The sequence below is a fragment of the Microtus oregoni genome, unplaced genomic scaffold (genome assembly GCF_018167655.1).
Source record: "Microtus oregoni isolate MIOR12 unplaced genomic scaffold, Mior012 000012F_ref0000307, whole genome shotgun sequence".
NCBI lineage: Eukaryota > Metazoa > Chordata > Mammalia > Rodentia > Cricetidae > Microtus > Microtus oregoni.
This window is the reverse complement of record NW_024543071.1, coordinates 51,657,487-51,718,434: the sequence shown is the minus strand read 5'-3', so window position 1 is coordinate 51,718,434 and position 60,948 is coordinate 51,657,487. Positions and strand designations below refer to the sequence as shown.

Here is a 60,948-nt window from a genome sequence, read left to right as displayed (position 1 = left end):
CTCCTCTCCTTTCTCCCACCCTGCCAGGGGATCAGGCCAACCCAGAGACCCATTCACACCACCTGCCCCTCCAGCACCTTCTACTTCACAAAGTCTCTGCATTCCACAGCCCGAATCCAGTCACATTCCTCCCAGGGGCGAAGTCAACAGCTCCCTGTCTTGTCCGGATTCAGTGCCCGCTAAGGAAAATTAAGCTCAAATTTCTCGCCATGACCTACACCCCTGCTCCTGGACCCAGAGTGAAGTGCCGTCCCCTTCCCACCCCGTTGCTCCTCTGGCCTTTCCTCAGGCTTGGAGGGTATAAAGAGCAGAGTTTCCTTCCCACTCTTCCCTCTGCATTGTCCTCCAGAGCCTCTTCTCCACCTTCCTCAGTTTCCCGGGATCCCCCCGCCCAAGGTTTCTCTCAGAACCACCCTCAGGTGTCTAGTGGAAAAGCCTGTTTGAAAGAAGGCTTCCCAGCGCCCCCCAGCCCCCATTCCCCTCCTCCAATCCCCAGCCCTCCCCCGACCCATCCCCCTCCTCCAACCCCCCCACCCCATCCCCCTCCTCTAACCCCTACCCCCAGTCCCCCTAACCCTCCCATCCCCTCCTCCACCACCACCCCCTCCGCCTGCCACTGCTTGTGCTCCGCTCCTCAGTTGGACAACTAGATCTCATTTTGTGGGCAAGAAACCCAAGGCTTGGAGAGATCAAGACTCCAAGCCTGGACTGCTTGGCTGTGCTGTGTTCCAAGGTGAGCCACGGACTCCTCTAGGCAGGGGAGGGGCGGTTTATATGAGTGTGAAGGAAAACATGTACAACCTTCAGCTCCACTCCTGCCAAGGGGTTAGTATTCAGTGTCCCTGCCCACTGCAGTGTGACTAGAGCAGGAGGGACAGGGTCCCCCCTCACAAGTCCTCCTGGATTCCAGCAGCAAGGAATCCTCTGGGGACACAAAGGCCACCCCCTCCCAGCATTGCAGCAGTGGGCCCAAGCTACTGAGTGACGCAAGCAGGTCTCATCAAATGCCCCCCACCCCCTTCCCCTCTGAATCTACCCAGATAAATTCAGCCTTAAAGTAAAAACCACTAGCTCTTTGGAGATGTGTGCCTAAAGCTAAGCCCAAACCCCTCTTCCCATCCCATCACTACCCCACGGTTCAAAGTTCCCCCAGGGAGAGGGTTTGGCATGAACCTGACTTGGCATAGTTCTGATCCTGGTCACCCCTTGCTCTGCTGAGTTCTTTTGAGTCAGACACTGGATCCTGAGGCCTCCTGGCATTCTCTCACCTATAGTCCAGCTCCAGGACAACACAGCCTTCCTTTCAAAGCAGTGAGTAAGCTAGCTCCTCTCCAGCCCCTGCCACCCCTGCCCCTGGGACCCTGCCGTGCTCTTCCCCAGCCCCCTGAGCGCTCAATCAGCACGCCCCTTCTCGACTGTTAGCCTGGGAAGGGGGCCAGGCCCTGAGCTCAGACCTTGGCGATTCCAGAGTGTCTGAGGCCCAGAGCCAGCGCCGCCAGCCAGGCCAGACGAGGGGAAAGGGGGGAGGTGGCAGGGTGGGCACCAGGAAGCCTTCCAAAAGGGGGGTTGACAGGGAAGCTGGGTTTTAGCTTTGTTCCTTCTGCTCTTCTTCCGGACCCTACAGACTTCATTCTTGGACCTAAGTGAACCCTGGGCAAATGCTCCTGCTTAAATCCTTTCCTTCGAGAGAAGATACAATCAGGATTCAGGAGCTATGACTTCGGGGCTTCGAGGACCCCTACATGTACAAAGACGGATGAGCAAAAGTTAACAGGCCTCTGGTCTTCCAAGCAAGGCCCATCTGCCTCGGTTTCCCCATTTTTGACCTGGTGGGAAAGGAGCTGAGCGGGGAGGTGTGCGCAGGCCTCCGCACCCCGCCCGGAGGAATCTGGCGGGACAATCCGGGGAGTCCCAGGTGAGGACTCTGGAAAGGACCCAGCTCGATTCCCGCGCCGGGCGGGCACCTGGGGGACAACCCCCACTCCAGCCGGCTCCCTCCCAGCTGCACACCGTGCTTCTCCGGTCAGCAGTGACGACGCTTGAAGTAAGGGGGAAAGAGAGAGAAAGGGAAAAAAACTGTCTCCTTGGCCCGGGGCCAGCGTCCCAGCCCCCCTCGCCGCCGGCGCGCTCCAGCCAGGGAAAACAACTGCTCACTTCTCCCTGCGTCCTCCCCGCGCGCTCCCAGCTTCCCGGCGGCCGCGGGAGAGGAGCCCGGCCAGGGGGAGGCGCGGAGCGGGCCGGCCGCCCGGCCTTCCTCTCCCCTCGCTCCTCCTCTCCGCCTCCACTTGCTCCGGCCTTCTCGCTCCTGCCTCAGTTCGGGGCCTGGTTGGGTTTTCTCCCGGCCAGGGAAGTTTCTTCGCTCTACCCGCAGTGCAGCTTCCGTCTCACTCCCTCGCAGCGGGAATCCCGGTCGCTCCTGCTGTCCCCCTCCCTGCCCTCGGCCTCGGCTCCCCCACCACCCCGCTTTGCCCTCTGCAGCTCTCTCCCCGGGCTCCCAGCTCCCGATCCTCGCCCGGGCTCGGCCCCCCCTGCCGTCACCTCCCGGGGTCGTGCGGCCCCGGATGCCCGGGCCCCGAGGGGCTGCCCGCGGCCTGGCCCCTGCGATGCGCCCAGCCGGGGCATCGAGGCTGTTGGCGCTGCTGCTGCTGGCGCTGCTGGGCCCGGGCGGCGGGGCCGAGGGGGGGCCGGCCGGCGAGCGGGGCACGGGCGGGGGCGGGGCGCTGGCCCGCGAGCGCTTCAAGGTGGTCTTTGCTCCGGTGATCTGCAAGCGAACCTGTCTGAAGGGCCAGTGTCGGGACAGCTGTCAGCAGGGCTCCAATATGACGCTCATCGGAGAGAACGGCCACAGTACCGACACGCTCACCGGCTCTGGCTTCCGCGTGGGTGAGGGCCGGGGGGCTCTGGTTGGGGGCATAGGGAAGGGCAGGCCAGGCTACAGCACCAGGCAGGAAGCGGAGTGGAACATGGGCATAAGGGATGGGGAGCTGGAGTATAGCAATTGGAGATCTGGGAACCAGGGTGCTTGAGAGTCTGCAGTCCTTAGAAGCCAGAGTTGAGGGGATGCGTGGAAGCCTGAACTTTTAAGTATTGGGTTAGGGTTGAGACTTGAGCTGGGGCCCCGGAAGACACAGGCTTCTTAGGAGGTGCCCAGTTATAGGAGGGAGCAGACAGGGGCTTGGAGAGATGAGAACAGGGGTAGGAAGTCCAGAGAAGCAGATAAACATTTCCCTAAGAAACAGAAATCTTTTTAAACTGTCTAGTTTGGCATGGTGGAAGGAGACACCTGTGTTCTCTAGGAGGAGGAGCTAAGGTCAGGGACTGGGGTGAGGGAGTTAGTTGTTGGCAAAATCTGAGGGGGAAAGGCTTTGAGGCCATTAGTGGGGTGCTAAGAAATGGTACGGGCCTGGAGGGGGGGTCGTTTTGGGTCTTCAATCAGCTAGTCCATTTCCATACCCATAAACTCCAGACACCTCACAGGCCCCAGAGCTGCCTCCACCCCAAGGCTGAGGGACCTCCTGGTCAGCCTAGAGCCTACCCCTTCCTCAGCATCTCTAAAGAGAAGGCCTGGGGCTCCAGACTCCTCCCCTGGGGCCCTGCGGGCCAGGGAGGGGGGAGGGGGAGGTGTCCCAGCTGTAATTACCTCCTGGACAGGGTAATTAGGCCGTGCCCAGGATGGTACAGGAAAACAGCCCCTCTCACACATTCCTGTGCTCACTCAGCTCCAGAGCGAAGAAGTCCCAGTCGTGTGTCTGTGTGTGTGTGTGTACAGGGCATGCACAAGCTTTGGCATGGCACACTCACATTATCATGTTCTGTGAGTCTTGGGTGTGTTTCTACAGTCACTGTCTGGGAGTGTTTACACAGTGAGCCCGTATTTGTGTCAGTGAGTCTGTGTGTGACAGGCCCTTGCCTGGTCATCCTGTGCAGGCTGCTGTCTCTCCATGCTGCCCACATCCCCCAGGCTCTGTGCCCGGGCCACAGTGGGAGGGTGTCACAGAGAGGTCACTCTCACCATGCAGGGTGACTCACTGGAAGGCAGGAAGGAGAGGATCCTGCCTCCCCCGGCCCAGGACACACCTCTGTTGCCCTCGAGGCCTGGCCTCTGGAGACTGTGCAGGATGGGATGGGCTAGTCTAGGATGCTTCGTGTCCACCCAGAGGATCAGGAATGAGCACATGGCCACCTTCCCACCCCAGAGAACAGGCAAGAGAGGGCTGGAGATGGAACTCAGGGACACAAGACTAGAAGGACGTGTTCTTTCCTCGACCCCTGTACCTCCTCTGGGACAGTTGAGGTCACAAGACCTTGTCCTCCAAAACACCTTCTGTAAGTGGGAGAGGCAGGTATGAGGACAACCCAGCAAAGTGCCAGCCAGGCTGGGCAGGGGGTAGAGAATGAGGAAGCCTCCTTCCTGGGAGAGAAACGTCCAGAAGGGTTCCATGTGGCCGGGCAGCAATAGCGAAGGCCTCTGGACCGGAGGAAAGGTAGAGAGAACACCCTGAGAATACTGGTGCACTAGTAGGAGGTAGGTAGGGCCTGGGCCAGGGATGTTCAGGGAAGAACAGGGAGCTGGACTGAAAAACGGTTCTGGAATGTGGCCTCAAATGTTCAGATGGGGAGTAGAACAAGAAGATGAGTGAAGGGGTGGGGCTATTTTTTGCTTGAATTTTGCCTGAGGCAGGTCTCTCCAGTCACACTGGCATTGTAGACGAGTGGGAGAGAGGCGGAAGCCCTGAGGGGGACCGAGTTCAGGGGACACTATGAAGGCTGTAAATGGGACGGAGTCTGAGCTCCCAGCGGTAAGCCCGCTGGATAGAGGTCCTGAGTTCTGACAGCTTCAGGGGCCAGATCCTGCTGAGGTCAGAGATTGACAGCTGGGGTAGGGGAGTAGTATGGAGGGAGGGGGTGAGGATGAACTAGGGAGAGACTTGAGACCTGAACCGAAGAGAGAGCTTTAGCTATCACTTCTACAGTCTGCACCACACTGGGCCAAGTATCTGTATAGCCACTGCCTCCAAGGGAGCATCACTACCATGGATGAGGGCATAAGCGTGAGCAGGGGAAGCTACTCAGAGACAGAGGACATATGACCAGGATTTAAGCCTGGAATTTAAGGTTCCAGAATCCATCTTGGATAGAAAGGTGTTGGAGACCTGCAGAAGGCCATTTCCACGTGTGTGACCTGTTAAAAAAAAGTCAGCTTCCCAACTGGGCAGAGCCAATACGTGGCAAGGAAGTTGAGTCAGGATGTAGGTGATGATGGCCTGGGAACTGAAGAGCCACCAGGCCCTCACCCCTGTCTCCTCCTCACAGTGGTGTGCCCTCTACCCTGCATGAACGGTGGCCAGTGCTCCTCCCGAAACCAGTGTCTGTGTCCCCCGGACTTCACGGGGCGCTTCTGCCAGGTGCCTGCTGCAGGAACTGGAGCGGGCACCGGCAGCTCAGGCCCGGGACTAGCCCGGACAGGGGCCATGTCCACAGGCCCGCTGCCGCCCCTTGCTCCAGAAGGCGAGTCTGTGGCTAGCAAACACGCCATCTACGCGGTGCAGGTGATCGCGGATCCTCCCGGGCCGGGGGAGGGACCCCCTGCCCAACATGCTGCTTTCCTGGTGCCTCTGGGGCCAGGACAAATCTCAGCAGAAGGTACTAGGAGACGGGCAACCAGGGGGTGCTGAGACGGGCGGGCAATAAGGGTGGCCGGATCTGGGCTCGGGTCGGGCCCTGGAGGAGCTCAGCAACGCGACCCTCCAGGCGCGGGACAGCCCTGAGGCCACCGCGCCCCGCCCCCCAGTGCAGGCTCCGCCCCCCGTGGTGAACGTGCGTGTCCATCACCCTCCGGAAGCTTCCGTTCAGGTGCACCGCATAGAAGGGGCAAATGCAGAAGGCCCAGCCTCCCAGCACCTGCTGCCACATCCCAAGCCCCCGCACCCGAGGCCACCCACCCAAAAGCCACTGGGCCGCTGCTTCCAGGATACGCTGCCCAAGCAGCCCGTGAGTAAATCCACAATTCCCCATCTATCTTAGGGTCACCCTTGTTATCAGGACAGCATGCAATTGAGTGTCACAGGTTAGGGCTGGAAAAAGAAAAGGAGCTTCAGGAAAGGAGGCAAATGGGGGAGGGGCGCTCTAATTCCTCTCCACATCCCTCCCTCTAGTGTGGCAGCAACCCTTTGCCTGGTCTCACCAAGCAGGAAGATTGCTGTGGGAGCATCGGTACTGCCTGGGGACAAAGCAAGTGCCACAAGTGCCCACAGCTTCAGTGTGAGTGCCTGACTCAGTGCAGCATCTCCTATAGGGTGACCCAGCTCTCTTTCTCTGTCCCTGCCATAGGAGTCTCCAACCCTATGCCCACCAGATCCTCTCTCCCCTCCCCAGAGCCCTCTTTCCTCTCCTGCAGGCCCCCAGTATTTCCTCATCTTGAGGCTATTGTGTCTGTTCTTTCTCTGCAGATACAGGGGTGCAGAAGCCAGGACCTGTACGTGGGGAGGTGGGTGCTGACTGCCCCCAAGGCTACAAGAGGCTCAACAGCACCCATTGCCAGGGTATGGTCAGCTGGAGACTCTGGTGGGCAGGTGGTCATGGGGGGGGGCGTCCCAAGGTGAGCGAGAAAGGAGTCTAACTAAGGTAGAACCCTCAAGTGTATGGAGCAACTTGCTGCCACCTATGGCCCCAGCTACAATGATCAATCTGCTCATCACAGATATCAATGAATGCGCGATGCCCGGCATGTGTCGCCATGGAGACTGTCTCAACAACCCTGGCTCTTATCGCTGTGTCTGCCCACCCGGTCATAGCTTGGGCCCCTCACGGACACAGTGCATTGGTAAGACTTGAGGACTCTTGGTCCTGGGAATTCACAAGGCATAGATGGGAGGGAAACAGCTCTGAGCAGACAGAGGTCAGAGGTCAGAAGACGTCCACGTGGGTTAAGGGTTGAGAGCAGAAGAAACAAGACCCAGAGCACACAGAATCAGTGATGAGCTCACATGAGGTCAGATGAAATCAGGGACCTGTAAGTCACTGGTTTGATGAGAAGAACAAATGAAATTTAGAATTCAAATCAGGAGTCAGTAGTCACACAGGTGTCAGGAAATCGCACGAGGTCGTGGCCACATAGAGAAGCAGGGTCTAGAGCAACTGGGCTGAGAGGGGCAGTGTTCAGGTCCTGGCCTCCACCACCACCTCTGCAGCCGACAAACCAGAGGAGAAGAGCCTGTGTTTCCGCCTGGTGAGCACCGAACACCAGTGCCAGCATCCTCTGACCACACGCCTCACCCGCCAACTCTGCTGCTGCAGTGTGGGAAAAGCCTGGGGAGCACGGTGCCAGCGCTGTCCAGCAGATGGTACAGGTAAGTCAGGGGCATATAGGGGTAGCGGGGATGGGGGGCAAGCTGTACCTGTCCAGGAATTCACTTGCTGTGTCTGCATCTTGACCACAGCAGCCTTCAAGGAGATCTGCCCGGCTGGGAAGGGGTACCATATCCTCACCTCCCACCAGACACTCACCATCCAGGGTGAAAGTGACTTTTCCCTTTTCCTGCACCCTGATGGACCACCCAAACCCCAGCAGCTGCCTGAGAGCTCCAGCAGAGCGCCACCACCTGAAGACACAGAGGAAGAGAGAGGTCTGACTTGATCCCGTGACTCCAGATCTACAGATAAGACTCACAGCCTGACCTCCTAAGGCAGTGTTTCTCAACCTGTGGGCTGTGACCCTTTGGGGGTTCGCATATCAGATATTTACATTATGACTCATAACAGTAGCAAAATTACAGTTATGAAGTAGCAACAAAATAATTTTATGGTTTGGGGTTACCACAACATGAGGAACTGTATTAAAGGGTCACAGCATTAGGGAGGTGTTAAACCACCGATGTCAGGTTTAACTCCCTAGCCTAAACCACCGACCCTAGGCCTTCCCCTCCTACCCTCAGCCTCAGTTTGACCGTAACTATCACCTCCTACTCCAGCACTGTACAAACCTAGCTCAGTGCTTTAGGTGGTTAGCACACACCTTTAATCCAGCACTGGGAGGGAGAGGCAGGTGGATCTCTGTGAGTTCCAGGCCAGCCTGGTCTACAGAGTGAGTTCCAGGACAGCCAAGGCTACACTGAGAAACCATATCTTGAAAACAAACAAATAAAACAAAACAAACAAACAAACCTAGCCCAACCAATGCTCTTTAGACCACAACCACCAAGCAAACATACCCTAATCCCAGGATCTAAACTTTGACCCTTGACCTAAAGGTGTGAATTTTGAACTCTCAGAGATTTCCCCTAGCCATACAGCCCTAGCCGTTGACCCTTGATTCTTCGCCTCCCATCCTGACATTCAATATCTCATCTTTTTTAGGCGTGACCATGGACCCCGTGAGTATAGGAGCCCAAGTGGAGGGGGTAGGGAGACAAAGGAAGCAAGGAAGGCTTATATTACTATCAACCACAGCCAGTGAGTGAGGAGCGATCGGTGCAGGAGAGCCACCCCACTGCCTCCGCGTCACCTGCCCGGCCTTACCCAGGTGAGCCCGGCACTGCAAGTGGGGGCGGTTCTCGGGAGCTAAGTCACTGGGAGGCGTGGGCATGGCTACAGTGAGTACAGGGAGGGGAGCTTGGGTGTGGCCTGCAGGGGGTGGGTGGCTCTCTGAAAAGCCCCTCCTTCTGCCTGCAGAGCTGATCTCTCGCCCCTCCCCACCTACCTTTCACCGGTTCCTGCCAGAATTGCTCCCATCCCGAAGTGCAGTGGAGATCGCCCCTACTCAGGTCACAGGTAAGGCCTGCCAGCAGGCCACATCCTAGGAAGCTGCACACCTGGTTTCCTCCTCCATCGCTTCCGTGGCTAACAGGTTAGCGCTTGCCTGAGCTGCGTGCTGGGAAGTTTGCCTTCCAGTAGGCCTGCTAGTATGACGGTCAGCTCAATCTGAGAGTATCCATCCTTCAATTTATATTTATTGAACACCTACTTTGTGCCTCCCAAAATAAACCGCAAACAGATCAATCCAGATCTGGTGGCTCACACCCGTAATCTCAATATTCACGAGGTGCAGGCAGGATTGGCTAGAGTTCAAGGTCAGCCTGGATTATCATGTGATACCTACAAAGCAGATCAATAATTAAAGTCTAGCGTGTCTCATAAATGCTACCTCATAAAGGTAAGAGAGAAGACAGGAAGACTAAAGGATGAGACATTAGCTAGCAATAAGAAACTGTGAGGTGTGTGTGTGTGTGTGTGTGTGTGTGTGTGAGAGAGAGAGAGAGAGAGAGAGAGAGAGAGAGAGAGAGAATATGTAACATTTTAAAGAATTCTAGCCGGGCGGTGGTGGCGCACACCTTTAATCCCAGCACTCGGGAGGCAGAGGTAGGCGGATCTCTGTGAGTTCGAGACCAGCCTGGTCTATAGAGCTAGTTCCAGGACAGGCTCCAAAGCCACAGAGAAACCCTATCTCGAAAAACCAAAAAAAAAAAAAAAAAAGAAAAAAGAATTCTAGCCGGGCGGTGGTGGCGCACACCTTTAATCCCAGCACTCGGGACCAGCCTGGTCTACAAGAGCTAGTTCCAGGACAGGCTCCAAAACCACAGAGAAACCCTGTCTCGAAAAACCAAAAAAAAAAAAAAAAACCAAAAATAAAGAATTCTAGACATTCAAGAGAAGTGGAGAGAGGAGGGACATGGAGATTCAGAAAAAGAATATTCCAGCCAGATGGTGGTAGCACACACCTTTAATCCCAGCACTCAGGAGTCAGAGACAGGTGGATCTCTGTGAGTTTGGAACCAGCCTGGTCTACAGAGTGAGCTCCAAAACAGTCAGAGTGGTTACACTGAGAAACCTTGTCTCAAAAGGAAAATAAAAATAAAAAAATAAAAAAAGAACATTCCAGAGAAGTTAAGTCTGGGCAAAGGTGTAGAAAAGTATGAATCATTGGTGGAGGAGGAGAAACCACAGAGAACCAAGGGAAGGACAGTCCGCTTGATGTCAGAGACTGTGAAAAGCTTCTGCAAGGATTTGAGCATTGTAATAATGGCAGTGCAGGCTGAGCAATCCCCGCCAGGCTCTATGTGAAGAGCTTTACAAACCAAACTTCTTTTAACTTTCTCACATCCTGAAGACAACAAAGGCTTGCCTCATTTCCAGATGAAAAGAAGCTGAGGCTCAGAGAGGTTAACAGTCTGTCCCTGGGTCACAGTGGAGCCTATCAAACCAATGACATAGGGACTCCAAAGCCACAGTCATTGAAGTTGACTGAGACCCTGGGTCTTGATGAGCGGAAATGAGGGCTCAGGTGGATGCTCCCTGGGGATTGTGGGAATGTGGAGGACAACGTGTCGAGGCGGAGAGCGAGTTAGCAGGCAGACAGCAGCCTGCAGTGCCTGCTGGTTAGCTCTGTTTTGACAGGACAGCACTTAGCTTCACCCTGGGCTTCATGGGAGGGTGGGGGTCAGAAAGGGAGAGGAGGACTGGACTGGAGCTTAGCGAACAAGAGGGTGAGAGGAGCCCTCCACAGGCCATCTGGGCACAGTTCTGGCAACAAGTTGTTTCCAGAAAAATTGAAAATGGGGGACCCAGGTCCTAGGAACAGGGGGTTTGAAGTCACTGACTAGAAGATATTAGTAAGCCTGAGATGACAGGGTTTAAACTATTGATGTGCATGGGGAGAAGGTTGTCCCAGGGACCCTTGGAAGGGGGTCTTAAGAACATAAATAGGGCACTTAGGCGATGTGGTTTGATTTGAGGTGACACAGGACAAGCTTTTGGAATGCTAAGGACGGAAGTAACAAAGGTGACAGGGAAGGCAAGGACATGGGGGTCCTATTTGGGGACTTTTCTGGAACAAGGACATTAGGATTATTTGAGATGAAGTTTAGGAACTCCTAGGATTCAGATACCGTGTGCAGCCAGGGGTCACTCTGTGACCAAGCCTTCCTGAGCAGTAGGGTATAGTAGCTGCATAGCAGCAGCTGCCTCTAGGATGTGGCAGAATGCAGGTATCCCCCTGACCCGATCCACCCATGCCGCAGAGACGGATGAGTGCCGATTGAACCAGAATATCTGTGGCCACGGACAGTGTGTGCCTGGCCCCTCGGATTACTCGTGCCACTGCAACCCAGGCTACCGGTCACATCCGCAGCACCGCTACTGCGTTGGTGAGCCAGGACTGTGGGCAAGGGAGTGTGTGTGTGTGTGGGGGGGGGGGGGGTGACCCAGGGGATGACCGGGACTCTCAACCTGCCCCTGATGTCTCCTGGTCTACCAATCCTTCCAGATGTAAATGAATGTGAGGCGGAGCCGTGTGGCCCCGGGAGAGGCATCTGTATGAACACTGGGGGCTCCTATAATTGTCACTGCAACAGAGGCTACCGCCTCCATGTGGGCGCAGGGGGACGATCGTGCGTAGGTAAGCGCAGACAGCCCCGGGCTACCCTGGGAATACATGGTGGGATCGGCTCCTTCCACCCGCCCCATACCCATCGCACGCCCTGTCTTCGCTCAGATCTGAATGAGTGCGCCAAGCCTCACCTGTGCGGCGACGGCGGCTTTTGCATCAACTTCCCCGGTCACTATAAATGTAACTGCTACCCTGGCTACCGGCTCAAATCCTCCCGACCTCCCGTGTGTGAAGGTGGGGTACCCGTCCAAACAGAAGCGGGATCCATGGCTGTCCCTCCGTCTAGGATGGGGGCGGGAGGCCTGCACCCATCTATGGTCCTCTAAGACGGGGGTCAGGAAATCCCAAGCCGGTCCATTCTGCCTCGATTTGTGACAGAGGGAGGCCCTGTCATGTTGAGCACCGGACCAGTCATGTTGTTCCCAGATCTGTCCTCTTCCTTTTCCCTTCCGTGCAGACATCGACGAGTGTCGCGACCCTAGCACCTGCCCCGATGGCAAATGTGAAAACAAACCTGGCAGCTTTAAGTGCATCCCGTGCCAGCCCGGCTATCGCAGCCAGGGGGGCGGGGCCTGTCGTGGTGAGGGCGGTTCAGGCTCCACGTGGGGGGCGGGCCTCCTGGGAGTAGAGCCCTTCCCCTAGCCCTGGGGAGGGGAGCCTCGCCCCCAGCAGCTTGCGGTGTGGAGCCCAGTTGTGATGCTAGCGTTTCTCCCTGCAGATGTCAACGAGTGCTCCGAGGGCAGTCCCTGTTCTCCAGGATGGTGCGAGAACCTTCCCGGCTCCTTCCGATGCACTTGCGCCCAGGGATACGAGCCCGCACCGGACGGCCGCAGTTGCTTGGGTGAGCTCCAGCTTGCTCGGCAGACAATGGCTTATGTCTGCGAAGCAGCTGGGCCTTGGAGGGTGGATTTTTTTTTTTTTAATGTAGATGGGTGTTTTGCCCATGTGCATGGATGTGCACCATGTACAAACCTGGTGCCCTTGAAAGCCAAAAAAGGAGACCAGACCTTCTGGAACTCAAAAGTTACTGGCCTCTGTGAGCTGCCAAGTGGGTGCTGGAAATCCAACCAACCCCAGTCCTGTGTAAGAGCAACAAATGCCCTTAACTACTGAGCCATCTTTTATCTCTTAAGAGATGAGGATTGAAACTTTTGCCTGCAAAACTTGTTAATTTGAAGGGGGAAAAAAGATGTCAGACTAGAGACTCATTAGTCCTCTTCCCTGTAGTAATCTTTATTATGTACCAGAGAAGCGGGCTGGAGCCTAGAATTCCCATATGGAACTATCGGCTGTGGACTATGGGGCTCTGGAGGTTGAGGTGACCCTGCTGACCCAGGGAGAGAGGATTGGATAAAATAGCATCTAGCAGGGCTGCATGGCTACCGAGTCTAGGGGAGACAGGGGCGGATGAAAGGGCTTCGGGAGATGAGAGCAAAGGAATTGTTGGGAGGGTGAAGGTGGCTTCAGAGCTGCCTCTGAGAAGCTGGGGCCTTAAGCCCTGTGAGAAGAGAGGACACCTCCTGTTTGGTGAGTGGGTGAAGACACGCACTCTTTAGCATCAGACATGACTGAGGAATCCTGGCAGCACTTGGCTTAGACACCATACATGGTTTTTATGCGGGCGCAGGGTGAAGCCCCCTAGGCCTCAGCTCTAGTGCTCCAGACAAATGGGCAGCCGTGGGGAACAATACCGGAAGCCCGAGACCACCTCCAGCCTGACGCTCCTCTGTGCCCTGCAGACGTGGATGAGTGTGAGGCTGGGAGGAGCATGTGCAGCAATGGTATCTGCACCAACACACCGGGCTCCTTCCAGTGCCAGTGCCTCTCTGGCTATCATCTGTCAAGGGACCGGAGCCACTGTGAGGGTGAGGGATCCTAGAGCCTGGCCGCTGGCCTGCCCTACCTACCCCAGGACTCTGCTGCCCAGGTCCAGCCCTCACCCAGATGCCAGTTGTGGTTTGGGGGTGTGGGAGTGATCCAGGGCTCTCGGAGTAGGGAACTCGGATGGCTCCAGCCTGTGTGTATGGGGTCAACCCCTGAGAGTCTCCAAACCCTGGTCTCTACAGACATTGATGAATGTGACTTCCCCGCGGCCTGCATTGGAGGTGACTGCATCAATACCAATGGCTCCTACAGATGTCTTTGTCCCCAGGGGCATCGGCTGGTGGGCGGCAGGAAATGTCAAGGTATGAGGAGTTGGCTGAGAGCAACTCAGGGCAGTGTAATCCTTCGACACCCTGTCTGTGGTCTTTTCATCCATTCATCCGTCTATCCATCAATCCAGCTGGCTCCATTCACGCTTGCATTTGTTCTGAAACAAGGATCACGGTGCCGAGCTTACTACATTCAAGTTTCAGTCAGCTTTTTTTTTTTTTTCTTTTTTGGTTTTTCGAGACAGTGTTTCTCTGTGGCTGGAGCCTGTCCTGGAACTAGCTCTTGTAGACCAGGCTGGCCTCGAACTCACAGAGATCCGCCTGTCTCTGCCTCCCAAGTGCTGGGATTAAAGGCGTGCGCCACCACCGCCTGGCTCAGTCACCTTTTTAACTTTTTGATATTTAATTTACTCTTATTTTATGTGTATGTGTTTGCCTGAATTGTCTGTGCAGCACATGCGTATGTGCCCACATAGGCCAGAAGAGGGCGCTGGAGCTACAGGTGGCTGTGAGTGGATTTGTGGGTGCTGGGTCATCTGGAAGAGCAACAGTGCTCTTAAGGGCTGAACTATCTCTCCATCCCCTCTGCTCAGCTCTTCACAGATTCAGTAAACCGGCCCTTCAACTCACCTGTATGTACATTCACTAAGTGATACCTGCATACCCCTGTTTCCCCATCTGTCCTAGATAGCTCAGCAGTAATCTGGAGATCCTAGATTGGAGGGGTCATGGAAATGACTCTCAGGGTCAGGGTGAAGGTGTCTGGAAGTTACCTAAAGGGAGGTGCCTAGGGAACTGGGACTTGAAGCCTAAGGGATCCTTCAGCATGGGTCTGTGGGGAAGGGGGTCCTTCAGCAGGAGGTTGTGGGTGGGGAGGGGTCCTTCAGCAGGGGGCTGTGGGTGGGGTGGGGTCCCTCAGCTGGGGTCTGTGGGGATGGGGGTCTCGGCAGGGGGCCATGGGAGGGGTCTCAGCAGGGGGCTGTGGGTGGGCTCTACCCTAAGAAGAACAATTTCTAAGTTCTCATTGTGGGTTTTAGAGGAGAGGGAATGATTCTGTCTTGAGCAAAATTTTGGGAGAAATGGAAAAGTGATGGGCCGAGTTGGATGGCTTTATTTGTCATCCCAGCTACATGGGAGGCTGCGGCAGGAAGATCTCAAGTTCAAGACTAGCTTAGGAAACAGACCTTGCTTCAAAGAATAGCAAATCTGCGATGGGACTGAAAGGGGAACAGAATGAAGGTTTCCAAATGCCAGCCGAGAGTCAGGAGTTCATCCCGTGCCAGGAGGACCTAAGGGCTTACAGAGGCTGGCAGCAGTGAGCGTCATGACGTCATAAACCTACCCACACAGACAGACCCAAGGAGATGTCCCTTGTGCGCGCTTTGAAAACAAAGCAGAAATTCGGGTTCTAAGCCTGTGTAAGGCTTTTGGGCAACCCCATGGAAAGAGGGACTGGGTCTCCCCAAAGCTGAACCTGCTTGCTTCCTGCTCTCATTGCACCTCCTAGATACAGACGAGTGTAGCCAGGACCCAGGCCTGTGCCTGCCCCATGGGACCTGTGAGAACCTCCAGGGCTCCTACGTCTGTGTCTGTGACGAGGGCTTCACACTCACCCAGGACCAGCATGGCTGTGAGGGTGAGTGCCCTTCCCTTCTCTCAGACTGGATAATCCTTGGAGTGACAACCACCGGGCTCAGAGATGTGTTCTGGTTCCACCTTTCTGAATTCCCAGAACAGGAAATCCTCTTTGCCTGGGAAGAAGTGGCGTGGAGCTAGACCTCTCACTAGGTGACAAAGAGAACAGAGTGGGTGCAGTTTAGGGTACAGGAGACAGGTCAAAACTACTATCTTCATAAACTTTTTTTTTTTTCAAGACAGGGTTTCTCTGTGGTTTTGGAGCCTGTCCTGGAACTAGCTCTTGTAGACCAGGCTGGTCTCGAACTCACAGAGATCCACCTGACTCTGCCTCCTGAGTGCTGGGATTAAAGGCGTGTGCCACCACTGCCAGGCTTATCTCCATAACCTGAATTGTCACCCCCTCCCCAGAGGTGGAGCAGCCCCACCACAAGAAGGAGTGCTACCTTAACTTTGACGACACCGTGTTCTGCGACAGCGTGTTGGCCACCAATGTCACCCAGCAGGAGTGCTGCTGCTCACTAGGAGCTGGCTGGGGAGACCACTGTGAAATCTACCCCTGTCCAGTCTACAGCTCAGGTCAGGAATGTCACTGGGAAGCAAAGGGCTTCCTTCTGGGTAGCTGGGAAAGGAGGGAGCAGGCGCATGCTCAGTCCCGTGTTCCCTCCCGCGGTTTCTCTCACCCTGCAGCTGAGTTTCACAGCCTCTGTCCTGACGGAAAGGGCTACACACAGGACAACAACATCGTCAACTATGGCATCCCAGCCCACCGTGGTAAGCGCTAGCCTAGTGCTTCCCTTCTCCTCCCCACTGTGGTTTGGGTTGGTTTACTGGTGCTGGTTGGGTCAACCACTTGCTGGGTAAACCCCACTCTTTATGCCAACGTGATCCCAATAATTCCAGCCAATAATTTAGGTTCAGCTCTCCCAATAAGCCCCACCCAAGGGGCCTGAGCCCGCAGGTAAAGGAGAGCCCACTGGGCATTCACGCTTCCCTTGCTCTCAGATATCGACGAGTGCGTGCTGTTTGGGGCAGAGATCTGCAAGGAAGGCAAGTGTGTAAACACACAGCCCGGCTACGAGTGCTACTGCAAGCAGGGCTTCTACTACGATGGCAACCTGCTGGAATGTGTAGGTGAGCGCAGGAGCCAGTGGTGTCTCTGGGGAAGTGGCCACCCTGATCTAGGTCTGCTCCTGTCACCAGCATTCTCTCCCTCCGCAGACGTGGACGAGTGCTTGGACGAGTCCAACTGCAGGAACGGGGTGTGTGAGAACACACGGGGTGGTTACCGCTGCGCCTGCACGCCGCCCGCAGAGTATAGCCCGGTGCAACGGCAGTGTCTGAGCCCAGAGGAGATGGGTGAGGCCCACGGGATCAGCGTGGGGAGGAGGGGCTGGAGCCCAAACTGAACTGTGATTACCACCACCACTCCCCATGCCCCCTAGACGTGGATGAGTGCCAGGATCCGGCTGCTTGCCGCCCTGGCCGCTGCGTCAACCTCCCAGGCTCCTACCGCTGCGAATGTCACCCGCCCTGGGTGCCCGGGCCCTCCGGCCGCGACTGCCAGCTCCCTGAGAGCCAGGCGGGTGAGGGCGACATTCGTCCTGGGCAGATTTTGAGTCCAATCAGGGTGGAACCCCCCACCCCCACCCTGGGCCACAGTCGGCAGGTGGGATGGGACCGAGGTGGGCAGTCCTTGTTGATGCGGGTCTTGATCCACAGAGCATGCCCCAGAGCGACGTGAAGTGTGCTGGGGCCAGCGAGGAGAGGATGGCATGTGTATGGGGCCCCTAGCCGGGCCCGCCCTCACTTTTGATGACTGCTGTTGCCGTCAGGGCCGGGGCTGGGGCACCCAGTGCAGACCATGCCCGCCACGTGGCACTGGTGAGCTACCCGAGGAACTAGATGTAGGGGCTTGAGTACATAAATCAGTGTTGCTGACGCTACCACACTTCTAGGGTCCCAGTGTCCGACTTCGCAGAGTGAGAGCAATTCTTTCTGGGACACAAGCCCCCTAGTGCTGGGGAAGTCTCCTCGAGGTGAGTGAGGCCAAGGGCTCAGAGGTGTGGACTCCATCGATGGGGGTCGGTGGTGATACGTATATTCCTCTGGCGCACACAGATGAGGACAGCTCCGAAGAAGATTCAGATGAGTGCCGCTGTGTGAGCGGTCGCTGTGTGCAGCGGCCAGGAGGGGCAGTGTGTGAGTGTCCTGGCGGCTTTCAGCTGGACGCCTCCCGCGCCCGTTGCGTGGGTGAGCAAGACACTGGGGACAGAAGAGCAGAGCAGGGGTCGGGAGACACCACACTGGGACTTAACCTAAGCCCGCATCTGTCTTCCCACCTTGCAGACATCGATGAGTGCCGAGAGCTGAATCAGCGTGGGCTGCTGTGCAAGAGCGAGCGGTGCGTGAACACGAGTGGTTCCTTCCGCTGTGTCTGCAAAGCAGGCTTCACACGCAGCCGCCCTCATGGGGCCTGTGTGCCTCAGCGGCGCCGCTGATGCCACCTTGGCCTGCACCTTGGTCATCAAGAGAGTTTCTACTGATGTGGAAACAAGTACATCCCTTACTCCTGTCCAAATCAGAGATGGACTCAGCGACCCTCCAGGGCCCAGAGATCTCCTTCCTGCACCCCAACACCCAAGGGTGCTCCTGTCTGCAGAGTGCTGTCTGCTTTCCTCCCTGAGGAAGGTCCCTAGAAACTGCAAAGTCAGATCTGCCCCTTTAATTTACTCTTGGCTTTCAAAGCAAATTTATATTCACATCCTAAGTTGGGATGGCAGCACCAAGAGCCACAGCTTGGGAGGGGCTAGGCTGAGCTGGAAGCAGGATGTGAAATAGAATTTATTGTGGCTTTGATTATGTACACTAGATGTGCCTGGCCTGGTGACCCGGCTCACATGGTTTGTACAATAAATACATCCTCCAGGTCTGCTCCACTGATTAGAAGTGCCCGGGGGTTGGGGGATAGGGGTATCAGTCCAGTTTCCGGGCTCCCAGCTTCATGGGCCCCTTGGTGGCCTTTTTCTCTGCCCGCTTGGCTTCCATTTCCCTCCTCCGTTCCTCGCGCTTTTTCCGTGCCAGCTCTGCCTTCATCTGTCCTGGGATCAGGAAGAAAAAGGGTCTCAGCTCCCTGCTCCAGTACCTGCCCTGCCCGGGTCCCCGCCAGCCCTTCATGGGAAATACTCACTGCTCTCAGCCTCCACGCCTTCCCAGCTGTCTTCACCCCAGGAGTCTGGGTCTGGCCTGGGCTGAAAGGAAAATGCAGGCTACAGTGGGGGCCAGCTCCCAGCAGCAGTCACCCCAAGTACCCCATGCTCTCAATGGGCCAGTACCTGGGCACTAGAACGAACAGACAGGGCAGCAAAGGGGTCACCCTTGTCACTGGGCTCTGCACCACCCCAGTTATACTCGCTGGCTGGCCGGGTGCCTTCTGGGGGTGGCTCTACAGAGCTGGGCTCCTGCCAGCCCTGGTCCCAGGAGCCCTCAGCTTCCCAGCTGTTCCAGTCTGACTCCAGAGGTCTGTGGTCTGAGTGGCTGACCTGGGAGTGGACAATGGGAGAGAGGCAGGCTAGTAGAGTGAAGAGACTAACAGTGTTTCACAGACAGCCCCTGCCGGACCCAGCCTACTTGTCCAGCTCGGCTCCCTGGGCCCTTGACACTCCAGTCGTCCTGCTGTGCCAGCACAGATTCAGCTTCCTGCTGCAGAGTGAGAAGGAGGAAGGCATGACCAGCAATACTCTCAACCCTCAAGAGGACAAACACACTGAGCCCTCTTAGCCATGGCTCAGCTGCCCCTTGGTTTTTATTTTTGAGACCTACCCACCCTCTCCTTTCTCACCCAGCTCTTGGGGACCCTGGAGTTGAATAGGGACTCAGTGGCTGTGCTGGCCCCCATGACCAATCCGTGAAGCTCACCTACCAGGATGCCATGCGATGAGGGCGAGTCCAACTCTAATCTGTGGACTCCTAAAGGATGGCCTGTGGCCTTGCGCTGGGGTTCCCTGGGGAGACCTCCTCAGCTCCACTCACCTCTAAGCTGCCCCAGTCCTCATCGTCCCATCTGTCAGCAGTGGTGCTGTCTTCTGCTGTGTCCTTGTCTTCTTCCTGTGTCTCCCAGTGGCTTGAGGTCGTTGGGGTGTCAGGGGCAGGGGCTGGAGGAGCAGCATCTCCTGGGGAACAAAGAGTCTGAGCTCTCCGGGAGATCTTGGGACAGGACAGAAGTTGCTAAGAGGAAGACTACCAGGGAGAGTAACTAGCCATCACCCCATGCCTCATGTCCCTGCCGCCACATTAGGAAAGCCTGACAAGAGTGGCTCTCAGCCCTCAGACACTGATGCGGGAGCCTGGGATACTCACCCTCTGGTACTGGTCTCTGGGTCACAGTGATCTCAGATGGCATAGGTGTGGGGTGTGCACGGATGAGCTTGGAGGTGAGTGAGGATACCCCGGTTACAGCCCAGCCTGCCCAGCTGGCTGCAGCTCCTCCTGCTCCCGGGCTGGATGCTGCATGGACATCTTTCTCTGGATAATGAGAGATAAGTAGGTACAGGCTTCATGGAGAGATGATAGAAGAGCCAGCTCAGCAACAGCAATCCACAGCAAACCCTCCCTTCTGTAAGCCCAGTTCTCCAAGGTATGGAACAGGGAGCTGCTTGCTGACTTTTTTTTTTTCCAGCTTTCAGAAGCACCCATGGGATGGGACATACCAGGGGACTGTAAAGGACATGGCAAAGGGAGAGAACACGAGCGTAGGTCACTCACCTACTTCTGCCAGTTGAGTAGGATCTTCCGATACAGACTCCAATTTGGACAGGAAGCTTCGGATGGTCTTAAAGGCCTGTGGAGCAGCAAGAGGCCAAGCTGGGTGCTCCAGCACTCCCAAGGATTGCCAGGCCTCTTGGAGACTGGTTATCCCTGAGCCCAGCCCTGGGGTCTGCCTGGTTGGGCCTTACCTGGTCCCGCACAGATTTCTCAGGGTCCACAGTAAGGCCGCAGAGCACAGGCAGGATCTTGTGGGCACAGTCATCCACTGAGTAGAGATTGTGTGTGGCAGCAAAGCCCAGGACACCAGCAACCCGGGACGGTGCAAATGGGTCCTTCGTGGCCCGGCTGAAGGCGGAGGTGAGGACCCTGTGTCTAGTCTGAGAGCCCAGATTGACAAAGGAAAGGATACTTCAATGTACAGAATCAATAAGGGGCCCCAACTACCAGACCTTACTTCCTAGGACAGGGCCATCCACTGGAGCCAAGGTCTGGAAATGAGAACCTATCATTCACAATGTAAAAGAAGAGAACTATGGCAGGCAGTGTGGTGCTCATCTTTAGCCCCAGCACTTGGGAGCAAGTTTCAGGACTGCCAGGGCTACAGAGAGAAACCCTGCCTCAAAAAAACAACCTAATAATAATAATAAAGGAAGAGAATCTAGAAACAAATATGTACCTCGGCTTCTCTTGGATCGTTGGGTTTCACGCTGCCTCAAGGTGTAGGGCCAGAGCAGCAACCCTGAGGCTGGGCGTGAACCTCCTCTCCTCCCTACCTGCTAATCCTATTCATCCATTCCTTTGATTTTTCCATTTGTTTGTTTTGTTTTTGAGACAGGGTTTATTTGTGTAGCTCTGACTGTCCAGGAACTCCGCTCTGTCGACCAGGTTGGCCTCAAATTCACAGAGATCTGCCTGCCTCTGCCTCCCTAGTGCTAGGACTAAAGGTGTGTGCCACCACACCCAACTTTCATTCATTCTTGTTTAAGAGTCTAGGCCTAGCAGAAGCTCAAGTTAATAGACCGTGGCTAAGTGATGCGTGAAGACGTAAGAGTCAAGCAGACCTGAGTTCAGAACCCAGGTCTACCACCTTACTGGCTGTGTGTTCAGCAGCTTACTCCACTTCAAGAAGCCCAGGCAATAGGTCTCATGGAGCTCAGGGGCTGAGTCTCTAGAACAATGAGGCCCCACGGACACAGGGTTGTTTTGTAGCCCCGAAGGAGGCTGCTATCCTTCCACAGCTCTACAGGACACTCACAGTAGCACTGAGGTAGGAGCCAATTTTGCCCAAGCAGACCGTGGTGTTGCAGCGGATGGGACCCTGGTCATCCTTGGCTTGCAGTCTTGCAAAGTGCTTCATCAGCTCCACATTGAGGTTGGTCTCATTCAGCTTTGGGGCCAAGAGCAGCATGGACTGTAGAGGGAGGGGTAGAGGGTCCAGTGAGCCAGGGCAAGAACAGACTCCTGGGGGAGTGCACAAGCCACCAGTGGGCCGTGGCTTCGAGCAGGGCTGTCAGACCTGCCCAGTCCAGTCCTGTCCCAACTAGTATATTGAGAGGGAGTCCCTTAGTTCTGTCTCCCTTCTACAGCAAGACTCCAGATGCTTGCCGACATTATGCTTCGTTTGGACTTACATATCAATATACTGAGAGCCATTCTACCACACTGGTTCATCCATGCTGAGGTCACTGATGACCTCCAATTTACTAATTTTCAATTTAACTTTTTTTTTTTTTTGTAGCCCAGGGCTGTCCTTGAACTTGCAACCCTCCTGCTTCAACCTCCCCTGAGTGCTAGGATTAGAGGCATACACCACCATGCCTAGCCATTAAATGTATTTATTTATTTTTCTTTTCTTTTTATCTTTTTGTTTTTTTAAGACAGGGTTTCTTTGTGGAGTCCTGGCTGTCCTGGAACTTATTCTGGTTGGCCTCAAACTCAGAGATTCACCTGCTTCAGCCTCCCAAGTGCTGGGATTAAAGGTGTGCACTACCACTGCCCAGCTATTTACTTATTTTTTCAAATTACTAAATGTAATGGCTCTTCTAGTTCCCTTTCTGTTGCTGTAACAAACGCTCTAATCAAAAGCACCAGGGAAGGAAAGGGTTTGTCTTGTCTTACAGCTCCCAGGTCATAATCCAGCATCGACCCAAGTCAGGACAGGGATACAATTCAGAGCATGAGGGCAGAAGCCAGGCATGGAAGTCACACCTTGAATCACACTACTCAGCGGGCAGAGGTCTATCTCTGAGTTCAAGCCCAGCCTGATCTACACAATGTTCCAGGACAGACAGTCACATAAGAAGATCCTATCTCATAAAAAGCTAATAGGGGAAAAAAGAACAAAGGAGCATGGGGGCAGGAAGTAGGAGGAAGCGGCTCTTACCAGTTCATGGTTTCTTGTGGAACACGGGACCACCTACTTAGGGATGGCTGGGCTGTCTTACAGAAACCAGAAGTAAGTTAATGCCTTACAGACATGCCCACAAGGCAACCTGACCTAGGAAAGTCGTCGTTTTGAGTTTCCCTCTTCCTAGAAGACTCCAGGTTGTGACAATAAAAATGCACAGGACAAGGGCCAAGCTTCTCTTCCACTACCCCTGACCTACGGTGTTTCAACACCTCCACGTTCTTCCCTAGCTGACTGCTCTGTTCACTGAGACCTGGATGGTCGGAAACCTCAAAGTGCATTCTTTGGCTCCTTTTGTACCTGACACTCTTGCCCTTCTAAGTCCTCTCACTGCATGGCTCACATGCACACGCGTGCTGTTTGAACCTGCAATGCTCTCAGATGCAGTGGAGGCCGGTCCTGCTGCAGGGCAGCAATGCACAGGATGAAGCTTCCTGGAATTGACTGATCCAGAGGGCTCTGACCTCACCAGTTCATAATTTGATGGGTTGTTGGGAGGTGATGGAAGCTTGGGAAGTGAACTTAGTTCAAGGCAGTGGATCCTTGAGGACAAACCCTTGGGAGTTATCACTTGCCCCAGCCCCTCCTCTTTCTGTCCATCTGTGAGGTGGAGAGCTGTTCTGCTTCACTTCCTGGTCCCCGCCAGAATGTCCCAGCTCCTCACAGGCTCAGATGCAACAGAGACAAGTGGCCATGGACCGAAAGCCCCGAAACTGACCCCCAAACAGACCTTTCCTCTTCAGGTTACTTCGGGTATTCTGTCCCAGTGGCACTAAGCTGAGGACAGTCCCCTGGGGTGCACCCTAATGTAACCGTGTTCCCTGCCCCAATCGCAACCCAGCTCTGCCCAGTCCCCACTCCTCAGTCTCTCAGTACACTTGGATGAGAAGCCTCCGAATCATCTGCAACTCTCAGAAAGCACTGTCAGCCCCAGCTTTGGAACGGCCCATTCTCTCCGCGTGCTGCCATCACCATCCCAGGCACTGCAACAACCACCACACGCACTGTCTCAAACCAAGGCCTGTGCTCCAGAGAGAACCACTTCCCTGTCCTGGGAGACAAGAAATGGCCACTGTAGGCCTGACTACACCCACCTTGACTGTCTGCTCCCGGATGGCAGGGTTGGTGTCCAGGAAGCCATGTACAACATGGGGGAAGATCTGGGTGTTGACTGTAGGCTCGTCGAGGTATTGGATGAACTGCTCCATCTGTGGCCCAGGGTGTGGCGTGAGAAGACGGCCGCACCCCACCAAAGTCACAGCCACTCTGGCTTTGGCTGTTCCAGTGCAGACACTGGCCACCAGGCAGCCTCCCGAGTCCAGCTCATGCACACGTCCTCAGGAGGGAAGGGCATTTGGCAGGGACTGGTCCCTGCTACCTGAGAGTCTTTCTGGCTCATGAGAACATTCTAACCTACAGGCTAACACTCTGTAGCTGTGGGGCTGACGGGAGAAACTGTGTCCTACTTTAGAGGACCTAAGTTACAGAGTCTGGAGAGCCCAAGGCTACAAGGAGCCCTGGGACCAGCTCCACCTCCCCAGAGTTTTCCTGGCCCTTCACCTGTGGAACACACAATGGTTAGGGGTTCAGGGTACCTCTATAGTCAAAGCACAGGCTCCGGCCACCTGTCTAAGGTTGGGGGTGACTAGAACCAGGGTCTGGGAGGAGGACCTGGGCAGAAACTGGCTGAGGCCTCTACCTGCTGGAGGAGGCGGATGCGCATGGCACGGTCGGTGGATGAGAACATCTTCACCACCACGGGGATGATCTTCTGCTGGTACTCTTCAGCACTGAGGAATTTCCCCACCTGAGCAAGGAGGAGAAAGAGGGGTTTGGCCACATCCACGGGGCTAGGGCAACTTCACAGGGTTCCCTCAACTTGCTTGGGCTCACTGCAGACTTCCCAGGAGAGGAATGAGGTGATGATGGAGAAGGCTTGGAGAAATGGAGGGAAAGCACTGAAACAAGGATCTATAAGCAGAGGAATCTGGCAGCACAGAACTGTTCTTCCCAAGGGCTACAAGTCCGCCAGACTCCCTCCCACTGTCAGGTGGCCTTGCTTGCTAAGTCAAGAGGACACTGGGCTTGCGTCCACCCTGAGAATGCTTCTCACCCAGGGCTGTATCCATTCAGGTCTCTGTATCCCACAGCTCCTGCCTGGCCCCATTTACCTTGAAGAGGGGTGTGAGGACCACAGCCCCAGCGTTGCCGAACTCAAAGGCGGTCAGTAGCTGGGGCAGCACCTTGTGCCGACAGAAATCTTCAGGAAATGAGTCTAGGCTCTTGCTCAGCTCTTGGAAGAACTTCTGCTTCTCAGCTGGCTCTTTGATCTGGGGGGCAAAGACAGGGTTCAAGGGGAAAACAGCCTCATCACACACACTCCAGACTCAGACGAGGGTGAGGCCGCCCCAGGCTGGGGGGACAGGAGCAATGCTAGGGAGCCCAGCTCTCCACTTAGCAGGTGATCATGGGCAGACTCTCCCCTGTAAAATAGTATAACAACTCTACCACCACTCTGAGGATTCAACCAGAAAATGTTCATACGCGCTGCCAGCAAGCCAGGCCGGCCATGCACACTGTGATGCCAGAACTAAGGAGGCTAATGCAGGAGGATCTAGAGCTCGAGGCCAGCCTAGACCACACAGTGAGTTCAAAGCCAGCCAAGGCTATATATTTAGACCCAATGCCTGGCACGCAGCCAATGTTTTCTAGTGACTGTCCTTGCTACCCTGTCACTTACCCTGTAGGGTAGACAATGGCTAGAAAGATTAAACCCTTCATCAGCATGTCCTCTGCTGCTCACAACAACCCACATGAGGAAACTGAGGCTCAAAGCAGGAAGGATCTTACTTGGTCCTTGCCTTGGCCTGGCTGGGCACACTGGGTGGAGTTTCTGGAGAGCCATAGAAGAAGTCAGGGAACAGGCACAGTTTGCCACTAGACTGGGCCCAAACGCTCAATACTCCATAGTCCTCCTAATACCCCCACGAGAGGCGGTCAAACCCACAGCACAAATTTCCTGAGCACAGACTGAAAACGAAACCTTCCACACAGCATCTCAAATAACCCTCACACAACTTTATGAGGCAGAAAAACACGAGCACCTTACCAACAAGCAGCAGACAGAAGAGGGAGCTTGTTTAAAGACACACAGCTAAGAAGTGACCAACAAACCTCTGCAACCTTGCACAGTGCAAAAACATGTTGTCACCCACCCATTCACAAAGGAAGATGAGGGTGGACGGGACCATGGCCAGAAGCTGGGCATGGCAGCACATGCCTTCCCAGCACTGAGGAGACCAAGGCAGGATTGAGGATTCAAGGCCAACCTGGGCTGCACAGTGAGGCCTTGCCTCAGGAAGAAAAAAGCCAAGCATATAGAAAGTCATGACCCCAAACCCCTTGCACCCTGTTTTACCACCATCTCACAGAGGTAGCTTGGCCCAGAATGAGCAACCACAGCTGAGGATGAGGAATGCCGAGGTGCCTGGGAGTTGCTTAGTCCAGCATGAGTGGCAAGCTCTGCCCCAGCGCTGGAAATGAGGAAAGTTCAAAGAGACCAAATCACAGCCAAGGCCACCCTTCCACTGTGCTGGTTAGTTTTCTGTCATCTGGGAAGAGGGAACCTCAGTTGAGAAAATACCTCCATCAGATTGCCTGTTGGGGGCATTCTCATGATTAACGACTGATGTGGGAGGGCCCAGCCAAGTGTGGAGAGTGACTCTTGGGCAGGTGGTCCTAGGTTGTAATAAGAGGCAGGAGGATCTCTGCGAGTTCAAGGCCTGTCTGGTCTACATAGTGAATTCTGGGATAGCCAGGGCTACATAGTGATACCCTGCCTCAAAAAAGAAAAGGTATTGTCCTTCCTGCCCTACCCCAACTCTGAACTCTGCTCCTTCAAGGTCTGTAGCCTTCTGCTCAGCTCCTGATTCTGTGATCCCTGCCTCAGGCTGGGTCAGGGCAGAGCCTCAATCCTGTGTCACTATGATGCCCCTAAGAGCTGGTGGATGCTGTGACTCTCTGCTTTGCATAGATATGGGTGCTGAGATTCAGAAATGAAGCAGAGGGTGTCCCCTTCCCATGTGTTCTCGTGTTCTCTCTTCCGGGGCCATCTTCCCCAAGTCACCTTCCAGGTGGCTCCCACCTTTGAATCTTTCAGGTCCTAACCCAACTCTCTTCTCCAAGGGGGTCCTCAGAACACCTGGTCATTTTCTTCCAGCAATTACTCAGGGAGCATAGGTTTTCTCATTAACGTTTCCTGTCTTTCTCCTGTAATGAGTGCTCCCAAAGGGGGGCCCTGCTCTGTTTGTTCCTTGCTGGGTCCTTGAGGACAGGTCTGACTCTCCTCGCTCCCTAGCACTGTGTGTGGCGCCATGAGGAAAGAGCAACAGCGCAGATAGTGAGCTGTGGAGCAGCCATTGGGCGTCTGTTGTGAGTTCAACTCTACGCAGCAGCCCTCTCTGTCTGCCTCCACCATGAGTGAATTCAAGAACCAGAGACCAAAGCATCAGGAAAGAAACAACTCTCTATATCACAAACATACAGCCTACTTTTTCTTGCCATGATTTGCCCAAATATCACAGTTTAGTAACTATTTACAGAGCACATATATCACATAAGGGGATAATAAGTTAGTTACAGATAAATTTGAACAATACAGAAGGACGGGGTGGGTTAATGGCTCAGTGGGTAAAAGTATTTGCTGTGCAAACATGAGGAACTGGGTTCAAATACCCAGCTCCACGTAAGAGGCTGGGCATAGCCCCCACACACCTATCACCAGTGCTATGGAGCTGGAGACAGGAGATCACTGGAAATTACTGGCTCCAGGCTGAGTGAGACCCGAGCAATGAGAATGAGGCATGGCGGATAGCGGAGGACACCTGATATCCTCCTCTGGCCTCTGCACACTAGCACACAGCTCCTCACACATATGTATTCAACACACACACACACACACACACACACACACAGAGGATTATGGAAGGATATAAGTTACATGCAAACACTATGACTTTTTTTTTTTTTTTTTTTTTTTTGGTTTTTCGAGACAGGGTTTCTCTGTGGTTTTGGAGCCTGTCCTGGAACTAGCTCTTGTAGACCAGGCTGGCCTCGAACTCACAGAGATCCGCCTGCCTCTGCCTCCCGAGTGCTGGGATTAAAGGCGTGCGCCACCACCGCCCGGCAACACTATGACTTTTATCAGGGACTAGAGCATCTGTCAATTCTCAGGGGTCCTAGAGCCAGTTCCCACTGTGCTGGTTAGTTTTCTGTCATCTGGGAAGAGGGAACCTCAGTTGAGAAAATACCTCCATCAGATTGCCTGTTGGGGGCATTCTCATGATTAATGACTGATGTGGGAGGACCAGCCAACTGTGGACAGTGACTCTTGGGCAGGTGGTCCTAGGTTGTAATAAAAAAGCAAACTGACGCAAGCCACTAAAGTGCATTCTTCCACGGCCTCTGCTTGCGCTCCTGCCTTGACTTCCCTTCACTATGGACTGTGCCTGTGTAAGCCAGAGAAGCACTCTGCTTTCGGTCATGGGATTTCATCACAACAGAAAGCAAACTAGGACTCCCACGGATACCAAGGGGGGCTGTGTTATGCGTTTTTAACTAAAAAACTCTGCCCCAGGCTCCTGGAAAGGAGGAATTATGACCTCTGTTGAACTTCAGGCATGAAAGTTGAGAAGATGAGAAGAGGTAAAGCCAGGGCTTGCACCCAAAGGACTTAACTCCACTACCCATGCTTGTTTCCACACAATCCAAACATGAGAGATGCCAAAGCATAGGTGAGGGCCATGGCAAAGACCAGGAAGACTGGGAGCTCACCTGAATCTCTTCTAGGAAGAGGTTGGTCTCTACAAATCGGTTGCTCATGAAGCCACCGGGTGCCCGGCAGTTCTGCAGGAAGCGAGCCGGGTTGGGACGTACTTTGGGGTTGGCTCCCACCAGCTCACAGTAATGGGTCACCAGTGATTTGGGGATCTGTAAGAGAATGCTCCATGTCAGGGAAAGGGTGGTGGATGGGTGGTAAGGAAGAAGGGACTGATGAGGTAGGCAGGAGCTAGACACTTACCTTTCCAGGATTTCTCAGGGCAGCTGCCCGAGGTAGGGATCCATTGAAAACTTCCCAGATGAGGCAGCCCAGGCGCCACATGTCTGCTGACCTGTGGCAGTAACCCAGAGCTGTTCAGGGATCCCCAGCATATACTAGTGCTGCTTCCAACCTGCTTTAGCTACCAGGCACCCACTGCATCACAGGCCGTGGCTGTCCCTGCACTGATCCCTTAGCCCCAAGTAGTTTGTTTCACTAGCCCCATTTAACAGAGAAACCAAAAGTCAGAGAAGCATGAACACCTGCTTCCAACACAGCTTCCAAATTCAGAGGGACTAAACACCTAAGGTTATGTCCGTCTTGACCAACCACCCTCCTCCTAAGATGCTGGTTCTCTTCCCAGACAGGCAGCAAGAGCCAGGGGCTTCCCAGCTAGTCTAGGGGTCCGAGGCTGCAGGGACCTGCAGTGCAGTACAGATCAAGGCACAATGACGTCAGTCACCCACCACTTCTCTTTGACTGCTCTGCTACTGTGGTCCGCCAACTCCGGGGGATCGTACTGCTCAAGCTCAGGGATCCCCTTGCTGGGTGGTCCCCCGCCGTTGCCCTGGGCTGAGTACATATAGTCCAGACCCCCAAGTTTCCACTCGCCAGCCCTGTCCACAAACACAGCGGCCATGCAGACATTATTGTGGATGAGGTTGCAGTCGTTGACCAGGAAGCTGAGGGCTTTTACGATCTGGTGCAGCCCCCACGATAGTTCCTGCTCCTTCAGGCCACCTGCCTCTGCTCGTGTCTTGAGGTATGTTCCCAGTGGGGTCACAGCCTCTGTCACGATGTGGAGGCACTTTTCTGTCTGGGTAAGGAAAATGGTATTAGGGTACGATTCCAGAGGAGGAAGGGAAGATGAGGGGCATGATTGGGAGAGAGGTAGTGGACAAGGTACCAAATCTGAGGGCGTTGAAGCACTTGGGTACAAAGTGAGGGCAAACAGTGAGATGGGCAGATCAGGTGACAGGTACCTCCAACCCATCGATATAAGCCAGGATGTTGGGGTGCCGGAGAGTTTTGAGGCGTTTGAAGGCAGCTTTGGCCACCTGGGTCTGCTCTTCGGCTCCCGCTTTCACATCATACACGAAGATGGACACCGCGCTGCCTGTGGCCTGGTGGAGGACACGGCAACGTGAGAGGCACGGGCCAAATGACCACTCCAACCTTCCTGGGCTTCACCAGCTCTGAGTGCATCTCCAGAGCAGCAAGGAAGGGACGCCGGCGAGTCTCGCCCAGGACAGCTCTTAAGAAGCTGGCCAGGCCCACGTGACCCCCGTCCTGTCTGCTTGTCCGTCCCTCGATCCTTCCGCCCGCCACGTCGTCACTGCCCGCCCCGCTCCCAAGCCCGTTCCCGGGAGCCTCGGTCGCCACGTCAGGCCCGGCGCGACGCAGCGGGGCCGGCACACAGCCTAGGAAAGGCCGAGGTCGGCCGCGGCCTGCGGAGCAGCACCGTACTTCACCTTTTTGCGGCCGCGGTGCAGGGTCCAAGGCCCGGGCGGGCCACCTTCGGGGGGCTCCGGGCTCAGCTCGAATGGGAAGTCCCGGACCGGGTCCCGGGCGAAGAACCACATCGTCACCGCCGCCACGGGCTCGGGAGCCTCCACTCCGGGTCCTCCGGCCGCCCGAGCCGGGGCGGGGCGGGCCGAAGGCGGGACCACTTTGGCCTGTGGGCGTGGTCTTGTGGGGGCGAGTCTTGGGCGGGGCCTCTTTGGGACAGAGGCGGGGCTAAAGGCAGGTCTGCAGGACCGAGCGGAGCCAGTCCGAGCCAGCAGGGCTTCAGAGCTGCAACCAGCCATCCGGCTTTGAGCCCTCCGTGGGCTCAAACCTGCACGCTCCAAATTTGTGGCCTCGTATAGATAGAAAAATGGAGTGTAATGGAGAGTAGTGGGTGCATCAGTTGAAGAGTGAAGAGGGGACGGGGTCACAAAGGGAGCGTGGCAATAGATCCCTTCTAACCAAGAGGGTATGAAGAGATAGTAAAGAAAAGCTACTCCCGACTGTCAGATGGGAAAGTCGGAGAGTGAGGAGAATGGCTATCCCTGAAATTGTGACATGAGCAATTACTAAAGGTACAAGGAGACTTGGGAGGGGGGGGAGCGGTTGAGGCAGGCAAGGGACCCTGGAAAACTGCTGCTAGGGAAGTATCTCTAGAAGCGCCAAGATGGGGCTGGAGAGATGGCTCAGTGGTTAAGAGCATTGCCTGCTCTTCCAAAGGTCCTGAGTTCAATTCCCAGCAACCACATGGTGGCTCACAACCATCTGTAATGAGATCTGGTGCCCTCTTCTGGCCTGCAGGCATATATGCAGACAGAATATTGTATACTTAATAAATAAATGTGGTTAAGAGCATTGCCTGCTCTTCCAAAGGTCCTGAGTTTAATTCCCAGCAACCACATGATGGCTCACAACCATCTGTAATGGGGTCTGGTGCCCTCTTCTGGCCTGCAGGCATCCACACAGACAGAATATTGTATACATAATAAATAAATAAACATTAAAAAAAAAAAGAAGAAGAAGCCCCAAGGTGGGCATGGGTGCTGGTCCTGAAGGAGCTTGAAGCTGAAAATGATGCCCTGGTCACTGAACTGAGTTGGCAGGAAGAACATGACAAAGTCAGGGACTAAACATTTTCTTCCAGAAATGTCTCTCATCACCCTCTGCTGCCTCCAGTAACTCCCATTTTAGGGGATCCTACACGCCCTTCTGACTTCTGTGGGCACCTGCACACATGTAGCATCCATGCTTTCAGACATGCTAAACCTTAGTTCTTTCACACAGCCAAATATTTACAGTGCCCAATATTCTTCTGCAAAGCAAATAAAACTGAACATGGGGGTGGAGGATTGTTACCAACTGTTTGGTTGTTAAAACGCGAAGCCATAAGACTGGATTTGATTCCCAGGTTTGCTAAGTATGAACTGTATGGCCTTGAGTTAAGTTTATTCATTTATTTGCTTTTACGTTTATTTTCGGCTTTTCTTTTTTTTTTTTTTTTTTTTTTTTTTTTTTTTTTTTTTTTGATTTTTCGAGACAGGGTTTCTCCGTAGCTTTTGGTTCCTGTCCTGGAACTAGCTCTTGTAGACCAGGCTGGCCTCGAACTCACAGAGATCCGCCTGCCTCTGCCTCCCGAGTGCTGGGATTAAAGGCGTGCGCCACCACCGCCCGGCTTTATTTTCGGCTTTTCGAGACAGGATTTCTCTGTGTAACAGTCTCGGCTGTCCTGGAACTCACTTTGTAGACCAGGCTGTCCTCGAACTCACAGAGATCCGCCTGCCTCTGCCTCCTGAGGGCTGGGATCAAAGATGTGCACCACCACCTGGCTTAGGGAGCATTTTTAAAGACTACTGTCCTTGTTCTCGTAGTCCTAGGTTCTATAAGCAAACAGGCTCAGCAAGGCAGTAAGCAGCCCCCTCCATGGCCTTTGCGTCTTCTAAATTTTTATTAGATTCACTTATTACATGCATATTCTGTGCATGTGTGTTGGGGGGGTCACCTGTATCTCATGGCCTGTCTGTAGAGCTCAGAAGACAACTTGCAGGAGTGGGTTCTCTCCTTCCACATGTGGGTTCTGGAATCACATTACAGTGATCAGAGTTGGCAGCAAGTGCCTTTATTTGCTAAGCCATCCTACCTGCCCAATCTTCTAATCCTATTACCTGAGCAGTCAAGTGCTGGAATAAAGAAATCACCATGCCTGGTTCATTTGATGCTGGGGATTAAACCGAGGTCTTCCTGCAAGTTCTCTACTGTCTGAGCCACAGACCCTAGCCCACAGAGAGCTTTAAAATGAAAAAACAACCAACACAGGAAAATATCCTTTTCAAATGCATATAGAGCCATCCTGAGAATAGTCTGCAAACTAGACCACAGAAATAAGCCTGGGTAGTGAGCTGGGTGTGGCAGGAGGTGGAGACAGAAAGATCAGGAATTCAAGGTGGCGTTCAGCCATGTAGTGAGTTCAGGTGGGCTGAGCTATGTATGGGAGCCCTTGTCTCAGGACACCAAAAATTAGTAAATAGATAATTAAATAAAGCAATAATGATTGTAGAACTAATGCTAGGGACGTACTCCAAATGCAATAGAGTTGACTTGGAAATTACTAATGGGGGCTAGGAACTTACATTAATCCCGAGTCTGGAGAGGCAGAGACGAGAGGACCCCTGGGGCTTACTGGTGAGCCAGTTCCAGCCAAATTGGAGCACTCCAGGTTTGATGAGAGATCTTCATCTCAAAAAAGTAAAGTAAAGCCGGGTGGTGGTGGTGCACGCCTTTAATCCCAGCACTTGGGAGGCAGAGGCAGGCGGATCTCTGTGAGTTCGAGGCCAGCCTGGTCTACAGAGCTAGTTCCAGAACAGCTAGGACTGTTACACAGAGAAACCCTGTCTCAAAAAAAAAAAAAAAAGAAAGAAAGAAAGAAAGGAAGGAAGGAAAGAAGGAAGGAAGAAAGAAAGAGAAGAAAAGAAAATAGCCGATGCTGACCTCTGGCATCCACACGTATATGCACACATGCGCATGCCCCTGCCATGCCACAAACACACAAACCAACAATAGAAAGAAATTTTGAGGTTCTTGCTCTCTTACCAGTAGGGACAAACTTCTGGGACTCATGCTCTCTCCTGGATGGATCCAAAGCCAGATTCTCTGCTGGAGATACACTGATATCGGCTGAGAGACTCGGTACATTTGTTATACACAGCACCAATAGAGGGAGGCAGGTCAACCAGTCTCTACAGGAAGTCACATGGGGTCTCAGGGTGCAGCTGTCCAGGAGAAGAAAGCTATGGCGGACAACTTCTTCATACAGTGTCAACATCTGGATTGAGGAATTAGCCATTGATAACTTTCTTCATCCTCTGGTTTAGCCAAAGGTGAACAATTCACCAATATTCATACACAGCCAAGGAGAAGACCTTGCCATTCCTCCAAGTCTGACCCAGGGAAGGTCTTACAGTCCCCATGGGTCTGAGGCATTGGAGAACTTGGCATGGCTGTGCTCATGTCAATATCAATAACACACATTCACACAAGACTTCATCCACTCCTGTCTTAGGGTTTATAAAGCTGTAAAGAGACACCATCACCATGGCAACTCATATAAAGAAAATATTTCATTGAGGTGGTGGCTTACAGTTCAGAGGTTCAGTCCCTTCTCATCGACTGGGGAGCATGATGGCTTACAGGCACCGTGCAGGCTATATCTTGATCAGAAGGCAACAGGAAGTAGACTCAGTGTCACACTGAGGGAAGCTTGAGCAAAAGAGACCTCAAAACCTCCCCCCACAGTGACACACTTCCTCCAAGGCCATACCTTCCAACAGTGCCATTCCTTTTTGGGTGCCATTTTCCTTCAAACCACCACAACTCCCCATGGCAGGGGATTGGACACCTCTGGCCTCTCTCTGTTGGCAGTCACACTCACAGGCACAAACCCCCACAAACCTCTGAGGGCCTGGTCTACACATCAAATCCTCAGCCAGTCAGGACTTCTGTGGAAAGTTTTCTCAGCACACTTTCTTGGCCCACCAGCCTGCAAATAACAACCCAGAGACTTGTTAATTATGAAAGCTTCGCATTAGCTTAGAGGGCTTTTTAAAACTAGTTCTAATAACTTAATTAACCTTTTTCTATTAATCTTCATTCTATCACATGGCTTGGTTACCTTTCCTCTTAGTACAGGACAGCCAACTTGCCCTGAGTCTGCTGGTAAATGTGCCTAGATTCCTCCTCCCAGCTTCTCTCTCTCTCTCTGCCAGGAAGTACCGCCTATTCTCTCCTGCCTAGCCATTGGTCATTGAGCTTTTTAATATACCAATCACAGGGCTGGAGAGATGGCTCAGTGGTTAAGAGCATTGCCTGCTCTTCCAAAGGTCATGAGTTCAATTCCCGGCAACCACATGGTCGCTCACAACCATCTGTAATGAGGTCTGCTGCCCTCTTCTGGTCTGCAGACATACAGACAGAATATTGTATACTGTATACATAATAAATAAATAAATAAATAAATAAAAATATACCAATCACAGCAATGCACCTTCACACAGTATACATATATCCCACAACAGACTTCTCAAACTAAAACAAGATAGCATGCTGAGTAGTGGTGGTGGCTCATGCCTTTAATCCCAGCACTCGGGAGGCAGAGGTAGACAGATCTCTGTGAGTTTGAGGCCAGCCTGGTCTTCAGAGTGAGTTCCACAACAGATACCCTGTCTTGAAAACTTAAAAAAAGAAAAACTTTTTAAAAATTTAAATAAAAATAAAGAAAAGACAACTAGTTACAGAGGGAATGACTATTTGAAGTGCTGACCCTGGTAATTACCGTAATTTGATCATTGCTAAATAACACACCCCCACCCCCATATCAACTACTGCACCGTACTACATAAATATATGCAATGACTATATGTCAATTAAACATGAAGTAAATAAAACCAAGCAAGCCATGGTGAGTCAGGTGTGGGTAAATACCCACAACCCAGCCAGACATGATAGTGGATACCTTTGATCCAGCTCTCAGGAGGCAGAGCTAGACAGATAGGTATCTGTGAGTTCAAGGCCACCCTGGTCTATATAGCAAGTTCTGCCTATCTGAGACTACACAGTGAGACCTGTCTCAATAAATAAATGAAGAAAGAAATAAAAGGGGCCAGGGGCTTGGGAAGTGAGGCCGGGTGGACACTGGTAACATGAAGTTGAGATGTGGCCCTAAGGCCAGGCAGTGCTCCTGTGCCTCTCGCCGTGATTTTGCCCCTGACCTCACATGTGTGAGTCTGTCTGAGGTGTCTCCTCCTCCAGGAAGCCTTACAAGCCCAGTTAGGACCCTGAGCTGACGTCAAGGCACCAACAGTCAGGAGCCATCACTATGCTCAGCTCCAGGCGGTTAGAGAAGTGTGGACAATGTGAGGGACAGTTGCTGGGACATCTGGGTTCCTATCTCAGCTCAGTGATACCTGGTGCTATCTGTCGTAGTGTTTGGGAGAGGAAGTGGGCAAGCCATGTGCATGACAGGACCCGACTTGGTGTTATAAGGCCACTGTCATCTTCATCTGGCTGGAGCCATATGCGCAGAAACAGGCCTAGCGCTGACTGTATGTCCATTTCTCATTTGCCCTGGCCCAGGGATATCTGGGACTCAGGTGACCTATCTAGCTTCAAGATGGGCTAGATTTGGGAACCTGATTACTCCCAAACTTCCCAACATCATTTCATAGAGAGATTATCCCAGCCAGGATGGGTGTGAGAGGTACCCTTGTTCCTTGCTGGGTCTCCACATCCTTTAGATTTGCTTACTTTTTATTTAATATATATTCAATATTTTTTTAATATTTATTTATTTAGTATGTATACAATATTCTGTCTGTGTGTATATCTGTAGGTCAGAAGAGGGCACCATACCTCATTACAGATGGTTGTGAGCCACCATGTGGTTGCCGGGAACCGAACTCAGGACCTTTGGAAGAGCAGGCAATGCTCTTAACCACTGAGCCATTTCTCCAGCCCTATATTCAATATTTTTATACACACTAAATATTTTTACATACATACATTAATTTGTGTGTCTATGTGTCTGCTTTTATGTGTGTAGACACATGTGCCACTGTGTGTGTAGGACAGACACAAACTTTCAGAAGCTCTTTGCACCACTCACCAGGAGCCCAGAGACTAAACTCAGGTCCTCAGGATCCACAGCAAAGACCTTCGATCCACTGAGCCATCTTGCTGGTCCTCCACACCTTTCTTCCCAGGTATCATGAAGTTCTTGTCCTCTGGGCACGACATGGCTGTTACCATCTTGAAATCAAAGAACTTTGACTAAGCCAGTGAGATGCTTCCGTAAAAGGCACCTGCCGTCAAGCCTGAACTTAAACCCCCAGACTCACTTAGCGAAAGGGGAAAACTAATTCCCTAAAGCTGTTTTCTGACCGCCACTGTTGCGCCATTACTGCATGTTCCCCTGCGCCCCCAAAAGATAAATAAATAATCCACGGTCATCTAAAAACAACCTTCACAAGGCTGGGTCCACAGTCACCTGCAGAAGGGGTGAAGGGAGAGTGCTCACAAGGCTATAAGCACAAGACGCTGGCCCTCTCCAGGAATGGATGATCAGTTACAATTCTCAGGGGAAGTGGTGGAGCTGCCCCTAAGATGCCTGCACTCCTATAGGAAACCCCAATTAAATTCCAACTCGGTAAATACTTAGGAATATATATGCATACATAAACATATGTGTGTAATATAAATATATATACATATATGCAACAATTGAAGAAATAGAGGTTATGTATTTCAAAGCAAGAAGGGGATGCTTCTTGAAGCGTTTGGAAGTGTTTGAGGGCAGAAAGGGAACAGGCAAATGATATAATGATATAAACCTTGAATCTAACAGGTCTTAATAATAAAAACCTGGAGTCAGATATCAGGGTAAATGCTGAAAGATCAGAGAAACAAAGGAGCAAACCACAGCCACCTCTTACTCACCAACTTCTCACCTGAAAAGGCCAGGCTCCTGTCTCTGCCCTGCCTTATCACCGTCTCTCTCCGCCCAGACACATCATTTGTTTCCTCCTTCTGGGTGCTGGGATTAAAGGTGTGAGCCACCACCGCTAGGCCCTGTGGTTAACTGGTGACTAGCTCTACCCTCTGATCTTCAGGAAAGCTCTATTTGTGTAGAGCACAAACCACACAAATATCACCATAAAATTTAAATTTGATATAATATATTTATTTGATATGATATTTTATAAATATGATTAAATTTAATATATGATATTTAAATTTGTTGAATATTTTTGTTTGTTTTGAGACAGGGTTTCTCCGTGTAGACCTGGCTGCCCTGGAACTCACTCTATAGACAGGCTGGCTTTGAACTCAGAGGTCTACTTGCCTCTGCCTCCTGAGTCCTGGGATTAAAGGCATAAACATCACTGTCTGGCTTAATTTTTCATACACTTTATTTTAATCATATTCCTTCTCCTGCTTCAAGTCCTCACAGATCCTCCCCAACTCCCTATCCATCTGATCTCTTGTTATTTCTCTTAGGAAAAAAAAAAGATCAAAATAAAGCTGGTGTGGCACAATGGTCTGTATTCTGTCAATTATATTTTAAATAAATGCTGATTGGCCAGTAGCCAGGCAGGAAGTATAGGCTGGACAACCAGACAGGAATTAGAGGTGGGTCAATGAGAATAGAATTCTGGGAAGAAGGAAGCCCGTTCCTCTGCAGTCCTATCCCAGACACAGAAGAAGCAAGATGTGACTGACCCACCAAAAAAGGTACCAAGCCACATGCCTAACATAGACAAGAATAATGGGCTAATATAAGTTATAAGAGTTAATAAGAAGCCTGAGCTAATGGGCCAATCAGTTTATAGCTAATATAGACCTTTGTGTGATTTTTTTTTTTTTTTGGAGGGGGACTTAACGATTGCAGGAACCGGGCAGGACAGAAACCTCAGACAACAAAAAGCAAAATCCCAAAAGACAAAAGACACCAAACCATAACAGCCCCTCCCCCCAAAAAATTACACACGTCACAAAACTTGGCATCTCTTTTGTGTTGGGCAACTACTTCTTTTTTTTTTTTTTTTTTTTTTTTTTGGTTTTTCGAGACAGGGTTTCTCTGTGGTTTTGGAGCCTGTCCTGGAACTAGCTCTTGTAGACCAGGCTGGTCTCGAACTCACAGAGATCCGCCTGCCTCTGCCTCCCAAGTGCTGGGATTAAAGGCGTGCGCCACCACCGCCCGGCTGGGCAACTACTTCTGAATGAAAGGAGACATGTGCATTAAAAAAAATTGTTTGGAGGTGCTGCATGCCTTTAATCTCAGCACTCGGAAGGAAGAGGCAGTTGGATCTCCGAGTGTGAGGACAGCCTGGTCTACCAAGACAGTCAGGGCTACACAGAGAAACCTGTCTCAAAGCACACACACACACACTCACGGGGGGTGGAGATCTTCAACTCGGGTGGATCATTGTCCTGTCAGAGTGGATAGGCTCCCAGGAAAAGTCATGGGACACCAGGCTTTCCCATACCCACTCCCCTGAGGGTTGAGAGGGGACAGCAGGTCCCTGCATGGTCCTAGTGTGCCCACTCCTTTCCTTTCTGACCCATCTTCTGAGGGTATGTCTTTCCCTGTGACATACTGAAGGATCTGAGGAGCAAAAGGGGGGTGCAAAGACCGAAGGTAGAGTGACAGGGGCAGGGAATGCTCAGTGAACAGCAAAGGGCTGTCAGGTTGCTGTCCTGGTCACACTGTCCACCTGGCACAGGTGATGCCTTAATGTCAGGCTGGTGAAGCCCTGTGGCACTGAAGGAAGCAAGCACATTGACAGTAGGCTGTGGGAAAAGGAAGGCTTTCAGGAGGGGGCTTTAGAGCTGGCATCAGGACAAGACATGACACCTCCAGGCCATCTCAGATTCTACACTCCCCTCCCCATTCAACCCCCAACCCAACTCTACCCACTGCCTATATCTAGAACCTTCCCAAACTGACCTAGCTTTACCTATAAACAGCGACTCAATTTGTCTGGGCCAGATGCCTGACTCAACAACACTCTCTCCTGCACTCCAAACATCAACATGTGTTCTGGGGGACCTGGTCACCAGATCCCTCACTTCGGCTATTTGTATACTCTGATGATGTATTGCTGTGGCTGCTGTAATAAAAAGCTGAACGGCCAATAGCCAGGCAGGAGAGATAGGCAGAACTTCTGAGAAGAGAGAGAACCTGGGAAGAAGGCAGAGCTGCCAGCCAGAGGTTGAGGAAGCAGGATGGGCAGAACAGAGTAAAGGTAGCTGAGCCACAGAAAAGAACATAGATTAGCCAGGCTAACGGTGGCGCACACCTTTAATCCCAGCAGAGGCAGGCAGTGAGTTCCAGTGAGTTCGAGGCCAGCCTGGTCTACAGAGTGAGTTCCAGGACTCCATAGCTACTGAGAAGCCCTGTCTCAAAAAAATAAAATAAAATAATAACAACAACAACAACAATTAAAAGATATGGGTTTCGAAAAAACAAACAAACAAAAGATATGGGTTAAGTTATAAGAATTAATTAGGATCAAGCCTCAGCTAAGGCTGAGCTTTTATAATCAATAGTAAGTCTCTGTGTTCTTTTTTTGTGAGCAGCTGTTATGACCCAAAGAAAAATCTGTCTACAGATCTCAGCTACCTGGATGCCTGCAGTGAGAGCCACATCAGTCCGTCTTTCCTTCCAGGAGCCACCCTCAGCTTCAGAAACGGGCAGAGACACCATTTTCTCTTCCACAGTGGCCCCTCCAACAGTTTCATTCATGGCACTGGCCAGCTCCTCCTTCGCCTGCCCCTCACTCCTCCACCCGCTTCTCTCCTGACAGGACTGCCCTGCAGAGCTGAGCATTGGGCTCAGCCCAGTAGGCCCCGCAATTCCATTCATTCCAGATTGTGTCGGGTTTGCTAAGCAGTGTGCGTTTGCTTGAAAACAATGTCAAAACATTGTCTGTGGCAGCAAATTCATCCTGTGTGTTTCTTAGTTTTAAAAAGGCACATTCAAGTGCCAAACGATTTTTGCAACCTGTTTCCTAAATCCAAAACCATTCTGTTTGGTTGAAAGTGTCACCCCAGCCGATGCTGACATCCGTTTACCCAAAGAGTCTGGAATGTTTGGGTTAAAACTTCACCATTAGTCCCTGGCATCCATAGCTCCAAAAAGTCTGGAATGTTTGGGTGGGAAATTCGATTCCAAGCCCCCTCCCCTGGGAGTTGCCTCAGTCCAGACTCCACCTCCCAAATGATGACCCCTCCCCAGAGATGCTCAAGACCACTACCACAGGCTATTTAAACTCCTCCCCCCTCCAACAAACACGTGGTTTTCTGGTCTTCAGTTCCCAGTCTCCTCTCTGAGGGCTGGAAGGTCGGGTGTGTGTGTGTGTGTGTGTGTGTGTTGTGGCCGCTGGCATCCGTTAAGCCTGGGCTTTTTCTAATTCGGTTTGATTTAGTCTGATTTGGATTATTGCGTCAGCGGAGAGGTTTATGGAGTGTAAAACTTTGCACATTCTTTTCTTTCTTTTTTAAAGATTTATTTTTGGCAATCTTGGTGGCACAGGCCTTTAATCCCAGAGCTCTGGAGGCAGAGACAGGTGGATCTTTATGAGTCCGAGGTCATCCTGAAGTTAGACTGGGCTACATAGAGGGACCCTGTCTAAAAAAGAAAAGAAAAGAAAAGGAAAGGAAAAGAAGGAAAAGGAAAATTTATTTATTTATTTATGCTTGGTTCCCCCCCACACACACACTCTCTTATCCCCACCCCACCCAACTCCCACCAGTAGTTAATAGCTTATTTGCCTGTGGCTGGTTCCTCTGCTTGTGGTGCAGCAGTTTGGGCATCATACGCCCTCTGGTGGACGTCAGTAACAATGACCCCCAACTGGCTACACAGGACTTCTGTCCTTTTCCTCCCAAAGCTGCAGGGCTCCTCTGGTCTGGACTACAGACTCAATTTCAGGAAATTAGGCTTGTTAGGAGAAGGCCCCAAACCCCTGACTCTCACACTGACTGGTGTCGGAGCCCGATTGTTCTGCTGAGCCTTCCTCTACTTCAAACCGTCCTTGGACTTCCTACTTGATAAGGACAAAGAAGGAGAAGCTCTGGCCCCAGGCTAGTCTCACAGCCTTCACGGGATTCTTGGACCTCTTTCTGGGATGTATTCCATCTCAGGGAGAGGGACTTAGGCTCCGACTTGCACTTGAGTGAGCTGTTGTGGCTCTTTTGTGCTCTGGTCCTGTTCTGGGAAGCCCTGAAAGGAGCCCCCGGAAGGGAGGACACCAGCACTTTCCCATCCTTGTTTCTTCAACGCCATACCAGCTACCACCACGCCATGTTTGATTTAGTCATTTTTATTTTACAAGTATAGATGTGTTGCTTGCATGCATGTGTCTGGGCGCGCACCATGTGCGTGCAGTGCCAAAGACGGCCAGGAGAGGGGGTCAGATCCCCAGTTATGGATTTTTGTGAGCTGACTTGTGGGTGCTAGGATCTGAACCTGACTCCTGGCCAAAAATAGCAAGTGCTGTTACCACCGAGCTATTTCTCCAGCCTCCCCCCCCCAAAAAAAATCTAAGATCAGGCCGGGCCTGCTTTTAATCCCAGACCTCGAAGCAGCAGGACCCTGATTTCTAGCTTGCCTTGGTGTTCTGGTTTGCCTTCTACTGCTGCAATAAAAAAAAAACAGGATCACCAGCACTTGGGAGGCAGAGGCAGGTGGATCTCTGTGAGTTTGAGACCAGCCTGGTCTACAAGACCTAGTTCCAGGACAGGCTCTAAAACTACAGCAAAACCATCTCGAAAAACAAAAAAAGCCGGCAGTGGCGGTATATGCCTTTAATCCCAGCACTTGGGAGGCAGAAGCAGGTGGATCTCTGTGAGTTCGAGGCCAGCCTGGTCTACAAGAGCCAGTTCCAGGACAGGCTCCAAAGCTACAGAGAAACCCTGTCTCAAAAACAAACAAACAAATAAAAAGTCCAGGACAAAAGTAAATTGGGGAAGGAAAGTCATTTCTACTTCCATGTCAGTCTATCATGGAGGACTCTATCATGGAGGACTCTATCATGGAGGACTCTATCATGGAGGACTCTATCATGGAGGACTCTATCATGGAGGAGTGTATCATGGAGGAGTCTATCATGGAGGACTCTATCATGGAGGACTCTATCATGGAGGACTCTATCATGGAGGACTCTATCTCATGGAGGACTCTATCATGGAGGACTCTATCTCATGGAGGACTCTATCATGGAGGAGTATATCATGGAGGACTCTATCATGGAGGAGTGTATCATGGAGGAGTCTATCATGGAGGACTCTATCATGGAGGACTCTATCTCATGGAGAACTCTATCATGGAGGACTCTATCTCATGGAGGACTCTATCATGGAGGACTCTATCTCATGGAGGACTCTATCATGGAGGACTCTATCATGGAGGAGTATATCATGGAGGACTCTATCATGGAGGACTCTATCATGGAGGAGTCTATCATGGAGGACTCTATCATGGAGGACTCTATCATGGAGGACTCTATCATGGAGGACTCTATCATGGAGGACTCTATCTCATGGAGGACTCTATCATGGAGGACTCTATCATGGAGGAGTGTATCATGGAGGACTCTATCATGGAGGACTCTATCATGGAGGAGTCTATCATGGAGGACTCTATCATGGAGGACTCTATCATGGAGGAGTCTATCATGGAGGACTCTATCATGGAGGACTCTATCATGGAGGACTCTATCATGGAGGAAGTCTAGGCAGGAGCCTGGAGGCAGGAACTGAAGCAGAGGAGATGGAGGCTGCTCACTGGCTTGCTCTCCATGGCTTGCTCACTTGGTTTTTATACAATGCAAACAACCTTCCACATCAAGCATTAATCTACAATATGCCCTTGCAGCATTGCCTATAAGCCAATCTGACAGAGACATTGTCTCAATTGAAGTTCACGCTTCACAGATGACACAGATGTGTCAAATTAACAAAAGGAAGCAAACAAAAATCTAATCAGCAAAGTAGGAGTAGGCTATATAGTGAGTCCTACCAGCCTCACCCCCAAACCAAAGAAACAAGTCCATTTAACAGGGAGTAGGCACCTACTGCAATCCCAGCTGCTAGGGAAGCTGAGCTGAGGCCCAAGACTCCCTTAAATCCAAGAATTTCAGACCAGCCTAAGCAACGTAGCGATATAAAATATCAAAAAAATAAACAGGAAGGGGCTGGCGGGGGGCTCAGTTGATTAGGGCTTGCCTTTCAAGCTCAAAGACCTGGGTTACATACTTGGAGCCTGTACACGTGGAATCTCAATGCTGGGGAGGCAGAGACAGGCAGATCTTTGTGGCTCCCTGGCTAGCCGGCCAAGCAGACTTGGTGAACTCCAGACCAGCCTAGGCCTACCTCAGAAACTAAGGTAGCCCGTGTTTCTGAGAGAAAACAAAGTTGTCCTCTGGTTTCACACATATATACATTCACACCTTCACAAACATACACACACGTGTACAAACGTGTGTACACACATGTCGTAGAATATTAACAAAGATGTGCTGCATTTGTTTCACCTGCCTGCCTAGGTACCTGATTGGTCTAATAAAAAGCTGAACAGCCAATAGCAAGGCAGGATAGAAATAGGTGGGGCTGATGGACAGAGAGAATAAATAGGAGAGAGAGAAGAAGGAGAGCAAAGTAGAAAGAGAAGGACACACCCAGGGCCAGAAACCAGGCAGCCACCAGTCAGAAACAGAAGCAGTGAAAGTAAGATATACAGAAAGAAAGGTTTTAAAAAAAAAAAAACCCGAGGGCTGGAGAGATGGCTCAGTGGTTAAGAGCATTGCCTGCTCTTCCAAAGGTCCTGAGTTCAATTCCCAGCAACCACATGGTGGCTCACAACCATCTGTAATGAGGTCTGGTGCCCTCTTCTGGCCATACACACAGACAGAATATTGTATACATAATAAATAAATAAATATTTTTTAAAAACAAGATAAAAGGTAGATGAAGAGAAACAGGTTAATTTAAGTTAAAAGACCTAGCCAGAGACGAGCCTAAGCCAGGCTGAACATTCATAACTAATAAAAGTCTCCATGGCATGATTTGGGAGCTGGTTGGTGGCCCAAAAGAAAAAGCCTGGTACACACACTACACTCTAAGCCAGGGGTGTAGCTCAGTTCGGGGAGCCTTGACTCACATATGCAAAGTGATCCTCAAAACACCACATAAAAAGAACAGTGGCACATGCCTGTGATCCCTTAGAAAGAGGAAGCAAGAAGATGGAGAATTTGGGACAAGCTGGAACTATTTCAAAAGTTATAAAATAATGATAATAATGTACCCAGGAGGTAGAGGCAGGTGGATCTCTGTGAGTTCAAGGCCATCCTGGCCTACAGAGAGAGTTCCAGGACAGCCAGGGCTACACAAACTCCATCTCGAAAAAACAGTAATAATAAAATAATAAATAATAATAGTCATTCTAAAGCTGGATAGACGGTTCAGTGGACAAAGCATTTATCATGCGCGTGTGAGGACTGGAGTCTGGATTCCCGGATGGTGTGTTAGTATTTTCTAAAGGAAAAAGAACTGTAGGACAGCGATGTGTACTAATGGGGGTTATGAGAGTGGCTTGTGAGCGCTGGTCCTAGTAGTCAACACTGGCTAATCCCAGTGGAGAAGCCGGCTTCCTATTGTTCAGTCCATGAGGCTGGTTTCTCAGCAGCCCCAGTCTGCAGCTGGAGTTCTGGGAACTCCTAGGGCACCTGCCGATTTTCAGTCTGTGCTCCACTCTAGAAGTAGATTCTAGCCGGCGGTGCTGGCACATGCCTTTAATCCCAGCACGAGGCAGGGGGATCTCGGTGAGTGTGAGACCAGCCTGGTCTACAGAGCAAGTTCCAGGACAGTCAGAACTTTACACAGAGAAACCCTGTCTCAAAAAACCAAAAGAAAAAAGAAAATTCCTCACAGGAGTGCCCAGCTGCTTGGGTTTTAGTTGATTCCAGATGCAGTGCAATCGACAGTCAAGCTTAGTCATATCAGTCGTGTAGGCAGTTTTGTGTAGGCTTGGAGGCGTCTGGGAGGCAGAGACAGGTGCTCCCTAGGGCATGCTAGGCAGCTAGACTAGCCAACATCCTCACGCTCTGAGTTCAGGAAATAAAGTGGCTCATGATTAAGGAAGGAAGACACCCAGTGTCAGTTCCTCACGCTTGTGCAGACGTACCCCCCAGAAACACACGCCACCAGTCTAAGGGTCTGGAGAGTTCACTCAATGGTTAAGTGCATTTGCTAGTCTCGCAGAGGACCCAGATTCAATTCCTCGAACCCAGGTGTCTCCACAGCCATCTGTAACTCCAGTTCCAGGGATCCACCCTCTTCTGGCCTCCACAGGCAACAGCCTCCCATGTGATCATAGACATACATGTAGGCAAAGCACTCAGAGGCATCAAAAATCAGTAATAAGCACTCTAAAAGGAAAACACGACAACTCAATGAGTAGCTTGGTGGTTGCACCTGTGCTTAGCTGACTGGGAAAGGCGGGGCTGGAGAGGTGGCTCAGAGGTTAAGAGCTCTGGCTGCAATTCCAGAGGTCCTGAGTTCAGTTCCCAGCAACCACATGGTGGCTCACAACCATCTATAATAAGATGTGGTGCCTTCTTCAGGCATGTAGGCATACATACTAGCAGAACATTGTATGTATAATAAATAAATCTTTTTAAAAAAAGGGAGGGAAGACAATAGGGGGATCATAGCGAAAAGCGTCACATTCAAATGATGACATAAGACATGGGGCATGGTGGGGCATGCTTTTAGTCTCAGCACTTGGGAGGTGGAGGCAGGTGGATCTCTAAGTTAGAGGCCAGCCTGGTCTACAGAGAAAGTCCTAGGATGGAGAAACCTTGTCTATAAAAAAAAAAGAAGAAGAAGAAAAGAAAAAGAAAAAGAAACAAAAGGCGGGCTGGGCAAGCCATGGGAGCAAGGCAGAAAGCAGCACCCCCTCCACACCCTCCACATCCTCTACATCAGCTCCTGTCTCCAGGATCCTGCCATTTGAGTTCCTGTCCTGACTTCTTTTCAGTGAGAAACAGTGATATGGAGTGTAAGTCAAAAACAACCCCTTGCCGGGTGATGGTGGTGCACGCCTTTAATCCCCGCACTCGGGAGGCAGAGGCAGGCAGATCTCTGTGAGTTCGAGGCCAGCCTGGTCTACAAAGGGAGTTCCAGGACAGGCTCTGAAGCTACAGAAAAACCCTGTCTCAAAAAACAAAAACAAAAACAAAAAAACAAAAACAACCCCTTTTCTCTCCAACTTGCGGAGCCTGTCCTAGACTGGGCTGGCCTCGAATCACAGAGAGTCACATGCCTCTGCCTCCCAGGTGCTAGGATTAGACTGTATGCCATCACATCTGGCCCCTGATTTATTCTTTTTTTTTTAAAGTATTTATTTATTTATTTATTATGTATACAATATTCTGTCTCTATGCCTGAAGGGCAGAAGAGGGCGCCAGACCTCTCTACAGATGGTTGTGAGCCACCATGTGGTTGCTGGGAATTGAACTCAGGACCTTTGGAAGAGCAGGCAATGCTCTTAACCACTGAGCCATCTCTCCAGCCCCCCCCTGATTTATTCTTATGTTTATGAATGTTTTGTATATCTGTACACCACACATGCAGTACCCACATCGGCCAGAAGAGGATGTCAGATACCCTGAGACTGAGGTAGAGCCATCTCTCCAGCCCCTACTAAAGATATTCTAATACAGCTTTCCGCATGAGTTAAAGCAAGAAAGTAAGGCACACTGGAGAGCATGGGAGTGAGCTTCTCAGAGCGCCAATGCTCAATTCTACAATACTCTTATAGGAGTTTGTTGTTGTTTGGTTTTTGATGACAGGGTAGCCCTGGCTGTCCTGGAAGTCACTCTGTAGACCAGGCTGGCCTCGAACTCAGAGATTCACCTGATAAGTGAGATCCGCCTCCTGAGTGCTGGGATTAAAGAGCTGTGTCTCCACCGCCCAGCAAGATTCTTTTTTAATATTTACTTTTACGTGCATTGATATTTTGCTTGCACGTATGTCTGTGTGAGGGTGTCAGATCTTGGAGTTACAGACAGTTGTTAGCTGCCATGTGGGTGCTGGGAAATGAACCTGGATTTTTTGGAAAAACAGTCAGTGCTCTTAACTGTTAAGAGTCATCTCGAGATTTTTTTTAAGCAGCCCTGGCTCACGGGGAACTAACTATGTAGAGCAGATTGATCTCAAAGTCATAGAGATCTGCGTGCTTCTGGTCCTACGTGCTGAACACCATCATTCATGGGCCACATACAGGATCTTGGTGGAGTTCAAAGTTACTCTATCACTGAATGAGTCCTGAGGGACAGTGACAGTACTCCAACCCAAAATGTGAGGGCTGGAAAGATGGCTCAGTGGCTAAGTGCTCGCTCGTAGAGCAGGCTGGCCTCAAACCCACAGAGATCCTCCTGTGCCCACCTCCCGAGTGCCGGCATGAAAGCTGTGCACCACCAGCGCCCAGCGATTTATTGGTATTTGAACTAAAAGTGGTTTTTTGTTTGTTTGGGTTTTGTTTTTTTTTTTTTTGAGACAGGGTTTCCTTGTGTATCCTTGGCTGTCCTGAAATTCACTATGTAGTACAGACTGGTTCTGAATTCAGAGATTCGCCTACCTCTGCCTCCAGAATGCTGAAACTAAAGGCACCCAACCCCATAAAGTATCTTCTTTTTTTGGGGGGGGGGGGACAGGGTTTCTCTGTGGCTTTGGAGCCTGTCCAGGAACTCGCTCTGTAGACCAGGCTGGTCTCGAACTCACAGAGATCCGCCTGCCTCTGCCTCCCGAGTGCTGGGATTAAAGGCGTGCACCACCACCACCCGGCCCCACAAAGGATCTTATATGAAAGGAATACTAACTCTGCCAGCAGTCTTATAGCAAATGAAATGTTTTTGTTGAGACAGGGTCTCACTACGTAGCTCAGTCAGGTTGGCCTTGAGCTCCTAGAAGCCTGCCTTGCCTTCCAGTGCTGGGGTTAAAGGCATGTGTCACCACACCCAGCTAAAAATAAATTAATTTTTTTTTATCTGACCAGGCAGTGGTAGCAGGGAGTAGTGGGGAGGCAGAGGCAGGTGAATCTCTGTGAGTTTGAGGTCAGCCTGGTCTACAGAATGAGTTCCAGGACAACCAGGACTGTTACACAGAGAAACTCTTGTCTTGATTAAAACAAACAAAAATTTTGAAAACTGGTCATGGATGGGGCTGGCGAGATGGCTCAGTGGTTAAGAGCACTGACTGCTCCTCCAGAGGACCCGGGTACAATTCCCAGCACCCACATGGCAGCTCGCAGCTGTCTGTGACTCCAGTTCTAGGTGATCTGACATCATTATACCAATGTGCATGAAGTAAAGCTAAAGGGTTTTTTTTTTTTTTTTAAAAAAAAACTGGCCATGGAGATACGAGCTGGCAGGATTTGCTAAAGAGGAAAATGCAAGAGGATCTCTGAGTTCAAGATTAGCCTAATTACATCCAGAATTTCAGAGAAACCCTACAAAAAAAATAGCTAGGCGATTGTGGCACACACCTTAAATCCCAGAACTTGGGAGGCAGAAGGATCTCGGTGAGTTCGAGGTCAGCCTGGTCCAGGACAGCCAGGACTACACAAAGAAACCATTTCAGAAAACCAAAATAAAAAGAAGTTACACCTAAATAGTTAAAGGACATTGCATGCAATCCCGTGTTTATACAGTAGGTGGCAGCAAAACACAGTCACTTAATTGCCTAGCTTCCCTTGCTTTGACCCATAAAGCACTCTGGCCGTTTAAAAACCCACGTACCCAGGCATACTAGTGCACACCTGTAACCCCACTAAGGATGCTGAGGCATGACTTCAAATGGGGGTACTCCTCTGGTGATGCTATTACCCTACCTTCAAAATAAGAGTCCCAAGCCGGGCGATGGTGGCGCATGCCTTTAATCCCAGCACTCGGGAGGCAAAGGCAGGCGGATCTCTGTGAGTTCGAGACCACCCTGGTCTACAGAGCAAGTTCCAGGACAGGCTCCAAAGCCACAGAGAAATCCTGTCTCGGGGCGGGGGGGACGACAAGAATCCCAGCACATCTTCCCAGATCCCTCCCCTAAACCCTTTCTCTCCCAACTTCATGCCTTAGCAGAGGGATGCTGTGTTCCTGGGCCTGAGCCAAGCAGCTTTTGGGCAGGTGGCTGGGGAAATGCTTCAGGATGATGAAACCTGAGTACCCATTGTACAGTTAGAGCATGTGGACAGCACACTGGGCACAGAACAGAGCTACGTCCATGGAACCTGAGCACCCAGGTTCAGAGTGACTGTAGCAAGCCACACAGTGAAACCTTAGATGAAGCATCTAGACCTAAACTTGACCTCTTGGGAAACTTCTAAGCCTGCTTTCTGTTCTTTGGCTCCCAATCCTGGCCTGAAATCAGATGAGCTCCATGTCTAGCCCCCATCCCTGTTCATATCACTTGCTCTCCAATGTAATCTGTGTCCCACCTCAGTAAAGCCTTTGTTCAGGGCTAGAAACAATGTCTCCATGAGACAGAATTCAGAATAGATCCTTGTAGAGGTGCGTGGCAGGGTCTAGTCCAGCCTTTGCTCTGACAGAGAAAGCTAGTACCTGAATCTGGCAGCCCTCACGTCTCCAGCTGGGAAGATGTCCTGCACTCAACACCAAGGTGGAGTACCAGGAGACCAACTGGATTGCCTTGGCAGAGAGAGACCCAGTTAGTTTTGCTGAAGGAGGACTTGAGTTTAGAGAGGCCCTTCCAACTGAACTAGGTACTGTTGTCAGAGGTTCCCAGGCCTGCATGCAAAGCCTCCATCAGCCCAGGGTATTTTTGCCCAGGTAATTAAGGTAATAAGGTCTGAGTAAGAGGAAGAGAAACTTTGGGATGGAGAGCCTGGACCTTAGAGCAGCCAGATACTAGAAATCTGGAACATGCAGTCCTCCCAGCTTGAGAAGCCAGAACTGTTGCTTCCTAGAGCAAGTCTCCCACAGCCTTGAAAAGGGCTCGTGTTCCCACTCTTGGCCATAGCCTGAGGACTGTGATCTCTGGCACCTCCAAGGACATACATGTGCACATCCCCACCATGGTGTCTCATGCACCTAAATTCCCATTCTTCCAGGGAATGCTACTTAAGACCATTTACACCGGGCAGGCAGTGGTGTGCACCAAGAAGCCAGGTCTGTTTTTATAGCAGCCAGATAACAGCAATCTACATGAAAAGAACCATGCAGCCATCATTGGGCCGTGACTTTTAATGCCAGACTCAGGAGGCAGAGGTAGGCATGAGTTTGAGGATAGCCCAGAGATATGAAACAAAAGCCATGAAGCCTAAGGAAGTAGAAGCAAGCCTGTAATTTAGCATATGCTGGAAAACCCATTGAGGAAGATCAGAAATTGGGAACCCAGCATGCTTAGAATGTCTATCTCTCATACCATACACAATCACCAAAGAACCACACCAAGACATTTTCAGCTTTTATTTCATAAAATTGTAAGTATTCAATAATGCAGTTGTCAACACAAGACAATCTGGATGTGACCTGAAAAAGACAAAGCAGTTACCAGTTACTGAGTTCAACAGAGGCTGGGCAGAGATCATAGTGCTATCTGCTCTCCTGAATCTTGCACCCTACCCCCAAGGAAATGCCAAGGCCTTATGATAAGAGTCAAGCAAAGACACCGCAGGGATTTGAACCCCGTCCTGGAAACCAGGAGTGCCAACCACCGGCATCTTTTGCTTTTTTTTTTAAGCTAGGGAAAGGCCAAAAAGCAAAACCTGAGATAACAAAAGTTTGTTTTCTCAGGAAAAGAAAAACCTTTTACAACCCTACTGAAGAATCTGCTTCCGCTAAGATGCTAGCTTGGCCAAGTCTGTAATGTCCACCTGAAAAAGTCTTAGCAGAGAATTTTTGCAATCCCACCCAGCAACTCCCTAAGAAAGGCTTCTGCGTTCCCACCCAGCATTCAACTATCAAATGTTACTATTCCCCTGACTGGCTTAAGTTTGTTTAGTCACTGAATAGGTGCTACTACACATGTAAGAACATCTTTGCTACTTAGCAGTTATTACAGGCAAGAAAACAATGGCCTTCTCTAGTGCAACCCACCAGACCTTGGCATCGTGGTTACCTTGAAACCGATTATGCATCATACCCTCAAGGATCCAGTTACTGACTGCATCAAGGTGAGGGGTGAAGGGTCTGTGATTAAGCCAAAGGCACAGGGTGGCGATGTGGCAGAGATGTCACTTGTGGGGAGACCTTGTAACAGGCTTCTGGAAAAGCTAGGGAAAAATGGTTGCCCACTTTCCCCCTTTCCCTCCCCTTCAAGCACAACTTGAGGTTTGGGCTGGTAACAGCTGCTATAAAAACAGCTTTTTTGAATATTAAACAGCCTAGGGACACTCCAGTGTTCTCTTTGCTTCACTCCAAGCAAGGTGTTGAGGCAGTCCTCACTGCTAACCAAACGAGACCAGGATAGCACCTTGACCTTGGTATAATAGTGCTTGGTTGTCTCTGCCACAGGAAGGCTCGCTCCGCTGTCCTATATTAAGCCTTTGGTGCGTTTTAGTGAGGGGTACCTGAAAAATCTTAAGAAAAGGCTTAGCGCCCACCTCACCCCTCCACCCCAAGGCCACACACACCTTCTCAGGACATGCTAGCTGCTCCAGCATGAAGCTGAAGAGGATGAGGATGCAACACTATCCACCGATAACTAATCTGAAACAAGAAAAGGCTGGTTCACCTGTTGTCCTCATTTTGTCCACTGATGTCACCTGGAAGCTCCTTCTACAGTCTGAAGAGCACATCTGAAAGAACTAGTGCTTCCCAATCCCCACATGGAAAAGCAATGTTTGGTTCACTTATTGATTTAAAAGTAAATGGGCTATTTTTCCTTACTGGGTCTGGCTTCTCTGGCCCCTCGTATAGGTGTCTGCTGTTCAATGTTCCTGCATGTAAGAATTAAGACCAAGGGAGGGGAGAGAGACACCCAAAGACAATGCACTAAAAGACCACTGAACTGTTAAAACATTTCCACTTGCCAGTTAAAATTTCTTCAAGAATGTTGCTTGTCTGAATTTATTTCTTGTCAGATTTTAAGTTGAATCTGGAAAAGACTAAAGGTTTCAGTGCCCCCACCCCCGTCACCAAAAATGAACGAAAACATTTACCTAAAGCAGCACGCAAAAGGAACTTGGCTTCAATCACAAACATGTGTTACTTAAGGCTGCAGAGCTATTTCCTCAACACTCAGCATGTATTACTCATGGGCTTTCCTCCAACAATCACTATTCCAAACATTTGGGAAAACACAACTTTGAATCATACTCCAGTCGCGTCACAATGCATTCTAACAGCAGCAGATTGGAACAGCACTGCATATTACTTGCCAAAGAACAGACAAGACCTGAAGTCAAGACACCTGCATTCTCTGTGTAGTCTGTAAAAAAAAAGCTAAACAAGTAAGCCCCACCCCTCCTCCCTTCCCTCCGAAGGCCAAGAAAAACAAACTCACTGCAAGGTCTCACACTCACTAGCAGAACAGCAGACAGAGCCAAGCACCATATGCAAGTGAGAATCCTGAGCAGCTTCATGGAGGATGAAATGAAGCCTCTGAAGAGGAAATTCCTTAAAAACCCACATGCCCTCCCAACTCCTGGCTCAAGTGAGGTGAGAAAAGGCTAACAGTGGATGAGATGGTCATAAGCATTTAACCTTAACATGCAAATTTGGAAATGTGGAAAGTTATCTTACCCTAGATGTTTAGCCACTGTCAAATTAGACCCCTGACTTTCTGGAAACAAAATATGTAGTTACCTTTTACTCTGACCATTACCTCCCACCTGTCTAAGGTACTTAGTCCTTATTTAGAGGCCTCAATGTCACGCCTGGAATTATTAAATGCTCATTCATCATTGTATGGAGAATAAAATTTGTCTTTCCTGCCTTAAAGTTAAATTCGGTCTTCTGCAAGTTCTGATCTTGTCCGTTTAAGTGTTCGAAGACAAAGTTTCTGAAAGATTAGAGAAGAACATCCCCCCAAGATTGCCCAACACTAACTACATACAAACAATACTTTATTTAAATAAGGAGACAGCTTTCTAAATGCATACATTCTCTAGTGAAATATTTTATTTTTTATGATTTAATGTTTTAAGCACAAGTACATTTACCACATTCAAATTTTAGCAAGATGAACATATCTAACTTTTAGCACATAATGCTACATCCCTTTCAGTCTTCAGAGACTCAAAAGATTCCTTATTTTTATGAGCAATGTGATTAAAGTAGGCACTAATTGTATACAAGGCTTTTGTGATCAAATTACTTAGTATGCAAAAGCCTGTAACCTACTATCCCATCATGAAAGCCCAGTGGCACAAGGCCTAGAATTTCTAAAAGTCTGGATGGGAAAACTGCTCACTATCCTGAAATCCCCTAAGGAAGGGGTCAGGCAAGTGACTTATTCAATATATACCTCCACAACTCTTAAAAAATAAGTACTTATCCCTAACATGCAATACTGTGGATTCAAGTTAAACTTATCTGTTAACAGCAGCCTGCTGTTTCCTGCTCCCAGATGAAATGAAGCAACTCTTCTGCTTATGAAGAGAAACCTGTCTGAGGCAAACGAAAGATTGGCACACTGCACAGCCTCCTTTCAATCCACTTGATCCCACTCATATCAACAATTCAGCTTCTTTTTACTCCAGGATTAATGTAGCATTTTCATTTCATTTCTATTCTGCTTTTGTAAAAGCAGGTTTGAGATGGACATCTGATCTTCATTGCTTTTCATCAATTCTTTTACTTTTGCCGATAAGCCATTAACTTTTAAACATAGTAGATTCCATAACTTTATATACTGGTTGCTTTCATTTGATTAATTTTTTGCATATGGAGACATTGTTTTCATCATCAGTAAGAATCTCAGGCTCATGCTCATTCCCCAATGGATAGGACATTATCTTTTCTGCCTTTACTTATCATTCACCAAGGAGCTGTTCCCTCTGCATCTAGGCCATCATACTGCCAGGCTGGTTATGATTCTGATGGTGTGATCTGAAAAAAGGCTACAGAAAAAAAAAGGTTTCCCCTCCCTCACCAACAGAAGCCCACCCTCTAAGACATTTAGGTTGAACTATCACAATTTAAATTTTAAATTACAAATGAATGCAAGCATACAATGCAGACAAAAAGCGTACCTTCACATCTTGTCAAAGGAAAAGTATTTCTCCTACACTAGGAAAAAAACTTGCTTATACACACTGAGATGAAATCTCTTACTTGATAATATAAAAGCTATCAGCAGGAGAAATCCCTTCAGGGTCATTAAGCCACTTCCTTTTCTCTGAAGTTCCTATAGTAGTTATTAAGATACATTAAGTCACCTGAAAAAAAATTTCAAGAGAACCACACACTACAATCTATATCCAGTAACTTTAAAAAAAAACGAAACACTAGCTTACATCATTCCAGACCAGTCCCCAAGCCCTATCAGACAATTGATTTGGTTTACTCTCCTTGCCCAAATTAATGTACTGGTGGGTATACCCAAGGACAGTCAGTCTTCCTCAGCTGCCCAACTCAAATAAATAAATTGAATGAATAAACTGAAGATTGGGAGTTACTTGCCACTTTGAAAGCTGAGACTTCCTCAGTTTTACCATTCTCTGGTATGATTATCTGAAATCATAAACTAAACAATTACCTAATCCCCCCCACCACCACCCAAACACAACAGGCCACAGCCAACTAAGTTTTGCCCCTCCCCTTTAATTGATATATTTAAGTCATGGTGCTTGGAAACTTAACTTCAACATCTGGCCTAGTCAAGCTCCTGAGGTTCTCCTGAGGTGACTGAACCAAAGCTGCACTGTGCTGTACTTCAGCGGCAACTGGGAAAACTCTTCCAAGGATAAAAGGCAGCTCCAGTCCCTGAAGGTGTCGTGCCAACAGCATAGCAGTAACGCCTTCTCTAACCCAGTGTGCCAATAGAACTATAGCATCTGTGGAGAAGCTTAGAAAAAAACATTTCCCCCGCCCAATCCCTGTTAAGAACATTCCCAAGTACTTCAAGTAAAAATGCGTTTAAGTTAAAATGCTATTAAGATGAGGAATTTTACAAGTCTCATTAAGGGAGGGGATAAAAAGAATAAACTACCAGCCATTTCTCCAATGGACAGCTCCTCCAGACTCAGTGAAAGCTATTATTCATCCTCTAAATCCTAGAAACTGTAAACCTGTTTGTTGAGCTCTGATTATCCTGATACTGGATTTCTCTTGTGGTTCCCTCGAGTCATCTGCCTTTAGGAGTCTAGACAAACCTAAGGGGAAAAGAACTCAAAACACATGTTGCCCCCATCCCCACACTTTGCCCAGTTACCTCCCAAACTACACAGCAGAGACGACTTGCATTAGACTGCAGTAGGTCATCTGTTCAACACTAAAACTTCTTACAAAACTGGTGCAAGTGTGTCGGGTCTACCGTTCATGTCCCTCAAATCGGTTAAGACAACTTGCCATCTACCATTCTTCTGGGCCTTGGCAGTCTGCCCTCAAAAGCTTCAGACAAGACGCAAGAGGACATAAGCCTGCAAAAGAAAAACCTACGACACCCGGAACCGGCCTACAGCCCCACAAGAGACCCTTTACACACACACTCACAACTCCCCGTTACTATTAAGGCAAAGTAAACAAGTTACCATCCTCAAGTTACAGAAAATACCGCGTTGCAGACCTCACGGAGTTTCACCACACATGTGCTCTCCCTGCAGCCTTTCTTGCACACTGGCTTGCTGGTCTAGGAGCCGCTATCTATCCTCTCCACAATGCCTGCTCGCCTCCTCTGCGCAGTGGACAAGCCAAGCCGCCAGCTAGCTTCATCATCAACTCGCACTGGCTCCACTTCCTGGAATCCTTCCTAGCTTCACCACCACAGCGGAATGGCTCCTTCTTGCTAGCTTCCTCCACAGAACCGCACTGTTGCCTGGACTCCTATCTTCACCAAACTGGCTTCGGGACTCCTGTCTTCCTAGGTTCACTGAATCCACTTCTGCGTAGACCTGGGTCAGCTGCCAATGCTAGTCCTTAGGATTTTTTAAAGCACCTCAAACTCAAAAGTCCAACGCAAAATGCTCATAATCTTGAAATGTTATCAAAGTCCTTTGTTTTCCAAATAAAATTAAGCTACAAGTTAAGGCTTTTAAAATTCTTCTAACTCTTCAAATATATTGTGCCTTAACTTTTAATTACTTCAGTCCTAGTAGCTTAGATTTCTAGTTTTCACTCTTGTAAAGTGGCTTTCTACGTCAATTAAACTGCTCCATCAGAAATTTGAATTTATGGATTTAAAAAATAATTTCCTTATTTTACTCTTGAGAATTTATCTTATCCAGCTTTTTTGTCTCAATCTTATCTTCTTTGCCTATCTTGAATGCTTGAATCCAAAGTTGTCTTAATTTGCTTTTTTTTCTATCTTGCTTCTATCTTCTAGTTTTCTTCTAAATTTGCCATTTTCCTATCTTCCTTCTTCTGCTTCCTACTGTGTACGGTTAAATACCTTTTCTGTCTTCTAAAGATGCTTCGTCTTCTATTTTCCTATCTTCTCTACTGCTTCTTCACTTTCCTGTACTTCTGTCTTCCAGTTTCACATCCAATTTCTAATCTTCTTTCTCCAACACTAAGCTACCAATCTCAATTAATCTTCCGTTTTCACCTCAAACATACTTCCAAAGACGCAATCTTTCCTGCGCCATCTTTCGAAGGTCTTTTAGAAAGGCCATCTATTTTTCCAATTTTTTTAAGCTATACCTCATCGTATTATCTACGATTTTCCTGTTTTTAAATGGCATTTAGATTCTGCTTAAGTAACCTTTAAGGTTAGTATACAAGGCTGACCTTCAAACTAAACGCCTTTAAAGACTCTGTAAGCCCTTTTTATAATCACTCCATAAAAGCTTCATCTCAGCCTCCATCATATCGTACAAACATTTTTCTTCTATCCTGTTTTAAATTCCTTAAATAAGCTTTCATATTTTCTTAAAAATCTTTTTACGTTAAATTATTTAAGAATTTAACACTAAGCGTTAGTTATATCTCGACAAGCTACTCTATTTAGCAATTTAAGTTTAGAGTTCTAATTTTATCTCTTAATCTTTTTAAGTAGAAACTTATCTGTATCTGCCAAGTCCTGAAGCTGCGTCTCTGCCCCCTCACAAGTCGCCTGCGCTCTCGCTGCCTGAATGCCTGCCGCAGAGCCGGGAGGACCCGTATTTATTGGGCAAGAACAACTCACCACCGGAATCTCGTAACCTTCCACCACCTTGGCGAAGGAAGAAAAATAGTTCCTCTGGAAAGTTAAAAATAGAGCCTGACTTCCAAGTTTCTAGATTTTTCTTTGCAGCACGTTGACCTTGAGACCTTCCTCATACAGGGAAATATTTAAGCCATACCAGCAAGTACAAATAGGTTTGAAATTTTAGGCTACAAGATGAAAACCATATTTTGACCATGAAATAATAACTCGTGAAAAATAGGAACCCTTAGGCTTTTTCAAACAGATATTAGAAGACCTTTTGTGTTTTTCTGGGAGTTTTCCTGTATTTACTACTCTTTTTCGGTGTTAAATTGGTTTGCCGACAGCTTTCATTTCCATATTTTAACCAGGGAGTCAGCTTGTAAATAGGCAGCAGCCATTTCAGACACAGCAAGATGCAGGTCTCTCCCCACCGGCCCTGCGGGCTCTGAGGCTGCCATGTACTAGTTTCCCTGGATCCGGGGGACGTGGGCCCTGAGGGACTGTCGCGGTCCCGGCCGCCGCCCACGCTTTCCCCAGCCTGACTAACGAGCGCTTTGATGCGGGCACTCGTCCGCCATTTTAGGCTTCAGGTCCTCCTTCAGCATTAGCCAAGCAGACGGCGCCGACAGAGGCCGGGGCCGGGCACCCCGCGCTGGGAGCCATCAGTGCCCTGGGCACAGTGACTGCTTTGGGTTTCGCTCCGAGCGCAAGGCCTTTTAGCTTTATCCTGTTTTTCGAGACAGGGTTTCTCGTGGGTTTTTTGGTTTTGCTTTAACTGGGTTTTGTAACAGACGTCGCCACAACTCGCGTTTCTTCCTCCAGCGGGGACGGAGGGCGGGGGAGGGGAAGGGACGCGGGACCGCCATAGGGACAAAGGCCGGGGGGAGGGGCGCGAAGGAAGCACCGCGCCGCGGAGGGATACGCAGGGCGTGAGCCGCCGCCTCCCTTTGTGAGGCGCAGAGTCGCGGGCGGGCCAGGCCGGTTCTAACCGGTTCCAGCCGGTTCGGCCAGAGCCTTTTTTTTTTCTTCTCTGACGCAGAGTCTCTCTGCGCAGGCGCGGCGTTCTCCGCCCGCAGCGCGGGGGCCTCGGAATGACTGGTGTGGGGGCAGGGCGGCCGCGCGGAGTTGTGCTGCAGTTTCCTGTTCGCCCTAGCAGGCTGCAGTGCTGCCCTGGCTTTTGTTGGTCACTTTGTCACCCATTAATTAAAAGTTGTGTTTCACAGGGTCCCCTGCATGTTTATAGGAACATACCTTGGATGCTTGAACGTTTACTTTATACTCTAGAATTTTCGAAGGGAAGCGAGTCTCAGGCTGACCCAGTAAGCTGTAGGCTGCCTCTGTCTTTAGAAAAGGAATGGAATCCTGCGCTCCAGGGCACAAAGAAGTCCAGAGCTTGGAACCACGGACAGGCCGATGGCACCATCGCTCTCCCCAGATCTGTATTGTAGGTTTGGGCAGTAGCTTTAGGCGTGGTTGCAGCTAAATGACAGTCGGGGCTGAGATGGTCACCGACGACAGAAAACATCGGGATAGGGGTGGAGTTCTAGCGAAGCTGGGCTCTGGTCGGCCTTAACTCCAGGCTCATTACCCCCCATCCCAAAGCCATGGGCAGTCTGCTCTTTGTGTGTTGTGTTGTTTTGTTGAGGCCAGGGTTCTCTGCGTAGCCCTGGCTGTCCTGGAACTCTGTTAGACCACGCTGTCCTGGAACCGCCTGCCTCTGCCTCCCGAGTGCAGGGTTTAAAGACGTGGGCACCACGCCTGGCTTGTTCAAGCAGCTTTCGACTGGCCTTCTGGAAACTGCGCTGGTTTTCTTTTTCTCTGTCTCAAAAAAAAAAAAAAAAAAAAAACTAAAGAATGGAATGTTACTGAGACGCACACTTAATGAACACTCTGGGGCTGGAAATTTTTTAGAAGCAATTTAGTTCTGAAAGGACGAACACTTGAGTCACCTAAATCTCCAGGCGGTCATTTGCCAGTCTAGGGAATTTGTGATTCGTCTAAAATTAGGCAAAGTTAACGAGCAGAAGATGTTCTTCCTTCCTCCTCTTCAACCCATCCGCTTCATCCCCCAACCTTCTGTTTCTGGTTTCTTGGGCTGCAGGGGCCTACAGTATGCTCTGGAGCCCAGGAAAACACGGCTGTTTAAAACCCTAGTGTGGTACCTCTGCTGGTTCGAGGTCAGCTTGGTCTTCACAGAGAGTCCCAGGTGAGCCAGGACAACATTTAAAAAACAAACTATCGCATGGTGTGTTTTGTTTTGAGACTGCCAAACTGGCCTGAAATTCCTTCTGTAGCCCTGGCTGGTCCCAGAGCTCAGAGCTCTGTCAGCGTCTGCTTCCTGAGTGCTGGGATTAAGGCATGGGCTCCTCTGTAGCAAAGACTAGAGTTTTGTTTTTTGTGGGTTTTTTTGTTTGTTGTTTTTTTTTTTATTTTCGAGACAGGGTATCTCTGTAGCTTTTGGTTCCTGTCCTGGAACTAGCTCTTGTAGACCAGGCTGGCCTTGAACTCACAGGGATCTGCCTGCCTCGGCCTCCCGAGTGCTGGGATTAAAGGCGTGTGCCACCACCGCTGTTTTTGTGGTTTTTATAAAACACTGCGGGGCTGGAGAGATGGCTCAGTGGTTAAGAGCATTGCCTGCTCTTCCAAAGGTCATGAGTTCAATTCCCGGCAACCACATGGTGGCTCACAACCATCTGTAATGAGGTCTGCTGCCCTCTTCTGGTCTGCAGACATACAGACAGAATATTGTATACTGTATACATAATAAATAAATATTAAAAAAAATAAATAAAATAAAACACTGCAGGTAGGACCCTGGGCCCTTCACAGAACACACACACACACACACACCCGCCAGCTCTTAAAGTGCTTGTCCATGGTTTCCATTCCTTCACAGATCAGAGCTCGTGGAAAGACGGTGTAGCATTGGATTAACTCCCGGATCTGGAGAGTGCAATTAAGGCAGCACAAAAACTAACACACTCAGGAAACTGGGCTGAAAGACATGGACTGGCAAAGGCAAAGAAAAAGTGTAATATTTCTAGAGAACATTCTGAACAGTGACTGCCCTTCTTACCGCTAGGGCCCAGCTGTCTGCTGTCTTCCCCCATCATAGTTTTTGCTTTGCGAACAGGTTCTGGTAGTGTTTAACAGCTCTGATTCTTGCCTTTTTAAGAGGATTGTTTCTGGAATTTTCTTTTTTCAATACTGAGGATTGGACCCAGGACCTCAAGCTTGCTAGCTAGGCTAGGTCTTTTACTTTCTGGTTTTTTATATAGGGTCTCACTATGTAGTCCTGGTTGGTCTGAGGGACAGCACCATACAGGAGAAACCAGTTCATTTTAGCCTCTCATCTGCTGCTCCCCACAAAGGAGTCCAGGCCAAAAATAGAAACACTGAGTTCTTGTTTCTGGCTAATGCAGCACAGACAAGCAGGTCTGTGACCTTGGGTAGCAACTTCTGAGTGGTAAATTCCTCTCCGGGTAAAAAGAGAACCACGGCTGAGTAAACAAAGGGGTGGGCTGGGAAGATGGGAGCTTTTAGGTCTTCTGGCTGAGGCTTGAAGAAGCCGTGACCCTGAACATCATTGAAGCAGCAAAAATTCAGAATTAGGGTCAGACCTGCTGTGAGGACTCCAACAGAAGGC

General features: G+C 50.4%; 2 protein-coding genes across 4 annotated transcripts; one reads left to right on the top strand and one right to left on the bottom strand.

Moving 5' to 3' along the window:
- Positions 1-2,039: 2,039 nt before the first annotated feature.
- Positions 2,040-18,100, top strand: Ltbp3 (latent transforming growth factor beta binding protein 3). Of its 2 annotated transcripts, XM_041660873.1 has the most exons (28): positions 2,040-2,883; positions 5,314-5,643; positions 5,792-5,991; positions 6,156-6,261; positions 6,450-6,542; positions 6,701-6,823; positions 7,191-7,349; positions 7,440-7,625; positions 8,356-8,372; positions 8,449-8,521; positions 8,671-8,769; positions 11,016-11,141; positions 11,261-11,392; positions 11,489-11,617; positions 11,841-11,963; positions 12,102-12,224; positions 13,123-13,248; positions 13,450-13,569; positions 15,044-15,172; positions 15,583-15,750; positions 15,862-15,945; positions 16,177-16,305; positions 16,393-16,530; positions 16,617-16,757; positions 16,894-17,055; positions 17,130-17,210; positions 17,293-17,424; positions 17,521-18,100. In XM_041660873.1, the coding sequence occupies exons 1-28, from the start codon at positions 2,562-2,564 to the stop codon at positions 17,670-17,672; spliced, it is 3,903 nt and encodes a 1,300-aa protein (XP_041516807.1). In that variant the 5' UTR covers positions 2,040-2,561; the 3' UTR covers positions 17,673-18,100. The 2 variants fall into 2 exon arrangements, with proteins under 2 accessions (XP_041516807.1, XP_041516808.1); XM_041660874.1 differs by lacking the exon at positions 16,617-16,757.
- Positions 17,997-30,096, bottom strand: Scyl1 (SCY1 like pseudokinase 1). 2 transcript variants are annotated; one of them, XM_041660875.1, is made up of 17 exons: positions 29,915-30,096; positions 29,426-29,566; positions 28,910-29,259; positions 28,425-28,515; positions 28,178-28,333; positions 24,517-24,675; positions 24,045-24,152; positions 23,440-23,553; positions 21,194-21,349; positions 20,127-20,315; positions 19,936-20,011; positions 19,531-19,695; positions 19,204-19,343; positions 18,802-18,873; positions 18,507-18,713; positions 18,362-18,422; positions 17,997-18,272 (listed from the first exon to the last, which is right to left on the bottom strand). In XM_041660875.1, the coding sequence occupies exons 1-17, from the start codon at positions 30,023-30,025 to the stop codon at positions 18,148-18,150; spliced, it is 2,421 nt and encodes an 806-aa protein (XP_041516809.1). In that variant the 5' UTR covers positions 30,026-30,096; the 3' UTR covers positions 17,997-18,147. The 2 variants fall into 2 exon arrangements, with proteins under 2 accessions (XP_041516809.1, XP_041516810.1); XM_041660876.1 differs by having other exon boundaries at positions 18,802-18,870.
- Between the last annotated feature and the right edge of the window lie 30,852 nt (positions 30,097-60,948).

Coding starts and splice junctions, on each gene's coding strand:
- Ltbp3 (XM_041660873.1), top strand. CDS start 2,562: ATGCCCGGGCCCCGAGGGGCTGCCCGCGGCCTGGCCCCTGCGATGCGC. Junction 7,350..7,439: donor CTGTCCAGCAGATGGTACAG/GTAAGTCAGGGG, acceptor TCTTGACCACAG/CAGCCTTCAAGGAGATCTGC. Junction 17,056..17,129: donor ATGCCCGCCACGTGGCACTG/GTGAGCTACCCG, acceptor CCACACTTCTAG/GGTCCCAGTGTCCGACTTCG.
- Scyl1 (XM_041660875.1), bottom strand. CDS start 30,025: ATGTGGTTCTTCGCCCGGGACCCGGTCCGGGACTTCCCATTCGAGCTG. Junction 23,554..24,044: donor GCATCCGCCTCCTCCAGCAG/GTAGAGGCCTCA, acceptor CCTGGGCCACAG/ATGGAGCAGTTCATCCAATA. Junction 19,344..19,530: donor CCAGAGACCAGTACCAGAGG/GTGAGTATCCCA, acceptor TTTGTTCCCCAG/GAGATGCTGCTCCTCCAGCC.